This window comes from Xyrauchen texanus, chromosome 15 (genome assembly GCF_025860055.1).
Source record: "Xyrauchen texanus isolate HMW12.3.18 chromosome 15, RBS_HiC_50CHRs, whole genome shotgun sequence".
Lineage (NCBI taxonomy): Eukaryota > Metazoa > Chordata > Actinopteri > Cypriniformes > Catostomidae > Xyrauchen > Xyrauchen texanus.
The window spans coordinates 1-57500 of NC_068290.1; the positions used below are offsets into that span (position 1 = coordinate 1).

Below are 57500 nucleotides of genomic sequence, written 5' to 3' on the forward strand. Positions count from 1 at the left end.
TAGGAGAAATTTAAAAAAGCAATATATAACCTTCAAGAGTGGGGTATTAAGAGGAGGTGTCTCTCTCTCTCTCTCTCTCTCTCTCTCTCTCTCTCTCTCTCGCTCTCTCTCTCACTGGGTACATTGTTTATGGAGAAAGAAAAAAATACAAAATAAACCAGAATCGTGAGCCAGTATTACCTAAAGGAAGAAAATAATATATTATATTCTTTTCCCGGCACATAAAAATTAAAACCATTTTTCCTGCACCTAACCCAATCAGAGCCACGATTCTGAGTTAAAGTACGATTGATTGAGGAATGAGGGAGGTGAAAATTGGATTGAGATGGATCAGGTGATTGTGAGGGTCACATGACCTATGGTATTCTATAAAATGGCTGCTCTGGCCCTCCACTGAATGTGTCCTTTGAGAAAGCTGCACAAGCGAAACGTCAGGACTGACCTCATCACTTCACAAGAGGTTGATCTAGATTGGACTTTAATACTTTTTAAATTTGTTTTTAATATTGAAATAAAGTTTGTAGTGTTTTTACATTTTCATTGAGAGGAGAATGGAGTAGAAAACCCAACGAGGATATAGTCAAAAGGGGAAAAGGCCTGATGTGGAGACCTTGGTGGGGCATTTTCCAGGAGATTAGGCCTGTGTTTTCTAAACACTTACAACGGTTTGGGGGAGAAATTGATTCTTTGAGAGTCTTCCAGGGTGGGACTCTCCACATTGGATTCTACCAAACAATTCTTCCTCCAAGAGAACTACCTATCCAGCTCCACAGTGGATTCTACCAAACAATTCTTCCTCCAAGAGAACTACCTATCAAGAACCTAGAAGATACTCCAAGGGTAAGACCCAAGTTGGGTATAACACCATTCTGCTTTCATTGGAAGTGTTTTTAGCATGATTGTTTTGAGTAATAGATTTTCGGTATTGGGGAGTGATGAGGGGGAGGAAGGGAGGTCAACAGAGCAGCCATTACAAAATGGTATAGATTTAAATAAAACTTTAGATAAACAATTAATCAAGAATTATTTTAAGTGGGTTCAAGCTACTCATCATGAGCAGATAATTAACAAATCAATTGAGACAAACAGTTTCCCCTTGGGTATGTTGAGACAGGTCGGTAAACTTACACAGTTTATTAAACCATCTTGCCCTAATGTCTCAACAGCAACAAGGGTTTCTGAAAATACACAAAATTGGATGAAACAGAATATGTTAATTTTAAGAGAACATTACACGGGGTAAAAAGAGAACTACAGGGTAAAATAGAACGATGGGAACAACAAGAATGGGACAGGGCTTTAAAATGGGTGAAAAACAGATTTAAGGGAAAACTTCTGCCAGATACAATTAAATTGGCACATGGACAGATTGTCAGTATTTTAAACTTAGAATCAAATCTACAGATGGTCCACTCTCCCCTGTCAGAACTTCCTACCTCGGCCAATTTAACAGAAAGGGAAAACTCTAGAAAAGGACAGATGAGGATTGAGGTACAGGTTCTGAGAGAACAAGAGGGAGCACCAGGACAAAAAACATTAGGTAATGAAACACAACATAAAAATAGAAAGATGTTTAACAATGGGAGTGTACAACCTTTTGAAGATCTAACTATAGAGATGATTTCAGATTCGGGACCTGGTTCTGGAGTGAGGAAAACCGCTGTAATAGAGGGAGAAATGAAAAAGATGATGATTGGCCCTCCACAAGGGATAAATCCCATTTTGATGGCCCAAACTGATCCCATCCTTGCTCCACATGAAATTATAGCAGCGGGGGAACTCACTCCATGCCAGGGGATAGAAGTCCTAAACCCCAAGGGGAGGGACAGTCTTCCGAATACACGGCCGATCCACACACCGATTAGACACTGCAATACAAATAGAAAAGCGATAGACTGGATATTAGTAGTAAAAAAAACCCATTTTGATAATGGGGACTCCAATCTGTCCAGGGTGCCACCGTATAAACACAATGATATACAAATTGACAGCTTTCCAGGAGCAACTTTTTTACATTTAACAAGAATCCTGGAGAAAATGTCCCCAAATTTGGAGGTAGCAAAAGTGATTTTAGCCTTAGGGATTAATAATAAAGAACAACACCCACAGAAAACTGCAATTAAGCAACTACAAGGACTGTGGAGTGTAGCGGCAAGTATGTTTCCCAACGCCACGATCTATACACCCCTGATAAACTTTTCTGATCTGTTGCCCCAAGGGCAACAAGATAATTTAAAGATTTTAAATAATTATATATCTGCTCATGGTACTAGCCTCAATGACCTACATCCATTTAGATTTAAGGTGGACCTGAAGGATTTAGTCCACTGGACGCCACATACGGCAGAACAACTCTTTAATTATTGGCTGGACCAATTAAACTTCTAGGGGAGGTGAAGTGCAAGTCTTCTAAATACAAGCACACCAACACTATAATCAATTTGTCCAAAACCTTCATACTTACATTAGAGCAAGAACAGGTTTTAAACAAAGGATTAACTTTTATTCCCACACCAAGAGGGATGGACCCAATGGCCCTTGGAAGGGATGTTCATGCCTTCAATAGAAAATTGAAACTTTTGGACTATTTTGAATATAAAGGAATAACAAAACCTCAATTGTTTATAAATACTTCAATTTGGGAGCCTAAATTAGGAAAAATAAATAAACCCATTCAAAAATTTATATTAGCCAATAATAGAATAGCTGGAACAATCCAACGCACAAAGGATAAGGATAATTTAACATTAGGGGAGAGGAAGGCAGTGAAACCGTTACAAACATGCAAAGAAATAATTATAAAACCAGCAGATAAGGGTTCCAATATAGTAATCATGGACAAACATCAATATTTATGTGAGGCTAGAAGGCAATTAGAAAATGAAAATCATTACATCTCCTTACCACACTCTTTACAAAAAGAGACGCAGAAGCAGATTCTACTAATTTTAAAAACACTTAAGGAGAAAGGGTTTATAAATGGGAAACGGGTACAATTTCTTATGGGTCCAGACCAACCAAGGCCCCGACAACTCTATCTGTTACCTAAAATCCATGTGAATCCAGAATTGTGGACGGTCCCTTATGAGGTTCCTAAGGGGAGACCCATTGTGTCCGATTGTGGGAGTGAGTCCTATAATATTTCTCAATATATTGACCATTTTTTAAACCCAGTCTCACAAATTCATGGGAGTTATTTAAAAGATACATATGACTACATTTTAAAGATAAAAAAGGATACAATCCCTATGGAGGCATTCATGTTCACGATTGATGTAGAGAGTCTTTATACAAATATCAATACAGAACTGGGATTACAAGCAGTACGGACATGTCTTGAAAGACATCCTGACCCTAATAGGCCAAATGAACAGATACTTCAGCTTCTTGAGATCAGTCTAACCAGAAATTATTTTCAGTTTAATGAGAAAATGTATCTACAAATACAGGGTACAGCCATGGGGAAGAAGTTTGCTCCATCTTATGCTAACATTTATATGGCAGAATGGGAGAGTACTCTCTTTGAAAAGTGTAAATACTTACCTTAATCTATTACAGATTTTTGGATGATGTCTTTGGAGTCTGGCACCACGGGGCAGCCCTCTTCGATGAGTTTATCCAATTGGCTAATACACATCACTCACATATTAAAATTAAACATATGAGGAGTTTCAAGGAGGTCACCTTTTTGGATACAACAACATTCTTTGTACCTCTTGATAATGGGAACAAAATACTACAGACCAAAATATATTTCAAACCCACGGACACACATACCTTGCTACATAAGAGGAGTTTCCATCCAAAACACACCTTTAAGGGATTGATCAAATCACAAATTATCCGATTTCATAGAATTTGCTCCCAAAAGCAACACTTTGAGGAGAGTATCATAGTATTATTTCAAGCTCTCAGAAGGAGGGGATATTCAAAAAGATTTCTTAGATCTATTAAATCTTCCACCTTGTTGGAGATAACTAGGGGGGGGCAATGACCGCGTGGGGCCAGACCCAGAGGAAGTTCTCCCATTGATAACCACTTTCTCGGGCCCAGCGATGATATTGAATAACAGAATTAAGGAAGAGTTTAATAAGACCCAACAAATACATGAGCCACTACAAGGACTGAAGATGGTCTCGGCATACAAGAAAAATACAAATCTGAAAGGTATGCTGGTGAGATCAAAATTCAACTCTGATTCATATAGACCTCGGGCTCGGACACCCAACATGAATTATGCTGATTTTCACGGGACGCTGAAGTATCTGAGAGTTAAAAAAGAGGGATATCCAATTGCAGACGATATTACTTTATACACCAAAAATTTGGTGTATCTTATTTCATGTAAACGGTGTAACCAAAAATATGTAGGAGAAACAAAATATTCTATGGAAATTAGAATAAAACAACATGTGTATAACATTAAAAAGAATAACTGTAATACACAATTAGTCCTTCATTTTAAACAGCATGGAATACAAAACCTTCAAATTGCAGGTCTGCAAAGTAATCCTCAATGGTCCACTCAACAGAGACGTAGATCAGAATGGATGTGGATTAATAGATTGGGAACCCAATTTCCAGGGGGGCTAAATGCTTGATTTCGATCGGGGGAAAAGTACACTTTGAAAATAGGGGACATTTTTTTAGGGAGATGGGAGGAAAAATGGGGTTGTATATGTGTTTACATGTTTTTTTTGTGGGGGGATAGATAGGGATAATATATCAAATTTAAAACAAATATATTTATATATATATATATATATATATATATATATATATATATATATATATATATATGTGTATAGGGGAGTGACCGGTATTGAATAAAAACCAACTTTTTTTATATGTGTGGTTGTGTCCTTTAATAAATTTGGATATGGGTTGATTTTGATTGATTTTGAGCACTTATATGAAGAATAGCACTTATGGGGCTCGATACCATTAACTTTTATTTTCTTTATAAAATCCTTTTGAACTTGATTGTGAGCACTGATTAGAATTTGGGTTTTTTAAATGTATAGCACTTAAGAGGTTTTTATTTGACAGCGGCAATCTCTCTGGTTTTAGTTCTGTATATTTATTCACTTTAATAAATATATTTATGAAATATATAATATATCTATATCTATATTATTTATACATATGGGGGTGTTGGCGCCTATTAATCTTAACCCTATTGTCATAAAATGACTTGACAAGAATATAAAACCCCTGTTATACAAGATTAATATCCATGTCTCTATTAATAGATCTATCCAATACTATAATTAGAGGGTGACTTTGAAACCAAATCCCAATCTTAAACTGGCCTTAACCCCTCTGGTCCTCAATATGGACCCGTACTTTTGCTCTAGCTACAACTGAATTGGGCCTCAAAGCTGACCCTAATCCTAGCTCTAAACCTAATCTTACTGGGCCCTAATGCTGTCCCAAAATCTAGTTCGAACTCTAACCTTATTAGACCCTAATGCTGACTTAAATTTTAGCCCTAACTTTACTGGGCCCTAATGCTGTCTCTAATCTCAGCTCCTATCCTAGCCTTACTGGGTCTTAATGCTGTCCCAAAACCTAGCTCTAACCTTATTGGACCCTAATGCTGACCCTAACCCTACTGGGTGGATACTAACCCTAACCTAATTGGAAGATGGGAGGGTGGTGAAACCTGGGATGGTGGCAGAGTGGATCCCTAAGTGGGCTATGCCATCAGTGGTGAAGGTTGAACTGAAGAACCACCAAGGGCGACACGCGAGGTGGACCGGCCACGGGGATGAACTGATTACTGCACCGGACCAGGTGAATCCCCTAACCAGGAGGGGAGGGGGTGAAGGGGATTCAAAAAGGGTAACATGAAGATATTTGGAGGGGCAGAATGGGTTAATAGGGAGAGGGATTCCAGTATGCATGTCTCCAATGTTGGTTTTTTTAAAAAAATAGGAGAAATTTAAAAAAAAAGCAATATATAACCTTCAAGAGTGGGGTATTAAGAGGAGGTCTCTCTCTCTCTCTCTCTCTCTCTCTCTCTCTCTCTCTCTCACTGGGTACATTGTTTATGGAGAAAGAAAAAAATACAAAATAAACCAGAATCGTGAGCCAGTATTACCTAAAGGAAGAAAATAATATATTATATTCTTTTCCCGGCACATAAAAATTAAAACCATTTTTCCTGCACCTAACCCCAACCCTAACCCCTAACCCTAATGCTTACAAACACTTAAATTGGGGTGTTGAAGAAACCAAGAATTTGACGACTGGTGAAATTAAAGCATTGAGAGAACTACAAAAAAAATACAAATATTGTTATTAAGCCTGCGGACAAAGGGAATGCAGCAGTTATTCTTGACAGAGACCAGTACATCTGGGAGGGACAGAGACAATTAGCTGTTAGCAAACATTATCGACCACTTGAACCGATATATCCTCAAACCATCAGTGAAGTACAGGAGAAGTACAGGAAATGTGTTTAAAAAAAATCATAGATGGTTCGCAGAAAAAATATTTAACAGGGGATGGACCACCTAGACCTAGAAGATTTTACCTACTCCCAAAGATATATAAAGATCCCAAAAACTGGAGCATACCATTTCAAGTGCCCCCCGGAAGACCCATTGTATCTGACTGTAACAGCGAAACGTATTTTATTGCAGAATTTTTAGAACACTTTCTCAACCCACTCTCCACCAGACACCCGAGTTATCTAAAAGACACGTATGATTTCATAGCAAAAATTGGAAAATTAGAAATTCCTTCAAGTGCCCTTCTCTTCACAATAGATATAGACAGTTTATACACAAATATTGAGACAACGGTGGGCCTTGAAGCCATAAAAAAATTCATGCTTAAATTTCCTGACTCAAACAGACCAGATGAATACATTCTAAAACTATTGGAAATAAATCTAACGAAAAATTATTTTGAATTTGACTCCAAATTTTATCTGCAAACCAAAGGTACAGCTATGGGTAAAAAATTTGCCCCCTCATACGCAAACATATTCATGGCAGACTGGGAAGAGTCAGCACTAGACTCGGCACCGATAAAGCCTTTTGCGTACTATAGGTTTCTCGACGATATCTGGGGTGTCTGGACTCATTCGATGGAGGATTTCATCGCTTTCACTGAGCACTTGAATGCACACCAGACCTCTATTAAAATCAAGTTCACAGTTCATCAGTCGGAGGTCAATATATTAGATGTTGTGTCATACAATAGGCCTAACTTCCCTTCTACTGGCAGGTTGGATTTCAGGGTTTATTTTAAGGAGACAGATACTCACGCACTTTTGCATAAGCACAGTTTCCACCCCAAACACACATTTTGTGGTATTGTAAAATCTCAATTACTTCGGTTCAAGAACAGACATTTTTCTTCTCGGCAACAAAAACTCTTTTCACAGCTTTAAGACAACGCGGTTACTCTCTATCTTTTTTAAGAAAAATTCTCAGGACCTTTGATAAACCCAAACCCCTGCCTTTGACTGATATAACACCGAGAGATAAGATCATTCCGATGGTGTCGCATTTCTCGAATCTCAGTGAACAACTCAATCGGGCCATCAGATCTAATTTTCGGAACTTTCTCACACCCACGAAGTATTTGCAACACCACAAACCAATTGCGGCCTATAGGCGGAACGAAAACGTCCTGGATATGTTGGTGAAGAGCAAACTCTCTGCACCTTCACCCAAGGGCCGAGTGGGTAAGTGCAAATACTTCTTTCCTCTGAGATGGGTGAGGAACAGATTCAGTGGCCAGATTTTTAAGTTGTCTCATCCCCTGTCCCATGGATGTACCAATTGTGTTTACCTCATTTACTGTCTCAAGTGCCGAAAACAATATGTGGGCCAGACAAAGAATGAAGTGCGCGTCAGAGCCTACCAACATGCACACAATATCTTACACAAGATTGAGAAGCGTAGACACCTGGTACAGCACTTCTTGGTACACGGCCTTGAGTCCCTTTGGATCTCAGGGCTCCAGACAAATCCACTTTGGTCCCTTAGAGAACGGTTGTGGGCCGAGAGAGTTTGGATCAAACATCTGGATGCCTTATATCCGAGAGGACTCAATGAGACGTAGGTTTGTGTCGACAGTTCCTCCTCTTGCTCAGTTGCTACCCCCCATCCATTTAAAAACTGGGACACTTATTTATGCTAATTCCACACTCACACCTTTCCTAACCCTACCATTGGTACCCTCTGGCAATTCACCTGGCCGAACGCAACCACTACCCAAGCCCTGAGCCCTACCCTCTAGTACCCTAGACCACTAGACCCAGGGTCACACAGCCCTCCATGCGACAGCCCCTAGGCTTCGAGCCCCCTATGGGGCCACACAGCCCGTTGCTAGAACAACCCGCTTGGCTTTAACCTAACCTAACTCTAACCCCAACCTAATCTAACCCTAACATTTATTCCCTAACCTAACCCTAACCCAGGGTCACACAGCTCTCCAAGCGACAGCCCCTAGACTTCTAACCCCCTATGTGGCCACGCAGCCCGTTTTTGGAACAACCTGTTTGGTTTTAGCCTTACACTCTTATGACCATATTATTATTATTGTGGTATATTTCAGGGAATATATTGTGTCTGAGTACTGATGGGCTCTTGGTTTGGTGGTGGTTGTCAGTGGGTCAGACCTTGGAAATAGTTTTGAGTAGGAGAGGAGGATGTGTCCGTGGCCTTGGTCTTTTCCTTGTCTACTTGGAGCGGTCAGTGGACGGATGGACTGTGCACAGCCAGGTTCGGACCTCAGGTCCGGACCTTGGATTATTTATTCCCTAACCCTAACCACTTAACCCTGTCCCCATACCTAACCCTAACCACTTAACCCTGCCCCTAACCTTAACCACTTGACTGCCCCTAAATCTAACCCCGCCCCTAACCCTAACCACTTAACCCTGCCCCCATACCTAACCACTTAACCCTGCCCCCACACCTAACCCCGCCCTAAGGCTGTCCAGTGTTGTATTGATCTAATACCTGGAAGTAGATCTTGCCTCCAATGGAAATACTGGCAATTCCAATAATCATGTCTAGCTTCCAAAAAGTCCTTCTCACTAACACATGGTTACTGCTAGATTTTTTTTATGTATATTTCCAAAAAGTCTTCTTCCAAATGTAACTACCCAGTTCACTTCTCATTACATAGAGTGGTCTTGTAAGGCTGTCCAGTGTTGTATTCATCTAATACCTGGAAGTAGATCTTGCCTCCAATGGAAATACTGGCAATTCCAAAAATGTTTGTGTATGTTATATGTGTGTATGTTATATGTGTGTGTGTGTGTATGTTATATAAGTGTGTGTATGTTATGTGTGTGTGTGTGTGTGTATGTTATGTGTGTGTGGGTGTGTATGTTATGTGTGTGTGTGGTATGTGTGTGTGGGTGTGTATGTTATATGTGGTGTGTGTGTGTGTGTTATGTGTGTGTGTATGTGTGTGTGTGTATGTGTGTGTGTGTGTGTGTGTATGTTATATGTGTGTGGGTGTGTGTGGTGTGTGATTCAGGAATTAATAAGGTAAAACGTGACATAAAGACACTCCTGTTTATTATATGTGTGTCTGTGGGAATATTATACACTAAAACACAAGAGTTAATTTAATCTTTATTTATATGATTTCATGGAAGAACGGGGAAGAATCAGGTGCCCGAGAGCCCAAAATCATCTTCAGGTGAAATGACATTCAGATTTACAGCAGTACATCATAGACCAAACCTGACGACCTTTAACCTTCTCCATATGACAGAGGAATACACCGAGTCTTTCCCTTTAAATCTGTTTGTAAATAAACATTTACACAACCAGCATTAAAATATAAACGTGAAAACAAACATATTTAACTGTGCAGAAAACACACTTAAGACCAAAAGACACGTCCAAAGAATCTAAAATACTGACATAATATTAATCATTTCATAAAGATTTAATGAAGTTTTACTTCAGGTCAGAGAAAGCTTGTATCTGTAATATATATATGTGTGTGTGTGTGTGTGTTTGTGTTTGTGTTTGTGGTGTGTTCTTTGGGGGTGCAGTTAGCACACATGTACACATTCGGCAGAAACCCCTCTTCTTTAAGAGATGATTAAAGAAATCTGATGTTTTAGTTCATTGATTCCGGTCAGAAGACAGTGTTTGGACTATTCCAGTCACAGATGTGCAATTCTTTCCCTGAACGGATCATCTGTCACTTCCGCTGCATGCCCCATATTCTACAGCTGACGGTGAGGATCTGTATATACTGAGAAACCGCACAGGGGGACGGGAGGATTGGGCTGCAACTGTGTCTGTCTCACCTCGATTCAGACACCATGCCCACCTGACATTTCACCGAGTTGGCGCTGTGGGCAGACTGCAGCACATCATCTTTTGGGGTCATCCTTCAAACAGCATCAAAACAAGAGCATTAAATCATTAAACACATTTCACACGACTGCTCTCATCTCTTCAGGCTTTATGAAATAATAAACATAATGAAAGAACAATCATGAGTCAATTATATTATATATATATAAATATTATCACAGATAATACTTTAACTCGCCCCTGAACAACAACTCCAGTTACTGTAAAGCACTTTTAATGGAAGTGTGTGAGGCGAGACATTCTGCAGCGATTAAAGTAGAAATGTACAAAGTGTTTAATGAACACCTCTTGTGTCTCCACGAGTCCACCAGTGTTCAATCTACAGACGATGAGATCAAGTCGATACTCTTCTTGTTAACCGCAGGTGTCATCACTCAGAGAGTAGATTGAACTCTGGTGGACTCGTGGAGACACGAGGGGTGTTCATTTAACACTGGGGATTTTACGGTGTGTTATTTCTTCAGTTAAATGTGTGCTGAAGTGGATAAATCATTCTTTTGAACTTCTGGTGATGCATTAGTGATGTCATTCCTGTGGGTGGAGTTTGCTCTGTGCTATATGAATAATAACATCACGTCACATATGTGTATTTTCACATTTCTTCCAGCGCACGCTGTCGATGGGGCTTAACTTTAAAGCAGAACATCAATGTTAAATACAATATCATTGTTTACGTGCACCTGTTCAGTTAGTGATCCTTTAGCTCAGTGTTTCTCAATCCTGGTCCTGGAGTTTCCCCAACGCTCTAAACAACATGGAGCCTCAACTCACCGGCCAATCGGTTAAACTCAATGTTTTTGATTAGGAAGACATAAAGAACGTGGACCAGGATCGTAAAACACTGCTGTAGCTCAACTGGCACACTTTGGGAACACACATACTGATCAAATGAATACCATCAAGATGAACATTGTGTGCTGCAGCATCAGCGTAACAGTGAATAGTTAAACTAATTTTTCATAAACACACCTGCGGAGGCTTTCGGCGCGGCTGCTGATGCGACTGGAACTACCCGCTTTACTGCGTCTCTCTGCCGGCGGCGGCGGGTCTCTCTGCGTCCTGGAAACAGGCTGGCTTGGAATGTTGTGGTTGCTGACTGCCGTGGAGACCGGAGTGTTGTCATGGTTACTAGTGACAGGGGTTTGAATGCCTGTGCTGGTGCCCATGGACTTAGAAATGACCTTGAGTTTATGAGAAGAGGGTTTGTAATGCTTGGACACACGACTGTTGTGTTTCAGGAAGAACTCGCAGGACTCCTGCAGAACACGTCGACTCTCGCTGATGGGACTGAAGAACACAACAACACACTTTACGCACATTCATTACGTCTAAACACACAGATCTTTTAAATGTTCTTCCTCACCTATATTTGTATTTTAAAAATGTATTTTGATTAGTTTATTATGGTTAATAGTATTAGATGTCATGATAAAGAAAACACCAGGAAGTCTGTAGTTGAATCCACGGTCACATATTTTTAAAATACAGGAACACAGAAACAATCATACAAGTGATATGATCCATCAGGGCGAATTCAGAAATGATATATTAAGTGGTCTCACTCTTTTTTGCGAGTTCTGTTGAAGAAGGAGGCCCATTCGGAGCAGGTTTTCTTACTGCTGACCCAAAACACAGCAGATATTCCCACAACCAGCGTCATCAGATATTTCATCAGAAACAGAGCGAGCTCAGGCCGGTCCACATCAACACTCTACAAAACAAACAATACATAACATCAGCAAATGACCAGATGGGCACCAGCGAGATACGGCACTGGGTTTGGTGTCTTACGCTGTAGTAGCAGGGGATGCTGTATTCCTGACAACGATCGTTGATCCACGTTTGCTCCCAGGCGCTGCGGTGGGATTGTTCATACAGGTAGCATCCGAGCAGCGCCAGCAGAGGAAGCAGGTACAGGCCGCTGAAGACTCCGATACGGATCATGAACTTCTTTAGCTTCTCCTGGTTCTGTTCATCATGTTGTATAACCTGCCGTACGCGATTCAGAGACACGATTCCGGCGAGCAGCAGAGAGAGGCCGGACAACACGCCCGCTGCCAGTGGAGCCACAACAAACCAACGCAACGCTGTGAGGTCGTACAAGCCGATGAAACACACGCCGCTGATGCTGTCTCCTTCCACCTTATTCAGCATCAGCAGCACGATGGTGAGGGCGCCCGGGAGACCCCAGGCAACTCCGTGAAACCATACGGCCTTCTTCTCGATTGCTTCACAGCTCCACTTGAGTCCTGCGGCCAGAAACCACGTGATGGTCAAAATGACCCACCAAACCATTCCAGCAGTGGAAAAGAAATACAGCAACATGAAGAGCAGTGAGCAGCTGCGGCTCTGAGCGCCCAACACGACCGTCGACACACGCCCCGGCAGATTCGGCTTGTTGCACGCGGCCTCGTTACCCAACAGAAAACCGACGAAATAGATGAGAGAGACAAAACTGTAGCAGACCGCGTAGAAGATGATCGGCCTCTCGGGGTAGCGGAATCGTTTCACGTCGATGAGGAAGGTTAGAAATGTGAAGAGAGTCGCACACAAGCACACGATGGAGCTCACGCCGATGAAAGTCTTCGCCAAGAGAACTTCCTGCGGTTTGAGGTACATGTTGTCACATGGTGGGGCGCAGTCTTGAGCCCCGAGAAAAGAGCCGCCCTGACCGGGGCGAGTCTTCAGCTGAAGGGGGCACCAGAAGCCCAGATCCCGATTGGCTGACAGAGAGCCTCCGGATGGGGTCGTATCTTCCATGGATGAAACAGCAGAACCATCAGAAGAAAAGTGACATGATTCCAACCTGTGACACCAAACACAAATTACAATCATTATCAGACAAAATAAACAGTTTCTCATTAAGCTCAGCTTTAAACACACTCCAAAAAATATGGGACAGTCAAGTGTTTACCACTGTGAAACATCACTATTACTTTGTTTTGTTTATTAAGTTTAAGTTTAAAAAGTGGAATTTTCCCCATTCATCCATTATGCATGTCTTCAGCTGCACAATTGTCACTTTTTGCAGTGTGGTGAGCTTCATAATGTGCCACACATTCTCAAGAGAAGATGGTCAGGACTGCAGGCAGGCCAATCTAGCACCCGCACTCTCTGCTTATTTGGCCAGTATGTGCTTTGAAGTTGTCCTGCTAAAAATGCCGGGTCGTCCCTTGAAAAGGCTGCTCCAAAATCAAAAATCTGTTAGAACACCATTAATTCTGATGGATGTGTACTTTTCTTCTTTGACACGGATAAAACAACAGCTTCAACGGCTGTGTTTATCAAAAACTATTTAAATTGTGGTCTCATCATGTAAAACCTTAATACGACATTAAAATGTGTCATTAATGACGTTATCAATCTATGAGTACAGTTCACATGAGGTCAGTAAAAGAAGCGGTTTTAACCAGTCGATGATGATTTAAAGTCATATATATGCAGTAGAAACTGTTTTATATGCGGCGATTACACTCTGTTATTGTCATTTATGATGACACTGATACTACTGCAAAGACGTGTGTTAAAAGAGTAATAATGAAACACACAAAAGAATAATGCAATTATACGTTATTGTTTTTAATGACGGACAATTTCCAGTCACGATTAATACGATGTTTTGTAGTGAACTTGTTCATTCTAAATATAAGAGAAGAAAATGGGTTCAGCAGATTTTGTGGATGACATGTAAAAGCAAATAACACGGGCGGAGATTCATTTGACTGAAGAGATCTTTCAACACAGATCCTTTATTTCTCAAATGCCGCCAAATCACACAGGAATTAAAAACACTGAACTAAATGCAGATCTGCAATAATATAAAATATTAACTTTACCCACATTTTGTGGACAAACCTAATGTGTAAAATATTGTTTGTTTGTTTGCTCTCTTTCTGTATGAATAAGTTCCCAGAAAACATGTCTGTACATGCTAAACACTTGTTGGTGTATGTTGGTGTTTTTTGGTGTTTGCTGGTGTTTTTGGTGTTTGCTGGTGTTCAAAATCAAATCAAATCAAATCACTTTATTGTCACACTACCATGTACACAAGTGCAACAGTAGGTGAAATTCTTGTGTGCAGTTCCGAGCAACATAGCAGTCATGACAGTGACGAGACATATACCAATTACAATAAACAACATACTTACACAAAACAATTTACATATCAAATGTACACATACTTACACAAAACAATTTACAAATCAGATGTACACATACTTACACAACACAATAATTATATACAATGCAGAATATAGAACAGAATATACAATACAATACAATAAGTGGGAGTATATGAAATATATATGTGTATATATATATATAGCAGTTGTATTGAGGAGAATATGTTGACAGTCCAGTGTGAGATTATAGCTGAATAAAGTGCAGTGCTAATTATTGATCCTGATAGATCAAGAGTTCAACAGTCTGATTGCTTGGGGAAAAAGCTATCATGTAGTCGGCTGGTGCGGGTCCTGATGCTGCGATACCGCCTGCCTGATGGTAGCAGTGAGAACAGCCCATGACTTGGGTGACTGGAGTCTCTGATGATCCTCCGAGCTTTTTTCACACACCGCCTGGTGTATATGTCCTGGAGGGAGGGAAGCTCACCTCCGATGATGTTCCTGGCAGTTCGCACCACCCTTTGCAGGGCTTTGCAGTTGTGCGCGGTGCTATTGCCGTACCAGGCGGTGATGCAGCCAGTCAGGATGCTCTCTACAGTGCTGGTGTAGAACCGTGTGAGGATGTGGTGGTTCATTCCAAACTTCCTCAGCCGTCTCAGGAAGAAGAGGCGCTGGTGAGCCTTCTTCACAATGGCCTCAGTGTGGACGGACCATGTGAGTTCCTCAGTAATGTGGACACCGAGGAACTTGAAGCTGCTGACTCTCTCCACCGGTGCTCCATTAATGGTGATGGGGCTGTGTTCTCCGTCTTTCTTCCTGAAGTCCACAACAAGCTCCTTGGTTTTACTGACGTTGAGGGAGAGGTTGTGCTCCTGACACCAGCGTGTCAGAGTGTGCACCTCCTCTCTGTAGGCTCTTTCATCATTGTCAGTGATCAGACCTACCACCGTCGTATCGTCAGCAAACTTAATGATGGCATTGGAGCTATGTGTTGCCACACAGTCATGTGTGTACAGGGAATACAGGAGTGGGCTGAGAACACAGCCCTGCGGGGCTCCAGTGTTGAGGGTCAGTGATGAGGAGGTGTTGCTGCCCATTCTAACCACCTGACGTCTGCCTGACAGGAAATCCAGGATCCAGCTGCACAGCGAGCTGTTTAAGCCCAGAGCCCGGAGTTTCTCATCAAGCTTGGAGGGCACTATGGTGTTGAATGCTGAGCTGTAGTCTACAAACAGCATTCTCACATATGTGTTCCTTTTTCCAGGTGGGAGAGAGCAGTGTGTATTGTAGATGCAATGGCATCATCAGTGGAGCGGTTGTTGCGGTAGGCAAACTGCAATGGGTCCAAAGAGGGGGCAGAACAGAGCAGATGTGATCTCTGATTAACCTCTCGAAGCATTTGCTGATGATGGGGGTCAGAGCAACAGGACGCCAGTCATTTAAGCATGTGATTATAGCTTGCTTCGGTACAGGCACAATGGTTGATGTTTTGAAGCATGTGGGGACTACAGACAGGGAGAGGGACAGATTGAAAATGTCCGTAAAAACACCAGCCAGTTGATTCGCGCGACGCTCTGATGACGCTGCCCGGAATGCCGTCTGGACCCGCGGCTTTACGGATGTTCACCCGTCGGAATGATCGGGTTACATCCACAACAGAGACGGAGAGTGAATCAACCTCTGTAGCGTCAGTCGCGAGTGCACTCTCCGCGAGGGCGGTGTTACTGTCCTCAAAACGAGCATAAAATGTATTAAGTTCGTCCGGAGAGATGCAGCGGTGTTCATGGCGGAGACTTTATTCCGCTTGTAGTCCATGATTGTGTTAATTCCCTGCCACATACTTCTGGAGTCAGTGGTGTTGAACTGACTTTCAAGTTTGTGCCTGTACTGGCGCTTAGCTGCACTGATAGTGTTACGGAGGGCATAACTGGCTTGTTTACGCTCCTCCGTGTTAGGAGAATTAAAGCGGAGGTCCGCGCAGTGAGTGCCGCGCGAACATCGCCAGTTAACCCATGGTTTCTGGTTGGGGTATATCCATATAGTTTTGGTCGGAACAACGTCCTCTACGCACTTCCTGATGAAACACGTTACGCTGTCAGCGTAAACCTCGATGTCGTCATCAGAGGCGGACCGAACATCTCCCAGTCCGCGTGATCAAAACAGTCTTGTAGCGCAGAGTCTGATTGGTCCGACCAGCACTGGATCGTTCTGAGGGTGGGTGCTTCCTGTTTCAGTTTCTGCCTGTAAGCGGGCAGAAGCAGAACGGAAGAATGGTCCGATTTGCCAAATGGGGGCGGGGAGGGATTTGTAGCCTTCCGGAAGGGAGAGTAACAATGATCCAAAACCCGGTCCCCTCGTGTGTTGAACTTTATGTGTTGGTGGTATTTTGGGGCGATTGCTTTGAAGTTGGCTTTGTTAAAGTCCCCGGCAACAATGAACGCAGCCTCAGGGTGCGCGGTTTCCTGCTCACTTATACACCCATACAGTTCCCTGAGTGCCCGGTCTGTGTCGGCTTGCGGGGGATGTACACAGCTGTGATGATAACCGCTGTGAATTCCCTCGGCAGCCAGAATGGTCGACACAGAAGCATGAGATATTCCAGATCAGGAGAGCAAAAAGACTTGATGAAATGTACGTTCCTCTGATCACACCATGATTTGTTGATCATAAAACATACACCACCACCTCTGCTTTTACCAGAGAGGTCTTTCGCTCTGTCCGCTCGGTGCACGGAAAAGCCCGTGATTTCGATGGCCGAGTCTGGAATCTCCGTAGACAGCCAGGTTTCTGTAAGGCACATAACGCAGCAGTCCCTCGTCTCTCGTTGGAAAGAGATCCGCTCTCAGCTCGCAGAGTTTGTTGTCCAGAGACTGAACATTTGCCAGTAGTATACTGGGTAGCGGGGTCGATTTGCACGACGTCTTACTCTGATGAGAACGCCGGCTCGTTTTCCTCTTTTCCTTCTGGCGTTTCCGCGGCCGAGCAGCACAGACAAAGGGCTCCGCCGGCGTGTTTGTAAACAGCGGTCGGCATTAAGGAATTTGAAGTCCGGTTTTCGATGTGTGATTGTAGAACTAATGTCCAAAAGCGTTTGTCTGTCGTAAACAATAAGGCAGACAACATCCAAGACAAAAAAACAAAGAACTGTAAACAAAACAAACAATAAACCGCAGTGTTGTAACGGAGCTCGCAACGCAGCAGCCATACTCGGCGCCATCTTGAGTGTTTGAGTCGCCATCTTGAGTGGTGTTTGTTAGTGTTTGTTGGTGTTTTTTTGTTTTTTTGTTTTTTTGGGGTTTGTTGGTGTTTGCCTGTGTTTGTTGGTGTTTTTGGTGTTTGCTGGTGTTTTTGGTGTTTGCCTGTGTTTGTTGGTGTTTTTGGTGTTTGCTGGTGTTTTTGGTGTTTGTTGGTGTGTTTTTTTTTTGGTGTTTGCTGGTGTTTTTGGTGTTTTTTGGTGTTTGCTGGTGTTTTTGGTGTTTGTTGGTGTTTTTTTGGTGTTTGCTGATGTTTTTGGTGTTTGCTGGTGTTTTTGGGGTTTGTTGGTGTTTGCTGGTGTTTTTGGTGTTTTTTTGGTGTTTGTTGATGTTTTTGGGGTTTTTTGGTGTTTGTTGGTGTTTTTGGTGTTTGCTGGTGTTTTTGGTGTTTGCTGGTGTTTGTTGGTTTGCTGGTGTTTTTGGGGTTTGTTGGTGTTTGTTGGTGTTTTTAGGGGTTTGTTGGTGTTTGCTGGGGTTTTGCTGGTGTTTGTTGGTGTATTATGGTGTTTTTGGGGGTTTCTGGTGTTTGCTGGTGTTTTTGGTGTTTGCTGGTGTTTTGGGGGTTTGTTGGTGTTTGCTGATGTTTGCTGGTGTTTGTTGATTTGCTGGTCTTTTTGGTGTTTGTTGGTGTTTGCCGGTGTTTGTTGGTGTTTTCTGGTGTTTTTGGGGTTTGTTGGTGTTTGCTGGTGTTTTTGGGGTTTGTTGGCGTTTGCTGGTGTTTGCTGGGGTTTGTTGGTGTTTGCTGGTGTTTTGGGGGTTTGCCGGTGTTTGTTGGTGTTTTCTGGTGTTTTTGGTGTTTGTTGGTGTTTGCCGGTGTTTGTTGGTGTTTTCTGGTGTTTTTGGGGTTTGTTGGTGTTTGCTGGTGTTTTTGGGGTTTGTTGGCGTTTGCTGGTGTTTGCTGGGGTTTGTTGGTGTTTGCTGGTGTTTTGGGGGTTTGCCGGTGTTTGTTGGTGTTTTCTGGTGTTTTTGGGGTTTGTTGGTGTTTGCTGGGGTTTTGGGTGTTTGCTGGTGTTTGCTGGGGTTTGTTTGTATTTGCTGGTTCAGTGTGAGCACGATGGTTTTGTGTCTCAACATTCTAAATATAACAGCCAACTTTAGAATGTTGGAAGTGTTGGTCTCTGTTGGCATTTGTCGGGGCAATGTGAATTGGCCTTTACAGCACTTTTATTTTATATCCTCTTTTCTCCCAATGTTGGAACGCCCAATTCCCACTACTTAGTAGGTCCTCGTGGTGGCGCGGTTACTCGCCTCAATCCAGGTGGCGGAGGACGAGTCTCAGTTGCCTCCGCTTCTGAGACGTCAATCCACGCATCTGATCACGTGACCCATTGTGCATGACACCGCGGAGACTCACAGCATGTGGAGGCTCATGCTACTCTCCACGATCCACACACAACTCACCACACGCCCCATTGAAAGAACCACTAATCACCACCACGAGGAGGTTACCCCATGTGACTCTACCCTCCCTAGCAACCGGGCCAATTTGGTTGCTAACGAGACATGACTGGAGTCACTCATAGTCAGCGTCAATACTCGCTGAGATACCCAGACTTCCATATTTACAGCACTTTTAATATAAAGTGTTCCTGGTTTTGGCAGCTTGGGTTGTGAGGTATGTTTTCACTTTGTGGCCTTCATAATTTTTCCAATGAGTTTTTTCAGTAGAAATTCACAATGTCGTAAAGTGACACATAGACACATAGTTTGTACCATATAGACACAACTAATCAATGATAAAATTGGCTGTTGACCATTTTCATTATTGATTAGTTGCCCAATTCACCATAAAAACATGTAGTTTTTTGTTGGACTGACCGGTCACACTGCAGCTCCGGCGGCCAGCTGATTCCAAACGTGCGCATGTCCCGCATGCAGTCAGACACGACACGCTCGCACAGTTCTCTGCACGGACGCAGGACATGCGTGTGTTCGGTGCACTCCGGAACAAATGCTTGGCACAGGAAGAGATGTACGTCAGGTGAACAGTGGAGGTTTGCCAATGGCATGAAGTGCTACACAGACAAAAAGAAAATGAGAGAAAATAAAATCATCTCCATTCCACATTTCTGATGTTTTACTGATGCGCGTCATGAGCTCAGCTTTAATCAAACACGGAAGATGTATTCATATTTCTCCAATAATATTTGACATGGACAATAAGCCGCGTGTATAGAAATGATTCAGGTATGTAAAATGTAAATATAATGGGTCATTTACATGCGTAAAATATCTGTTACTTTCATTTGTAAAGTACTGAAGAAAATGTAAAACATTGTTGACGATATTATTGAAGTGATGCCACCTGAACGTTGTGTAATCACTGTGTTACATTAAATGTTTAAGTGCAATAGAATGTAAAATGTGAATATAGTGTTTTTCCCAACTAGCAACAATTGGCGAATGGAAAAGTGATAAACATTATTCACACAAAGTGCAAATAGATGTAATGTGCTATTTGTACTAAAAGTACAGTGGGCAACAGTGGGCAACAGTGGGCAACAGTGGGCATCAGTGGGCAGATTTGGTGAAAAACGGCCTTGACCGACAGGATTGGTCTTATTGCACTAAGTGTAAATAAACACTGCATTTAAAAACATGTTAGTTATTTCACAAAAAGGTCTCTATATATATATTTACACTCACTCAGATCTTTATTAGGAACACCTGTGCACCTGATTATTCATGTGATTATCTAATCAGCCAAACTTTGAACTCAGATAAACGCTCTGTACAATTAAAGAATAGCGTCTCTGAATGCTGTTCTGAGATGCAGGTTGGCACTGTTTTGGTGGCACGAGGAGGATCTACACAATATTAGACTGTGACTACGTGTGTGTGTGTGAGTGTGTGTGTGTATGATGTGTGTGTGTGTGTGTGTGTGTGACTGCGTGTGTGTGTGTGAGTGTGTGTGTGTGACTGTGTGTGTGTGTATATGATGTGTGTGTGAGTGTGTGTGTGTGAGTGTGTGTGTGTGTGACTGTGTGTGTGTGTATATGATGTGTGTGTGTGTGTGTGTGTGTGTGTGAGTGTGTGTGAGAGTGAGTGTGTGACTGTGTGTGAGAGTGTGTGTGAGTGTGTGTGTGTGTGAGAGTGAGTGTGTGTGTGAGAGTGAGTGTGTGTGTGTGAGAGTGAGTGTGTATGTGTGTGTGTGTGTGTGTGTGTGTGTGAGCATGTATTTATCACTTTGTGGGTACCAAATGTCCCCATAAGGATAGTAAAACCCGAAATGTTTGACCTTGTGGGGACATTTTGTCGGTCCCCATGAGGAAAACAGCTTATAAATCATACTAAATGATGTTTTTTGAAAATGTAAAAATGCAGAATGTTTTCTGTGAGGGTTAGGTTTAGGGGATAGAATATAAAGTTTATACAGTATAAAAACCATTATGTCTATGGAAAGTCCCCATAAAACATGGAAACACAACGTGTGTGTGTGTGTGAGTGTGAGAGTGTGTGAGAGTGAGTGTGTGTGTGTGTGTGTGTGTGAGTGTGTGTGTGTGTGTGTGTGTGTGTGTGAGTGTGTGTGTGTGTGAGTGTGAGAGTGTGTGAGAGTGAGTGTGTGTGTGTGTGTGTGTGTGTGTGAGAGTGTGTGTGTGTGTGACTGCAGAGGGTTTCCTGACTCTCTGGTGTTTAAATCTAAGGCTTGAACAATAGAGAGTTTTTCTGCTGTGTTACATGAAGGCCTTTATTTGATACTTCAGTGAAATGAATCGCTCTAACACAAATGCAGGAATGTGCTACAGATCAAATGTTCTGTGTAAAGACTGAAGCGACGTGTTTATTGAATAACAGATCTGACTCGGTTCAGATTAAATCATCTTTATACCAGAATCACTGTGTTTTTGAATAACGCCACATTTCCTCAAACATCTGTGTAATAACAACACAAAGAGATGAATTCATGTGCTCATATGAGATAATAAACTCATATAATATCATTATTTTGTTGTTGTAAGGTGTCCTTGAGTCTCATGTAAGCCGCCTATAAATAAAATGCATAATAATAATAATAATAATATTCTGGGTATTTTATGCAGAAGAAATTCTCATCATCAGATTATTAGTGAGACTCTGTTATTGCTGTGATTCTTCAGTCATCAACAGCTGATAAAAGAGAGTCACATGAATTATAGAAAGTCTCCAAACAGAGGAAGATGACCGAAACTTTACCTTCATCTTCACGGCAGCGATGTCCTGGTCATAGTGCTCGAGCATGTTGGGGAAGAATGTGTTGTTGTAATGCATGTCATGACACCACTGCACACGCATCGGCTCACATGTGAACAGACTGTGTGTCATACATGAATTCACCATGAACAAACTGATGCTGAAGGACAGAAGAATCATCATGGCAGATCTCCAGAACTGATCTGTAACACATAAACACATAAACAGATCCTGAATGACTGAAATACAGATAAACTGGAACTTCTGTTAGTAACAGCACAATAAAGCTCTTCAGACAGAGATTAATGCACTTATAAACAGTCTGAGAGAGTTTGATTTAAACGCAATGTGTTGCATCTTCTCACAATGTTCGTATCGTTGGTTTATCGCTATTATAACAATCACAAACGGCCTTTAAGAAACATATTTCCAGAATCTAAGAGTTTCGTGAAAAATACACAAACATGTCTCACCTCCGCAGACTGACGACAACAAACTCTGTAGATTTACTTCAGCATTTCACTCTTACAGTTCGTACACAATCATCCTAGTGAGGCTTTGTTGGAAAACTCTTCAATTATTCCTCAATGATCCCGACGATCCAAAGAAAAGAACAGCCGCTTTCCAAGAGTTTGTGACTTCCGAGAAAATCTCGAAATTCTAGTTTGCGCATGCGCAGAAATCAGGGCCAGTTTCACCAGGAGCTGGAGCTGTTTGCGCACGCACACAAACACGCAAATATACACACACACGCACACAAAAACACACACACACACACACACACACACACACACGTTGGTGCAGCTATCATTATGAGGACTTTCCATAGACATTATGATTTTTATACTGTACAAACTATAGATTCTGTCCAACCCGACACAACCCCTAAAGCTAACCCTCACAAAAAACTTTATGCATTTTTTAATTTTCAATAAAACATTGTTTAACCACATTTATAGCATAATAACCTAGTAATGACCAGTTTATAACCTAATAAAATGTCCTCATAAACCACATAAACATACTCACTGATACACACACTCATTCACACACTCACACACACACACATATATACATGCACACACACACACTCACACACACACACACACACACACACACACACACACACACACACATATATACATGCAAAACAAAAACAAACAAAACAAACAACCGCCATTCGCCACTAAGTGGCGGTGACGTCACCACGACGCTTGTGCCAGGCTATATGCACGTTAAGGCCACGTGAAGTGTCGAACGCCCGCTGGCAGGAGGTCACGGGACAGATCCAACCGGTGACATGAGTCGAATGACTGAGATGACTGGTTGATGCACCACCTGTGCCCCCTACTGTGCCAACTTGCTGTGCTTTAGCCACCCTGCGCTCTGCTCGTTGTTGTGAGCGTCGCTCCTCTGCCCTCCGTTGTTGTTGGAGGACGACTGCCTCCAACTGGCCAGTAGCATCCTTCACAAGCCTCCTCCAAAGAGGCCGATCTTGACACTGCTGGTACCAGTCGTCGGCAAGTCCACTCAGCTCCAGATCCTCCTGTACCACATCACCCCATCTCTTCTCCAGCCCGTGCCGCGCCCGCTTAGCCCCCTCTATCTGGCCAAACAATAACTGTTTAGGCATGCGGTGGCCGGGCATGCGGGCTACATGACCCAGCCAACGCAACCTTGCCTGCCGGAGGAGCTCACCGATGGGACTTTGTCCACATCTTTCAAAGACTTGTGAGCTCCTCACACAATCCAGCCTGGTTAAACCCAGGATGGATCTTAGGCAGGCCAGCCTAAATGTTTCTAGCCGGCGATGATGTTCCATTAGGGGGTCCACGTTTGCAAGCATAGAGAAGGGAGGGAATGACCGTGGCCGAGAATACTTGAAGCTTTGTGCGGAGCGACAAACCGGGTAGCTTCCACACAGCGTTACGCAACCGATGAAAAGATAATGCCGCTCGACTGATTCGGAGTGAGACCTCTGCTGTCAAACCAGAGCTGGTCATAAGCACACTTCCCAGGTATGGAAAACACTCCACTCTCTCCACAACTGCCCCATCACCAATTGGGAGCTGTGGGGGTGTAGTGTCCGATGGTACATAATACCCAGGAAGGTGATTAGTTTTGGTTGGGCTGATGGTCAGGCCCCATCTCTTAGTGGCAAGCTCCAGGTTCATCAGCAGCGCCTCCAACTCCTCCTCTGAGTGAGCAGCAATCACCAGATCATCAGCATACATAACGTGGTTGACCAATAGGGAGCCATCCCTTGACCGCACCCGGGCATCGATCAACCTCCCATTATATCTGTACCAGATGGAAATTCCTCCAGTACAGCCAACGAAGGCTTCACGAACCACATGGTCAAAATAGATATTAAATAATGTGGGGGCCAGAGGACATCCCTGTCGCACTCCAAGGTGAACAGCAAATGGCTCCGACTCCAGACCACGTAGTTTTACCCGGGCCCGCTCGCCATCATGAAGGTCCTTAATAATCGCGAGCAGCGGGTCTGGGACTCCGAAAGCACGAAGAACAACCCAGAGCCCAGGCCTACTGATGGTATCATAGGCCTTGACCAGGTCAATAAAGCAGAGATGTAGGTCTTGCTGGAATTCCCTACACCTCTGCTGTAGCAGACGGACAGAGAATATGGCATCTGTGCAAGACCGCCCCTTCCTGAAACCACACTGGGGCTCCACAAGTCTCTCCTCAGCGTGCCTGGCAAGGCGATGTTGAATAATCCTTGCCAGGACCTTTCCTGGCACACTGAGGAGTGAGATGCCCCTATAGTTATTACAATCTGAGCGGTCCCCCTTTTTAAAGAGAGGGACCACCAGGGCATCCTTCCAATCCTGCGGAACCCGCCCAGTGGTCCAGACTGTTGTTATGATATCATGTAGGGCAGTCTGTGCACAAACACCACCCTCCCTCAGCATTTCACTGGGGAGATCATCTCTGCCCGGTGCCTTTCCTGGCCTCAGGCTCTGGATCGCCTTCAGTACTTCCTCTAAAGATGGTACCTCATCATATATACATGCACACACACACACACACACACACATACACGCACACACACACACAAGCTCATACACACACACTCAATCACACACACACACACACACACACACAAACTCATGCACACAAACAAACACACTTACACACTATCACACTTATACACTCATGCACAAACACACACTCATATACACACACAAACACACACTCATATACACACACAAACACTCACATACACACCCACACAAACTCATACATACAAACTCATAAACAAACTCATACACACAAACAAACACACACACACATATACACACACACAAACTCATATACACACACAAACAAACTCCCACACACACATATACACACACACACATACACACACAAACTCATATACACACACAAACAAACTCCCACACACAAACTCATACACACATACATACACACAAACTCACACACACACAAACTCATACACACAAACAAACACACACACATATACACACACACAAACTCATATACACACACAAACGAACTCCCACACACACATATACACACACACACATACACACACAAACTCATATACACACACAAACAAACTCCCACACACACACTCATACACAAACTCATACACACACCCATACAAACAAACTCATACACACACACACACAAACTCATACACACAAACAAACACACACACATATACACACACAAACTCATATACACACACAAACAAACTCCCACACACACACACACATGCATACACACACACACACATACACACACACACACACACACACACACACACACACACAACTCATATACACACACAAACTCCCACACACACACACTCATACACACACAAACTCATACACACACACACATACACACACACAAACTCATATACACACACAAACAAACTCCCACACACACACTCATACACACACATACATACACACTCATACTCATACACAAACACACACACACATACATCCACACTCATACTCATACCCAAACACACATACACACTCATACATACACAAACACACACTCATATACACACACATACACACAAACAAACTCATACACACATACAAACAAACACACACACGCTCATATATACACACACACAAACAAACTCACACACACACACACTCATATACACAGAAACTCATACACATGCACACAAACACACTCATTTACACACGCATACACACACACACAAACACACACAAACTAACACACACACAAACAACTCACACACACACACACACACACACACAAACACATTAATATACACACACAAACTCATATACATGCACACACACACACACACACACACACACACATACACACACAAACAAACACACACTCATATACACACACAAACTAATACACACACAAACAACTCACACACACACACACACACACATAAACACACACACACACACACACAGATACACAGACAAACACACTCATATATTCACAATCATATCATCATCATCAGGGGAGAGTGGTGGTGGTTGGTGGTGGTTGAGCCTTTTTTCTTTCTCCTTGTGAAGCTGTCGCTTTGTCCCTGTGGAACGGTGGAGTTCTCTTTCATGACGTGCAGCTCCTTCCTGCACAGATTTCTTTCATGAGAACCTGTCCAGTGCCACGTGTCCCAGTTGCTCGATGTGATTTGGAATTTCTTCAGAATGGTCTTGATATTGTCCTTGTAATGCTTTTGCCCGCCAGTGGCTCACTGACCTTCCTTCAGCTGGGAGTACAGGATCTGTTTGGGGAGATGACATGACCTGTCCAACAGAGTTGGTACTGCATTATTGTGGTGGTGATGCTGGTCATGTTGGCTTCCTCCAAAACGCTGATGTTGGTGTGTCTGTCCTCCCAGCTGATCCTCAGAATCTTTCGTAAGGATCTTTTCTGGTGTTGTTCCAGGGCTCTCAGGTGCGTGCTGTAGGTGGTCCATGACTCTGCTCCATACAGCAAGTTGGGGAGGACTCAGTCTTCGAAGACTCTATTCCTGAGTCTGGCTTAGGCTCCACTGGCAACTCAGGCAAGGGTTGACCTCAGAGTCGATGTCAGCTTTTGAGGAAAGCAGACTGCCAAGGTAGGGGAAGAGGTCCATGTTTTCAAGAGTGGTGTTGTCCACTTTTATGGTGGGCTGGGTAGATGGCTGGTTGGGTGAAGGTTGATGTAGGAGTCTGCCAGCCTCTGGATTTCCAGAGCCTTTCCTGTCCACCAAGAGTTCTTTTGCTCCCTCACCCATCTCTGGACATCTGCCTTGGCTCTGGAGTTAGTCCCCCTTTTGGCCTTGCAGGTTACATCATTTTGCCAGGCACGTAAGGTTTTCCTTTCCTTGGAGACGAGTTGTTCTATCTCTGTGTCGTTCTCATCAAACCAGTCCTGGTGTTTTCTGTGCTTGTCCTCAAGAACAGTTTTGCAGGTAGCGAGGATGGTGGATTTTAGCAGGCTCCAGTTCTCTTCAATGTCATCAGGGTATTTCTGCTGGAGGGTTTCCCCAAAGGAGGCCTGAAGTCGCTGCTGGATGGCAGTTTCATTCAGGCATACAAGGTTCAGTCTTGATCAGATCTACTTCTTTTGAACCCTCCTCTTCCTCTTGAGTTTGCTTGACATTGTGGAGCGGATGAGGCAATGATCTGTCCAGCAGTCATCTGCATCTATCATGATCCTTGTGATGTTCACGTCAAGGCGGTCCCTGGCTTGTACAATGATATAGTCAATGAGATGCCACTGTTTGGAGCGGGAGTGTCTAAAAGTGTTAGTGATGGTGAGGTCGTACTGAGCACACTTGCTTAGAAGATGAATAATCTTAGCCTCCCTGGGGATTCTTGAGAGTGTTTTGTTAAAGCAGGTGTAGAAGGTCTCTTTTAAGTCCTCTTCAGAGTCGATAGTAGGAGAATAGGCACTCACAACTGTTGCCATCTGGTTGTTGGCAAGCACCAGACAGAGGGTCATGAGATTGGTAGCTGATGAGCTCCAAAGTTCATTGTTCTGTGTCTCTGACCGCAAATGTTGATCCCACTGGTTCCGGTAATCCAGTCGGGAGGTTTGAGGCAGGCTATTTTTAGGGCTCCTTTTCTAGCCGCCTCTCCAGGTGGGGTGAGCAGAGAGGATCCTAAAGGGGGCTGCTTAGTCATGGGTGCAGCTGCCAAAGGGCTCTTTCTGCCTCGTCCAAGAGCCCAGCGACTGAATCTAGCACCCACCGCCTAATGTGGCGGTTCATGACTAGGGGCTTCCAGATCTCACAATCCTGCCACCGTCCGCACTTGCTGGTCACCATAGGACATAAACCGATATGTTAGGGTGGATTCCCTTTATAGAGGACACCTGTGCGTGATATGGTTTAACGTGGGGAGACTGGTGCACGGACAGCCACCACACAGTCCTTGACAGATCTGGTTTAGGATCCAGAGGCACGGAGTCCTGCTGCAGCCTTCATCCACCTTCGCAGCCATTGTGATGCTCCTCTAAAGCCAGTCATCATCCTCCACCTCTTCCATCATTGAGGTCTTGGTTGGATTGCTCTTTGTCAGGGACCTCCCGCTTGAACTTACCACCATGGGTGGGAGCAAAGCTCCAGGCGGCATTACTCTCGGGATCTCAGGACCACACAAACCTCTTCAACATGACAAGGTGACAATCCCCGGAGAGGACACACTCAAATACACACACAGGATAACGTGTCAACACAGGATGTCCTATAGGTGGCGCTTTGAAATCTAATAATTACAAAGAATTATTCTGTCATTCGAACAATTAGCCAATTTTGTTTAGCACACACATACGTCATGTGCGAGAGAATACAAACCAAACATCAATGATAATGTTTTACTCCACACAGATTACATGCTGTGAAATGTAATTTGTATCGTATACTAAATACTTTGGATTACTTCTTCAGCACTGGTAGATTTTTTCACTTGTGTAATACACGTGTTAAAAATACATTCTCTGAAAAACCCAAATATCTCATGCAGTGTTCTTTCTAAAACAAGATCAATCAAACTCATCCTGGTTTAAAGATTTTTAGATATTTTTACAGGAAAACAATAAAATACATTATTATCAAGAATATGATTTTTGCCCTAATATCAAAGAAAAAAAAATAATGATCTAACGTTAATTAAATATGATAGCGTCTGGTAACGTGCATTTAAAATGGCTAGAAATAGCATTTTAGCATAGCATAAAGCTAACAATTTACACAGTTTATTTATATTTCTTCTGCTCCAAACGTACTTCAAACACATCATCAGAAAGTGTTTCACCGCTGTAATCAAAATACTTGTTGAATGTAACTGTATTCTAAATACCAATGATTTAAATTGTAATTGTAGTTTAATACAGTTACTTATAATTTGTATTTTAAATATGTAATCTGTTACATGTATTCAGTTACTTCCTGTGTGAAACAGTAACACAATTAACAACGTATTTAATGTTATTTTAATGTTAATTTCAACAAACATGTTCTAGTTTTATTAAAGATGAGAATGATATTTAAAGGTTAACTAAACCCTAAACCAACTTTTTTTAGTTAATGATCTGTAAGAATGGGGCTTTATTAGTACTGGTCATTGATTCAAGTAATTTTTTTGACATTTGTGTATAAAGTGTTTTAATTCTACAATATATGGTGTAAAAACGTCTGAGTGCTGCCCACTTCAGGTTGAACGGTGGCTACTGCAGTTGAATTTTCCTATTGGCTGTTTGCGGTAGTTCGTGACGTAAGCCGTGAGAGCTGACGTAAGCAGGTTCCAGCTCACCACGCCCTTGGTACGAGCTACCACGCCCATGGCAGTATAAAAACCATCTCATTTCGTCAAAACCACTGTAGCGAGTCAGGAGTTGGAATTGCGAGTATTGAAAACGATCAGGATAGAGTATTTTAGCATCTATTTAGCATAGCATTTATATAGTTATTTAGATTATTTAGTGTAGTCTAGGTAGTTAATTAGCATATTTGTTAGTGTAGTATTGTTAGAAGCATAGTTAGTTAGTAGCATAGTATTAGGCCAGTTAGGATAGCTTCAAGTTAGCGTAGATTATCTGTATTTAGTACAGTGGTCAGGATGGTACGTAGGTGTAGTGTTGCTGGTTGCAACAGCACTGCTGGACTGTATAGCTTTCCAGCAGACTTGGAAATTAGGCTCAGGGGTTGCACGCCCTTGTTCTGGAAGACCGCGAGTTCCGCCTAGAGCTGGAGGAGTGTGCAAACAGCATTTTACGCTGGATTGCTTCTCAAACGCAATGGAGGTGGAAATGGGCTTCTCCAAACAGCTCGGCTGAAAAGCTGACGCAGTGCCAAACGCTGCTCCTCCTGCATGGACTCCACCACCGCGAGCGGCGTCTTGAGGTGAGTGATCATATATATTTGAATCACAATTTATGGTTAGGCTAAAGTTAATCCTCTGGGGTCGACAAACGCGCCGGCGCATTTTGCTGGATTTTTTCACATAGCGGCAAAATATGAATATGCCTATAGAGCGCGCGCTATTGACATCAACTCGATAAAACTCATCAGATTCATGTACATGTCATCTTGCAACCGTGTGAGGAATAATAATAACATAATAGTAATACAATTCACCCTCCTCCACTTCAGGTGAAGGTGGGGGAGAAAAGTCCTCGACTTCAAAAGACCGCTCCGTGGCAAAGCTACTTGCGTCACTCCAGTCACTCCATTTTAGAGTCTGACAGCAGCTGTCCGTCACTACGGGTCTCAGGTGCACGCCCCCCCGCTCAGACCCGCCCTCGGTTCCTCCCCTCTATCCCCGCTGGGGTCTGCCCACTTTTCCAGCATTTTTCAAATATTGCTAGTGGGTGGAGTCAGACTCTGAGCAGGGGTTTAGTTACCCTTTAATATTTATTGTCTGACTTGTTGAAGTGTTGAAGTGGATGTGAATGTCCAGTAGATGGAGACAAGAGATGATGTTCTTCAGATGATGCTGTGAACATACACACATATACATAAACTCACTTTCAACCACTTTTATTTTCAGCAAACGTACAGTAACATGTGTGAGTGTGTGTGTGTGTGTGTGTGTGTGTGTGTGTGTGAGTGTGAGTGTGTGTGTGTGTGTGTGTGTGTGTGTGAGTGTGTGTGTGTGTGAGAGTGAGTGTGTGTGTGTGTGTGTGTGTGTGAGTGTGTGTGTGAGCGTGTATTTATCACTTTGTGGGGACCAAATGTCCCCATAAGGATAGTAAAACCCGAAATTTTTGACCTTGTGGGGACATTTTGTCGGTCCCCATGAGGAAAACAGCTTATAAATCATACTAAATTATGATTTTTGGAAATGTAAAAATGCAGAATGTTTTCTGTGAGGGTTAGGTTTAGGGGTAGGGTTAGGTTTAGGGGATAGAATATAAAGTTTGTACAGTATAAAAACCATTATGTCTATGGAAAGTCCCCTTAAAACATGGAAACACAACATATGTGTGTGTGTGTGTGTGTGTGTGTGTGTGTGTGTGTGTGTGTTCCTCATGTTTTATTGCTGACTGTAGAATGATCTCTTCAAACACAGAAAGTGCCTTTAATGATGCTCAGATATTTGTAATCCGGATCAGAAAGTCTCCAGTAAGTACACAAACTGCACAAAGTGTCTGGCAGCATTCACACATTTATTTTATATACAGCGACAGAAGATTAAATTCAGTATGCAAATATAACAATGACATCATCACTGCTGAACATTCAAACAGTGTAAATCAATGGGACATTTTCAGATGGTATATTTCTGAAAGTATCAAGTTTATAATAAATCGATAAATCGAATAGATGGTCCTCCTAAGACTGAAATTGTCTAAAAATAAACATTTGAAAGAAGTGATTTAATACACGACTCGTGTCAAGACTCAATATTCTGTTCAAATGAAATGTGAAACATTATGTTTGTTTGTTTGTTTTTGGTTTCCATGAGAATATCTCTCATGATTCTTCATTAATGTCTCTAGAAAGATAAATATTAACCATTTAAATGTTATTAATGATTCACTCACTGCTGTGTGTTTCTGTCAGATGTTATGCTAACCCTACCATGTAAACACTTGCCGAATCTGATTCGTTTATGTGAGCACTGATCAGCTCATGAAGCAGCTGAAGAATGTCCTCAAACAGCATCTTACACATATTGTGTCTGTGGCTCTTCACAGCCGTTTTAACTCAATGTGTGCAGATGAAGGAGAACGCATCAGTTGTTTAATCTGTTGAACATTTATGTCTGAACACCTAAATTAAAACCAGATGGAGACCTGGAGGGGCCTAAAATCAGAATTTTGCTTTTGCTTTTTGTTTAATTGCAAAAAATGATTAGCCATCCAAGATTGGATCTCCTCAGAACAGTCGTGAAGCGCGTCCAAAGGATAACTGCTGTCAGTTTTAGCTGGTAGATAAAATAGTGTATCGTCAGCATAGATCTTATAATGGCCGCCAAGGGGAGCATATAAAGTGAAAAGAAAAGAGGGCCCAAAACGGACCCTTGGGGCACACCGCGAGGAGAACCGACGAAGAAGACAACTTCCTGATGCTCACGGAGAAGGTTTTATCTTTGAGGTAAGAGCCCATCCACTGCAGGGCAACACACTGAATACCCACAAACCTTCTCCAACCGATGTAACACAATACTGTGATCGATTGTATCGAACACAGCGCTTAAATGTAACAAGACAAGCACTGCAAACAAACCAGTACTGAGAACTGTCAACAGGTCATTGCTGACCTTCAACAGTGCAGTTCAGTACTGTGCATTGATCCTAAACCCGACTGAAAGTATCTAAAGTACTGATATAGGAGCTCAGCTGATGCTACACGACTCTAAGAGCTTTGAAATGAAAGGTCATTTGGAGATAGGTCTGATAGATGGTCAAGATGGGGTTTCTTATGCTGGTGAAATAAGCTGGGAGGCGTTTAGAGGAGCATTTAAATATGAGGACACTCTAGACTACATATACAATTTATATGAGATAAAAATGTGTTTTCAATAGCAGCGTTTCCACTATCGGGTCAAATGAGGGATGCCAGGGCCAGTTGGGTACCCACTGTCACTCTCCTCGGGGCCAAGCGGCCTGGCACACCTTGGTCCAAACAAGGCCAACTGCGGATTTAAGTGGGGTCAAAGTCAAAGGCGGAGTTTCGCTGAGTCAGAGGTTTCATATCTAGCTGCTTACCTCAATAGATCACCGGAGAATGAAGAATCATCAGTATTGGTCACTGGACGAAATTAGGGCTCTTTTGAATATTTGAGCTGGTGATAATGTGCAATGATCAGCGGTGTCTGCCGGAACGGAGACGGGATGAAGTTTATTGTAAACGAACTTGCCAAGCGGTGAATCAGCACACAACGGTGCAGGACAGGGAAGAATAAAACATGTGGTACAAATTAGTGTTCATTTCGAGGGCGAGTTAGTCTCCAGAGTGTGACACCTCAGCTTGAGTTTCCCTCTTGCTTGTGAAATGGGTGAGGTGTGCGATGTTGGCACCAAGGTGGTGTATTAAGGGCAGGTTTTAGGGCACCACTGTGGGGCTATAGGCTCGATGGTGGGAATGCAGATTGATTTTGGAAAAGCACCTGTTGAGTGGAAAAGCACCTGTTGACTACATACAGTAGTCCAGCATAGTCATGCTTTTTACCAGCACTAGCTGGTGAAGCTGGTGAAGCTGGTGAAGCTGCGTGGTCTTTCTGATGAAGCTGTTTAAGCTCATTTAAAAGCCTGGTTGAGACACTACACAGCACACAAAATGCTGCTATATTTGACAGGGAGAATACAGACATTAGAATGATGATGACGGGTATCTTACTTTGGGCAGATGTGTGAATGTTATCGCTGCAGATGGCACATGAATGGGCACGTAAGAGTATTAGTGTAGATTCAGTTCCTTTTTTAGGCAAATTAAACAAACAAAATGACACGACAGTCTCTTGGAAAGTGTCTCTATGTGAACGACTGTACAGATGTAGGTAAGTTTGCACCAGATTGTTAATAAGTCCACATGCCGATGTCTTCATGCTGACTGATTTTGAATAAATAGAAATTAGCTGTTGGCTTCAAAGTTGGTGGCGCTTCAGGTCACACATATGACGGGGACCCGTGGCAGTAAGAAGGTGTTTAGCATCCAGTTAGAAATGTTCCTAAAAGTTTGCCCGGCCGAGCTGTTACGAACCACCAAAACGACCGCAAAAACACTTTTGTTTTGGATGGTTTTGTTGTAAATGACGTCACCTAACCCTTCTTCGATCTCGTATGAAGTGTGCAGGGGCCTGTATTGTGCTGATGCTACATTTACATCCACATTTAGTAAGTAAATGAATTAAATCTGCCAATCGTGAGCATATATAAAATGTTCTTGGTTCATTAAAATTTGTCATAAATGTGGAATGTTGCGTTTACGACTTGATTGACAGGTGATGTCTGTATCTGAAAGGTGATTGGCTCTTTTAACTGTAAGGCGGGGCTTCATACATCCCTTGACCGTTGGGCTCTCCAGCACTTATTAAACTTATCTGTTATAAGAACACTTTATATTCTAGATCATCCTAGTTAACACAATGTGTTTGTGATAAGCTGCTCTTCATGAATTACATGATCTTAAACTTTATGTTTATTTTTAATAGAGGTTTCTCATGAGGTTTTGATGAACTGTGACAGTTATTGGGGATCCCGCACACAAAAACGTCTATAAATAATTTGGATTCGGACCTTCTGACAGACATTTAAATTCGCCTGTGTGATTGGTTCATCCTGTGCAGCGCTGAGAAAAGTAACATATCTTGATAAGACTACATTTCCCATGAGGCTTTATCACCGGAAATGAGTGCCGAGCGCGCACATGTGTTTACTGACAGTGCGCGAGCTGCATGAAACTTCTTACCCAAACGGATTAAATCGATTAATCTGATTCAATATATCGAAGTTATTGATCTATACTCATGGTAAGTGCTGTATGTGTTGTGTGAAGGACATCCGCTGCAGTTTATTCTGTAAATGATGCATTATGAGTTTGTGTATAGTTTATCCTGTACTTCAGCGAGTCTCAATGCACATTTGAGATATTTATATTATTTAACATGCCCAGTTCAGGTCCTGGAGTTGATTTGGTTGATAAATAAGGGAAATAATATCCAGTGTTGTGAATATTGTCTGGAATGGACTCGGTCACTTCCGCGTTCTGCCGCTATGGGCACACTTACTTCCGGCGCAGATAAATGAGTTACTGGATTATTTTCATACGCGTTATTTAAGTTTCTTTAAGGGTTATTTTGGATAATATCATCTCACATTGAGACCCGGAGCTGTTGCTCAATCCAGTTAAAACATGTGTTTTATCAACGTGTATTTGAAGATATTTTTGTGAATATTTGTTACACTATTACATTAATTGATGCAGTAATTTGACACAAAAGCCTAAATGTAGATTAAATCGTGTTAACTTTACAATAAGGTTCAATTCGATAATTAATGTATTGGGTATCATGATCAAACAATTCATATATTTGTACAGTATTTATTAATCTGTCAATATCTTTTAATAAAATTGAATTGTTCATTGTCAACTTTTCATTTTTATTATCTCTTAGTATGTTGAAATGAACATTTACTAGGATTAATAAATGCTGTAAAAGTATAATTGTTAACAAATAACCTTATTGTAAAGTGTTCTCAACTGTGTTATTGTATCAGTACATTTAATTATGAATATCGTGGTGTGATATTACAGATTATAGTAATGCTTTACTCGTGTAATTTCATGCTTTGACGAGAGGGTAAATATAATATTTTAAGTGTTCTCAGTGTTGTTTTGTCACATGTGGATGGTGCAGATGAAAGCCGTTCACAATGATGGGGAACAGCTTGCTCTGCCGCTGTCAATCCCACAATGCACCTTGCGAACGTGACGCTCAATTCGCATAGGAATGAATTAAAAAGGCTCGCTACCCTTCGCTCCAGTGGAAACGTCCCATTAGCGGAGTAATGGAGCAACTGTCCCACATCATCTTCAGGTGATTGTTTGTGCTCACGTGTTGCTGTATTTCTCCCTGTCCGAGCCCTGTCCGAGCCCTGTCCAAGCCCTGCACACAGAGGAAGTCTTACACTTTGTATAGCACTGCTCGGCCGTTCCACAAGATTCAGATCGAATGTATTTACACTTTTGGAACTCATTTCTGACATCTTTTTTTAATACATTTACTAAAAATCACATTTGTTTTGATAAATCGCTTCATTGTAGAAAGATAATCACATACATTTATCCCATAGACTAATTGATTTTCATTGATAACTTATAAATCTTTAAAGACAGATCTACCGTGAGCTACGAGGTTCATCGTTGAGGTCATCTGTCTCTGTTATTTCAACATCATTGTTTAAAAATCATGTTTGATAGCAGAATTCATGTAAACAACCACATTATCCATAATGCAACAGACACAAATCCACTGATCGGAGAACTGTGGCCAACGAAACACCCGCAACGGATGTGAATGATGTCATGAGTCGCTATTAAACTACTGTTATATTTGTACATGTTGGAATATTTGGCAATAAACGTCAGTTATAATCACCAGTTTATACATTCCCATAGTTCTGTATTCAATGACATCATTGGCAATGCATCATGGGATTGTAGTTCATTCCCTCATGAAAGACGGGAAGTGTACAGTCTGAGTCTTTACGTCCGATTGTAAAACACTTTTTTGCTCCAAATCAAAGTTTGATGTTTGATCTCGGGGCTGGTTGCTTTGATTCATGACTTGCAACTCTTTTATGAAGGATTTATTAAATGTCTTCCAGAGAACAGACTGATGAGAGAGAGATTTGATTTATTAATGTCTGTTTGTGTTTCAGATGACTGGAGCAAAAGACCGAATGAGAGAGAAAAAGATGAAAAATCAGCCGAGAAATGTTGTTTACAGTAACACAGGTGATTATCGGTGATTATTGATCACATATAAGTGCTGGATATGAATGACATTATTGATCTCTGTAGCTAATGGGGTTCTTCTGCAGGTCGCACTGCTGGGAGAGGTCAGGGGTCACAGGCAGGCGGCTGGGTCAGAGGTCATCAGACTGGAGGTCAAAGTTACAGCCAAGATCTGCCCAAATACATCACAGGTGATCGATCAACCAAAATGAACAATTCTGTCATCATTTATTCATCCTCATGATGTTCCAAACACGTATGACTGAGCACAAAATTATATATTTTGACGTCCTCTATTTGACACAAAGAAGCTTATGGTGACCAGAGACTGTCAAGCTCTTAAAAGGACTAATAATCACATAAAATAATCATAAGTGTTAAAATCTGGTCATGTGGTGAACATGAGATGTGACCGATCCATGTTTAATCCATGTTATGAGTTTTAGAGCTTTAGCCAAAGGAAAGATGAGTCGCGTCTTACATCTTGTTTAATGTTTTTCCATTGACTTTCATTGTATGGAAAAGAACAGCTTGAACATTCTGCCAATCTGTCTGCCTCTGTGTTCCACTGAAGAACGTCTCACGGGTTATTAATCATCATTAAGTTCTTGTTTTCTGCAGCGTGTCACTTCGCACGAGCGCGTGCTGCTGAACTGAACGCCATGTTGAAGGCCGTCAGTAAACCCGCCGGCAGCTGTCACGTGTTCAATGCGCTGCCCAAACACATGCGCAGACGAGCCATGAGTCACACCAGCAAGAGACTGCCGATCCGTCTGCGAGAGGGCGCTCAGAGACTGGTACTAACTTTTATTAGAGAAGTGTTTCTGTGCCAGAATGTGATCTGTTTGTTGGCAACATTAGTGTGAGTTTGGGGATGTTAGTGAGATGATGATTGGTGATGCAGAAATGACACTTCAGCTGTAAAACGCTGCAGATTGATATTCAAATGTAGGGACGTCCCGATTCTGGTACTGGTTTCGGAATCGGGTTGGATACTCTCTTTTGCACCAAACACTGATAATGTCTGACGTACTAATGTCATGCGTAAACATTCAAATGTGGCGTTATATGCTAGTGTGCTTATCCTCAAACTATGTGCTGTCTGCATGTGCTGCACCCTTCTGAGGGAGGCTACTGAAAACACATTCTGATCATCACACGTGCGGTTCATAGTACATGAGCGTAATGTCAATCATTTAGTCACATGATCAACTAGTTAACTAGTGTGAAACATTCACTATTGTTACTCGTTTTCCTTCTCGAAGGGAAAATTACAAACGTTGATCACAAAAGAAATACAACCGAAATAAATAAATGGACTAAAATCCAGGATATTTCATAGCATCAAAGTCTCTCTTTGATGTTGTGCGTTTTAAATGTTTACCCATAAGATACTCCTCCAAACGGCATATTTATGTTCATCCAGGAAGTAGCAGTACTCTGTCTCGAAAAAATGGAATCGGGACGTCCCTTCAGAAACGTGATTGTCTCGTCTTAAACGTTTGTAATCAGATGTTGAGTGAATAATTGCAGTCGTGATACGAGAGGTTTGATGATGATGATGATGATGATGATGAGTCCTGCTGCTGGAACAGTTACATCATCATCTAACAGTGTGAGTGCAGTAGGACTTAAAGATGTATCTGCAACTTCAGTGTGTGTGACTGTGTGTGTGTGTGACTGTGTTCAGACTGCACGCAGTCAACAAGCAACACAGAAAGAGAAGCAGCAGCAGCCCAAAAACAAGAGTCGTCGAGCTCGCCGTCGTCATGGCAACCTGCTGCTGGAGTTTAATCGCAGACAGAGGAAGAATAAGTGGCTGGAGACCCACATCTGGCACGTCAAACGCTTCCACATGCTGAAGAGATGGAAGTACTGTCTGCCACACACAAGCACCGCAAAGACCTTTAGAGCCAGTTACAGAGCCATGAACACGCACGCATTGCTGCAGGTAACACGCACGCATTGCTGCAGGTAACACGCACGCATTGCTGCAGGTAACACGCACGCATTGCTGCAGGTAACACGCACGCATTGCTGCAGGTAACACGCACGCATTGCTGCAGGTAACACGCACGCATTGCTGCAGGTAACACGCACGCATTGCTGCAGGTAACGCAGTATCATTTGGTTGCTAAAGAGACCTGGCTGGAGTCACTCAGCTCACCCTGGATTCAAACTCACGACTCCAGGTGTGATAGTCAGCGTCAATACTCGCTGAGATACCCAGACACCCGGAATTGATGTATTGTACATAAATAATATATTATAAAAAAGCATAACATATAATGTAATCTGATTACAAGAATTTAAAATGTAATGGATTACACTTCTTTATTGACTAAAGTAATACAATTACAGTAACTAATTACTTTGTAATTGGATTACACCCAACTCTGAGTGTGTGTGTGTGTGTGTGTGTGTGTGTGTGTGTGTGTGTGTGTGTGTTTCAGGATTTGTCATATTTCTGCTGTCTGGAGCTTCAGGGTTCTGAAGAACACATTCTGAGAGCGCTCGCTCGAATGACCAGCAAACATACAGGTGTGTGTGTGTGTACAAGTGAGATTATCGTGACCACCATACTTTAAATCGAATAATTGAAATAAATCATTTGGATAAGTTCTAGGTTTCTTTGTGTTTTTATTCATTTTAGGTGCTTAGTCTAAAAAAACAGAATATTTTATGTGTATAAAATGTTTGTTTTTAAGTAGATACACGTGTTTGTGTACTTCACTGGACACATTCAGTTGTTGTTGTTGTCTCTTAACGTGCGTGTGTGTGTGCGCGTGTGTTGTTGGTGTGTGTGTGTGTGTGTGTGTGTGTGTGTGTTGTAGGTCCTACGTTTGCAGCAGCGTCGTGTCTCTCTGGTGCGCGTCAGGGAAACGTTCATCTGTACAGAGCAGATCAGTTTCCTCACGGCTCTTTGGGTTCTGCTGACTTCCTGTGGAGGCCCCGGGCCCCTGACACGACACACAGACAGCTGTGGATCTGGATCCATCCGGCCCTTAAACAGGTTAAACATTTAAGATGGCAACACACACTAACACATTGTGTTCACTTCAAACATGTCGACAGTTTAACTAACTTTATTTAAACGTGTGTGTGTGTGTGTGTGTGTGTGTGTGTGTGTGTGTGTGTGTGTGTGTCAGGATGTGCTCTCAGAGCTGCAGTTAGTGTGTCAGTGTTTTCAGGTTGTGTCCAACTATAAGGAATCTCATCTCGTTGAGGAGGTGTCTGCAGGGAGGAAGAGGAAGAGAGATGATGATGGTGACATTGAGCGTCCCTCTAAAAAGCTCTTGGGTGACGTGACACAACCTGCCGGGACGCCTGTGAGCTGGAACTCCAGTGAGACCAGCGTGACCATCAGGTGCTCAAACACACATCACATGACACGCTCTCGCACTCTCTCTCGCACTCTCTCTCGCACTCTCTCACTCACTCTCTCACACACTCATTCACTTTGTTGCATAATCCTGATTACTACAAACAATAAACATCGCATCCCTTGTTTATTTAAATTAAATGAATCAAATGTGTGTTCCAGTGAGACACTTATAATGCAAGTCAATGGGGTTTAATCTATATACATTAAAATACTGTTTTAAAAGTCACAAGACATAAACTATATGTGTGTTAACATGATTTTACTGTCATTAAATCACTTAATAATCACATCTGTGTGAAGTTATATGTAGTTTTACAGCCCCGTTGTCATGGCAATGTAACAACAGTAAACTGTAATCATGTTAACGCACATATTGTTTATGTCTTGTGTCTATACTTGTGAAACAGTATTTGAATGTTTACAGATTAAACCCCATTGACTTCCATTGGAAGTGTCTCACTGGAACACACATTTAAAGAAAAGGAGGAACATGTCGAAATGTTTCTGTGCTAATCAACATCATGACACAAATGCCATCGATTGAACTGAAGTTGTGTTGAACCCCGAATATTCCTTTAGAAAATTCCTCAGATTCTGCACGTTTGGTTTCCCTGCGTTGACTTCTTCCCCACATTATATGATTTTAACATGACTTGAGGGAATCAAACATGCGTACATACATGTACATCAATACTCAGATTATTGCAATAATCAGTATATGAGGAATAATCTGAGATGTTTACATGATACTTGCCAATACTCAAATAAAAACATGAATACATCAGAATAATCTATTACAAACAATTAGTAGCAAATATGTGTCGTTATCTCCCCAACATTCCATCAGACTGCATTACTGAGACCGCAGGGGTGACTTGTGCACTCAACTGTGTGTCGTGAATGTGTGTTTGTGATTTCTGGTTTACAGTGTGGATGGGTTGTGTAACTGCATGTCTGGTTTGTGTTATAGTTATTTGTCAGTGCTAACGCTAACATCAAGCTCTTCTGTGATGTTATTTCGTGTTCAGTGACCTCACCATGGAGATCTTGCGCTATCGTTTGATCGGTCCTCTGGCCCACAGAGTGCTCACAGACACACTTCAGCCAGCCAATGAGGTGAGAGATCAGTGATGACATCACACTCATGCTTGTGTCAGACATTCACCTGCTGATGACTGACTCTATTTCTGCAGGATCAAGAGTCGCTCGAGCCGCAGAGTTTCTGGTGGACCAATCACAGTCGAGATCAGAGACTCATGAACCTCCATCGACAACAGGCCGAAATATTCAATCTTCTGAGAGGTGAAGACGTGTGTGTGTGCGCGAGAGAGAGAGCGGGCGGGCACGTGTGTGTGACTGGGTGTGTGTGAGAGTGCGTGCACGAGAGTGACGGGGGGTGTGTGCGAGAGTGACGGGGATATGTGACTGAGTGGGTGTGTGTGACGGAGGGGGGGTGTGTGTGTGTGAGTGTTTGTGACGGGGTGGGGGTGTGTGTGTGAGACGTGGTGTGCGTGTGAGACTGCGTGTGTGTGACGAGGGGTGGAGGGGGGTGTGTGTGAGCGTGCGTGCGTGAGATACAGCACGGATATTACAGATATATACGGCACGTGACATTAGATATACTGTATACGGCACGCGACATTACAGATATATACGGCAGATATATACATTACAGATATATACGGCACGCAACATTACAGATATATACGGCACGCGACATTACAGATATATACAGCACGTGACATTAGATATATACGGCACGCAACATTACAGATATATACGGCACGTGACATTAGATATATACGGCACGTGACATTACAGATATATACAGCACGTGACATTAGATATATACGGCACGTGACATTACAGATATATACGGCACGTGACATTAGATATATACGGCACGCAACATTACAGATATATACGGCACGTGACATTAGATATATACGCACGCTAACATTACAGATATATACGACACGTGACATTAGATGTATACGCACGCTAACATTACAGATATATACGGCACGTGACATTAGATATATACGGCACGCAACATTACAGATATATACGGCACGTGACATTAGATATATACGGCACGTGACATTACAGATATATACAGCATGTGACATTAGATATATACGGCACGTGACATTACAGATATATACGGCAGATATATACATTACAGATATACGGCACGCGACATTACAGATATATACGGCAGATATATACATTACAGATATATACGGCACGTGACATTACAGATATATATGGCAGATATATATTACAGATATATACTGCAGATATATACATTACAGATATATACGGCACGTGACATTACAGATATATACATTACAGATATATACGGCATGTGACATTACAGATATATACATTACAGATATATATATATGGCAGATATATACAGATATATACGGCCGATATATACGGCACGTGACATTACAGATATATACATTACAGATATATACGGCAGATATATACATTACAGATATATACAGCACGCAACATTACAGATATATACGGCAGATATATACATTACAGATATATACAGCACGCAACATTACAGATATATACGGCACGCAACATTACAGATATATACAGCACGTGACATTAGATATATACGGCACGTGACATTACAGATATATACGGCACGTGACATTAGATATATACGGCACGCAACATTACAGATATATACGGCACGTGACATTAGATATATACGGCACGCAACATTACAGATATATACGGCACGTGACATTAGATGTATACGGCACGCAACATTACAGATATATACGGCACGTGACATTAGATATATACGGCACGCAACATTACAGATATATACGGCACGTGACATTAGATATATACGGCACGTGACATTACAGATATATACAGCACGTGACATTAGATATATACGGCACGTGACATTACAGATATATATGGCAGATATATACATTACAGATATACGGCACGCGACATTACAGATATATACGGCAGATATATACATTACAGATATATACGGCACGTGACATTACAGATATATACGGCAGATATATATTACAGATATATACGGCAGATATATACATTACAGATATATACGGCATGTGACATTACAGATATATACATTACAGATATATATATATATGGCAGATATATACAGATATATACGGCCGATATATACGGCACGTGACATTACAGATATATACATTACAGATATATACGGCAGATATATACATTACAGATATATACAGCACGCAACATTACAGATATATACGGCAGATATATACATTACAGATATATACGGCAGATATATACATTACAGATATATACGGCACGCAACATTACAGATATATACAGCACGTGACATTAGATATATACGGCACGTGACATTACAGATATATACGGCAGATATATACATTACAGATATACGGCACGCGACATTACAGATATATACGGCAGATATATACATTACAGATATATATGGCACGTGACATTACAGATATATACGGCAGATATATACATTACAGATATATACGGCACGTGACATTACAGATATATACGGCAGATATATATTACAGATATATACGGCACGTGACATTCCAGATATATACGGCAGATATATACATTACAGATATATACGGCACGTGACATTACAGATATATACATTACAGATATATACGGCATGTGACATTACAGATATATATACGGCAGATATATACAGATATATACGGCCGATATATACGGCACGTGACATTACAAATATATACGGCAGATATATACATTACAGATATATACAGCACGCAACATTACAGATATATACGGCAGATATATATATTACAGATATATACAGCACGCAACATTACAGATATATACGGCAGATATATACATTACAGATATATCACGCACGTGACATTACAGATATATACGGCAGATATATACATTACAGATATATACGGCACGTGACATTACAGATATATACATTACAGATATATACGGCAGATATATACATTATAGATATATATATACGGCACGTGACATTACAGATATATATATGGCACGCGACATTACAGATATATACATTGCAGATATATATGGCAGATATATACATTACAGATATATACGGCACGCGACATTAGATATATACATTACAGATATATACGGCAGATATATACATTACAGATATATACGGCACGTGACATTACAGATATATACGGCACGTGACATTAGATATATACGGCACGCAACATTACAGATATATACGGCACGTGACATTAGATATATACGGCACGCAACATTACAGATATATACGGCACGTGACATTAGATATATACGGCACGTGACATTACAGATATATACAGCACGTGACATTAGATATATACGGCACGTGACATTACAGATATATACGGCAGATATATATTACAGATATATACGGCAGATATATACATTACAGATATATACGGCACGTGACATTACAGATATATACATTACAGATATATACGGCATGTGACATTACAGATATATATATGGCAGATATATACAGATATATACGGCCGATATATACGGCACGTGACATTACAGATATATACATTACAGATATATACGGCAGATATATACATTACAGATATATACAGCACGCAACATTACAGATATATACGGCACGCAACATTACAGATATATACAGCACGTGACATTAGATATATACGGCACGTGACATTACAGATATATACGGCAGATATATACATTACAGATATACGGCACGCGACATTACAGATATATACGGCAGATATATACATTACAGATATATATGGCACGTGACATTACAGATATATACGGCAGATATATATTACAGATATATACGGCACGTGACATTCCAGATATATACGGCAGATATATACATTACAGATATATACGGCACGTGACATTACAGATATATACATTACAGATATATACATTACAGATATATACGGCATGTGACATTACAGATATATACATTACAGATATATATACGGCAGATATATACAGATATATACGGCCGATATATACGGCACGTGACATTACAGATATATACGGCAGATATATACATTACAGATATATACAGCACGCAACATTACAGATATATACGGCAGATATATATATTACAGATATATACAGCACGCAACATTACAGATATATACGGCAGATATATACATTACAGATATATACGGCACGTGACATTACAGATATATACGGCAGATATATACATTACAGATATATACGGCACGTGACATTACAGATATATACATTACAGATATATACGGCAGATATATACATTATAGATATATATACGGCATGTGACATTACAGATATATATATGGCACGCGACATTACAGATATATACATTGCAGATATATATGGCAGATATATACATTACAGATATATACGGCACGCGACATTAGATATATACATTACAGATATATACGGCAGATATATACATTACAGATATATACGGCACGTGACATTACAGATATATACGGCAGATATATACATTACAGATATATACGGCACGTGACATTACAGATATATACATTACAGATATATACATTACAGATATATATACGGCACGTGACATTACAGATATATATATGGCACGCGACATTACAGATATATACATTACAGATATATATGGCAGATATATACATTACAGATATATACGGCACGCAACATTAGATATATACATTACAGATATATACGGCACGCGACATTAGAGATATATACGGCACGCGACATTACAGATATATACGGCACGTCACATTAGATATATATATATATACGGCACGCAACGTTAGAGATATATACAGCACGTGATATTACAGATATATACGGCACATTATATTGTGTGGAGTGTGTTGCAGGTGTGTGTTCAACAGCAGAGCTCTCGGCAGGTTGTGTGTTGGGACTGACTGTAGACGACCCCAGACTCACTTTACCTCAGAAACGTGGTAAAATCACCTCTGACCTGCAGCAGAGTACAGGTACATGTGAATCAACACACACACACAGATGTGTGCAGCTGGAGGTGTGTGTGTTTATTTGACTCTGAGCTCTGGGAGCCGCTGCGTCTCCATGCAGATGAACCGGGTTCAAATCCTGGCAGAGTCTGATCAGAGATCTGTCTGTCTCTCAGCTGCCTGTCTCACTGCATCAATGCATTCTATATTTCACTGTGTAATCAGTGTTTGCCTGCAGCTTATTCGTGTGTGTGTGTGTGTGTGTGTGTGTGTGTGTTAGATGATCGTCGTGTGAGGGATTTGATTCTCAGAGGAGTTGCAGCTGACTGCAGTGAGAGTGCGGTGTGGGATGCGTCTGTCCGAGATAATGTGACGCACAACCGCATGTCAGAGCAGGTAAACACACGCACACACCGACTCTGTTGTCTTTCAGGGTCTCATCGTTCATTTTCTCCTGTGGTTCATTGGACTGCTACTTGTTTTTAAACTGAACCGCCTCTTCTCTGTGGTGCACTCAATGAACCTTTCACATGTGATAAACAGTCTTTGTGTCTTGACATTCTATTTGTGCAGCTGAGATACATTGTGACCGATTCATAAAATAACTGTGACTCTTCAGAAGATCTGAAGAGCGGCTCACACTCGCTCATTCGGCCACTCGGGCGCTCTCACTCGGGCGCTCTCACTCGGCCACTCTCACTCGGTCACTCGCACACTCACTCAGCCACTAGCGCACTCACTCGGGCACTCCCACTCGGGCACTAGCGCACTCACTCGGCCACTCGGGCACTCTCACTCGGCCACTCGGGCACTAGCGCACTCACTCAGCCACTCGGGCACTCTCACTCGGCCACTAGCGCACTCACTCGGGCACTCTCACTCGGGCACTCTCACTCGGGCACTCTCACTCGGGCACTAGCGCACTCTCTCAGCCACTCGGGCACTCTCACTCGGCCACTAGCGCACTCACTTGGGCACTCTCACTCGGGCACTAGCGCACTCACTCAGCCACTCTCACTCGGCCACTCGGGCGCACTCACTTGGGCACTCTCACTCGGGCACTCTCACTCGGCCACTCGGGCACTCTCACTCGGCCACTCGGGCACTCTCACTCGGCCACTAGCGCACTCACTCGGGCACTAGCGCACTCACTCGGCCACTGGGCCACTAGCGCACTCACTTGGGCACTCTCACTCGGCCACTAGCGCACTCACTCGGCCACTAGCGCACTCACTCGGCCACTAGCGCACTCACTCGGGCACTAGCGCACTCACTCGGGCACTAGCGCACTCACTCGGGCATTCTCACTCGGCCACTAGCGCACTCACTCGGGCACTCTCACTCGGGCACTAGCGCACTCACTCGGGCATTCTCACTCGGCCACTAGCGCACTCACTCGGCCACTCGGGCACTCTCACTCGGCCACTAGCGCATTCACTTGGGCACTCTCAATCGGGCACTAGCGCACTCACTCGGGGCCACTCGGGCACTCTCACTCGGCCACTAGCGCACTCACTTGGGCACTCTCACTCGGGCACTAGCGCACTCACTCAGCCACTCTCACTCGGCCACTCGGGCACTCTCACTCGGCCACTCGGGCACTCTCACTCAGCCACTAGCGCACTCACTTGGGCACTCTCACTCGGGCACTCTCACTCGGGCACTCTCACTCGGGCACTCTCACTCGGGCACTAGCGCACTCACTCGGCCACTCGGGCACTCTCACTCGGCCACTCGGGCACTCTCACTCGGCCACTCGGGCACTCTCACTCGGCCACTCGGGCACTCTCACTCGGCCACTAGCGCACTCACTCGGGCACTAGCGCACTCACTCGGCCACTCGGCCACTAGCGCACTCACTTGGGCACTCTCACTCGGCCACTAGCGCACTCACTCGGCCACTAGCGCACTCACTCGGGCACTAGCGCACTCACTCGGCCACTCGGGCACTAGCGCACTCACTCGGCCACTCGGCCACTAGCGCACTCACTTGGGCACTCTCATTCGGGCACTAGCGCACTCACTCGGGCATTCTCACTCGGCCACTAGCGCACTCACTCGGCCACTCGGGCACTCTCACTCGGCCACTAGCGCATTCACTTGGGCACTCTCAATCGGGCACTAGCGCACTCACTCGGGGCCACTCGGGCACTCTCACTCGGCCACTAGCGCACTCACTTGGGCACTCTCACTCGGGCACTAGCGCACTCACTCAGCCACTCTCACTCGGCCACTCGGGCACTCTCACTCAGCCACTAGCGCACTCACTCGGGCACTCTCACTCGGGCACTCTCACTCGGGCACTCTCACTCGGCCACTAGCGCACTCACTCGGGCACTCGGCCACTAGCGCACTCACTTGGGCACTCTCACTCGGCCACTAGCGCACTCACTCGGCCACTAGCGCACTCACTCGGGCACTAGCGCACTCACTCGGCCACTCGGGCACTAGCGCACTCACTCGGCCACTCGGCCACTAGCGCACTCACTTGGGCACTCTCACTCGGGCACTAGCGCACTCACTCGGGCACTCTCACTCGGCCACTAGCGCACTCACTCGGGCATTCTGACTCGGCCACTAGCGCACTCACTCGGCCACTCGGGCACTCTCACTCGGCCACTAGCGCACTCACTCGGGCACTCTCAATCGGGCACTAGCGCACTCACTCGGGGCCACTCGGGCACTCTCACTCGGCCACTAGCGCACTCACTCGGGCACTCTCACTCGGGCACTAGCGCACTCACTCGGGCACTCTCACTCGGCCACTAGCGCACTCACTTGGGCACTCTCACTCGGGCACTAGCGCACTCAGCCACTCGGGCACTCCCACTCGGGCACTCTCACTCGGCCACTCGGGCACTCTCACTCGGCCACTCGGGCACTCTCACTCGGCCACTCTCGGCCACTCGGGCACTAGCGCACTCACTCGGCCACTCTCAGTCGGCCACTCTCAGTCGGCCACTCTCAGTCGGCCACTCTCAGTCGGCCACTCTCAGTCGGCCACTCTCAGTCGGCCACTCTCAATCGGGCACTCTCAGTCGGCCACTCTCAATCGGGCACTCTCAGTCGGCCACTAGCGCACTCACTCGGACACTCTCACTCGGCCACTAGCGCATGCTCACTCGGCCACTAGCGCATGCTCACTCGGCCACTCTCACTCGGCCACTCTCACTCGGCCACTCTCACTCGGGCACTCGTGCACTATCAATTGCGCACTCACTTGGCCACTCACGCACACACAATTCCCCAAATGTTCAAAGCAGTATGTACGGATGGAAGGAGAAGTAGTCAATATTTTTAATTGGTGTGTTTAATAAATGTATGTTATAGTGTAGAAATGTGTGTGTGTGTGTGTCAGGAGCTGAACAGGATGAGGAGCGAGCTGTTGGTTCCAGGTTCGAGTCTGTCTGCTGCTGCTCAGTCTCGTGTGCCGGTGCTGTTGGTTCATCACGCGGGTCGCATGCGTGGCGTGGAGCGTCTGCACTGGGGCTGCGGCTGGGATCTGCTTTTGCCCAAGGGATGGGGAATGGCATTCTGGGTGCCTCTGGTACAGACGACAGACTGATCATGATGTTCATCATGTGTCTCAATACTCCTCCAGTGTCCTAAAATACAGTTCATGAGATGTTCAGTTAAATTGACGCACAGATAATGACGTTCTTTAAATCTGTTCACTCTTTAACATGTTGATTTTTCAGTTCATCACTTAAACACGGCTGTAGCGTGTCCAGATGAGCGCTGACTGATTGTGTGTTGTAGGTGTATCGTGGCGTGCGTGTCGGTGGTCTTCACATGAGTCTCAAACACTCGCAGTTTAAAGGCGAGCCGCACTTCCCGCACGATTACCCAGACTGCCCTGCAGGCACGCTCTTCCAATCAGAACAGGAGGCAGAGCTTCTAGAAAAGTTTAAAAGGTGACACACTTTAATAATCATTTCAGTTCTGTTACACTTTCAAAAAGAATTCATTTTATGTCCTTGAGTGTATCAATCGTCTCCGTGGTGATAAATGTACATGTTCCTGAATATTTCAGACGCCCTCCGTCAAAACGCACCAACTACATCAAACACGGGTGCCTGGCACCATTCATTTGCCCCTGGCAACAGCTGGCAGAGGAGTGGGAGGAGCTACTGAAGCTGAACGAAGAGCCCGCGAGCAGCTGCAGAACTGAACCGCCAGACTTCACTGTTCTGAGGTCAGACATGATCACATGTTTCAGTTTATAGTCCAAGTAGCTTTTTTCTATAAGGCGCCGAGCTGCTGTGGGAAACTTTCTTTCTATACGTCTCATTATAATATTCATGAGGAACACACTGACTGATTTGGGAACTGTGGATAGAGATGTTTGATAGATGTTCTGAGCATGTGCAGACTCGTACTGTGTGTTAATGAGACGCTGACTGTGTTTGCAGGAGCGTGAAGGTTTTGCGGCAGCTGTCATCGTGGTGTCGCCCCCCTCGCGGTCAGCGAGCGTCACACAGGAACTCTCCTCTGCCTCTGACCCATGTGACGGCTGCGGCGTTGCGGCAGGAATGGGGGCGCAGTCTGGTGTGGGTGCGTCTGCGTTTGTTGAGTAAAGGACAGCCAGCGCTGCACGCCATGGTGTGCGTTCCCACGACCTCTGACCTCCAGGTGCTGCTCAAAGATGGACGCAGCAGCGGCCCACAGGAGCCCCGACACAAAGACCACCTGAAAGACCTGCGCAAGTGCAAAGCCAGCCCCGCCCCTAAAAATAAAGACTCCACCCCTAAAGACTCTGACCCCCCACCTTCTGTGATCCGTTCATCACTTGTTCGGGGGGTGTGGCCGCCGCCGCTGCCGAGCGTGCTGTCTCACTGCAGTCGTGTGACGCTGGGCTGGGTGCAGCAGGGTGATTTCTCTCTGGCGGCGGGCAGCGGCGAGGCGCTGGCGTTCATCAGCGTGTCTGGACTGTTACACACACTCCTTCAGCAGCCGCGGGAGCAGCGTGGTGTCGTTCTGCTGCGGAACCCCTCATCACTGCAGTACCGGTACGCTCAGATCAGCATCGATATTTAAAGAATGTCACGTGACCGAGCCGCACTGTGATGCGTTCAACACCGTATACATCCTGTTTGTGTCGCATCTCAAAGACTCGATGTGCAGCAGTGCATGTGCTGAAACTATTTACATTTACTTCGGAGTTTTAATTTATAGTTTATTTTAAGTGCTCTGATATTTATGAATGTGTGAGAGACGCGGTTCTGATTTACTGTGACCAAATTATGATTTCAGCATCATGTTTCATTAAATACTTCATTAATTTCTGTTTAGGTCACACACATGAATGTTAATGAATAAATCTTCCAGTTGATAGAGATAAAATATGATCTTTGCCCTGATTATTTCACAACCCAAAAACAAGCACTTTGTGATATCTGTGTGTGTGCGCGTGCATGTGTTTGCGTGCACGTGTGTGCGTGCGTGCGTTCGTTTGCGCGCGTGCATGTGTTTGAGTGCATGTGTTTGCACGCAGGTGTTTGCGTGCGTGTGCATGTGTTTGAGTGCGTGTGCATGTGTTTGCACGCAGGTGTTTGCGTGCGTGTGCATGTGTTTGAGTGCGTGTGCATGTGTGTGCGCGCGCGCGCGTGTGTATAACCCCACCCACAAATAAACATGATGATGGGATCGTGCAACACTATTACTGGTGAAGTGTAATTGAGATTCATTCTGAGTTCACTAGATTATCATGATTGCAGTCTGAAATAGAATCACTGAGATTGTTTAGATCGGGGGTTTTCAGAGGTTTTGAATATGATGATCTTGTGAAAGACCCCGTCCTAAAATATAAAAATGTAGCTGCAGATGGTCATATAAAGACGCATTTATACTGTGTGAGGAAAAATAATTAGTGTGATATTTTAAAGAAATCTTTTATTATTGTAGTCCTACTAAAGCCAAAAAACATTATCAGATTGTTTTTACTTTGTATTAAGTTGAGAGTATTATTAATGTGTGAATAAATCATTCTTTTAGATTAAATCGCTTGTAATAGTTGCAGTCGTGTTGGGGTCAGAACAAGAACGGCTTGAACTGTTACAATGTTCTGATTTTATCTGGTTCATTGAACTGAAAGAATCTGTTTGCAGAAATGAATCAGACTTTCCGTCACTAGAGAGAATAATAAGAGTAAAGTTACATGTAAAAACCATTTTATTTATAAAAAAATACATTTGTTTAGAAATCATAATGAAACATCATCCTGAGACCCGTGTGTGACTGATGTGTGCGTTTCCCTTTTTGATTTGTTACTAGTAACACCTAATAAACAAGCAAATACTTTTCCTAAAAATGTCCTCATATGTGGACAGCGGGACTAAGCTGTGACATTTTAAATAATAGAAAATCAGAGAGTTTATGATGTTTGCAGAAGTGTTGATTATTCATGTTACAGACGTTACATCATTATCATAATTTATTCAGATTGAAAGTAACATCCAGCATCATCCAATCACTGTCAATCATGTTCAAATAAAATGATCCATTATAAATGTTGAATCTATGAACTGATGATCATCGTCCCATGTGTGTCAAACATGTTGAGTGATCCAAACATCATCTGCAGCCTGAAACTGAACTTTTGATCAGACTTTAGGAGTGAACGCACTTAACTGCATAGAGAGCTATAGGATGCTCCCTTGCTCCCTATTTAGTGCATGACTTAACCTCCAGTGTGCTGTCTGTCTGCACTGGTCTCAGAACAGTTATAGGAGAGCTATAGGATGCTCCCTTGCTCCCTATTTAGTGCATGACTTAACCTCCAGTGTGCTGTCTGTCTGCACTGGTCTCAGAACAGTTATAGGAGAGCTATAGGATGCTCCCTTGCTCCCTATTTAGTGCATGACTTAACCTCCAGTGTGCTGTCTGTCTGCACTGGTCTCAGAACAGTTATAGGAGAGCTATAGGATGCTCCCTTGCTCCCTATTTAGTGCATGACTTAACCTCCAGTGTGCTGTCTGTCTGCACTGGTCTCAGAACAGTTTGAAATGCATCTTATGTTCATCATAACTCCATATAAAGCCTCCGAAAGACACATTTATCAGTTTTTAACTAATTTATTCTCAATGTGATAATGTACAGTAACTATAGGATATTTTAACTGGAACGGTGTCATGCACAATGAGTCACGTGATAAGATGCGTGGATTGCTCGTCCTCAGCCACCCGGATTGAGGACCTAATGGGTCCTCGTGGTAATGGGAATTGGGCATTCCAACATTGGGAGAAAAGGAGATGAAATTTTTTTTACAAATCGATGGAATCTTACTCGAGACTTTTTAAAATGATTTTCAAATACTTTTTTGGTCCAAATCAAAGTTTGTGAGTCTTGCAACTCTTTTATGAAGGATTTTATGATATCTGTATGGAGAAAATTAATGGGAAAATATATCCGGTACCAAGTCATCAGATTAAGTGTGCGGGCACTGTTGTTCCTTTTCTAAATTAATTGTGTTGTGATTGGTTGGCTGTATGATTCACTGAAATGAGTTTTACAACAAACCTAAAAAGTAAATAAGGAACAGCGAGCGATCCACCATATTGGCTGTCACATGAGGGGATGAGTGAGGGGCAAAGGTCATCAGGAAGTAAGTGCCTGTCAATGCTCAAGCTCCTCCTGTGTGAGAAGACATTGTAATAATGAGTTCAATGACAGGATGAACAGATGTGAACATACTTGATTCAGAGGAGCGTTTGATGTGATTCTCTCCAGTAGTGATGTGATTCTCTCCAGTAGTGTGATGTGATTCTCTCCAGTAGTGATGTGATTCTCTGACAGTAAATTGATGTGATTCTCTCCAGTAGTGATGTGATTCTCTCCAGTAGTGTGATGTGATTCTCTGACAGTAAATTGATGTGATTCTCTCCAGTAGTGATGTGATTCTCTCCAGTAGTGTGATGTGATTCTCTCCAGTAGTGATGTGATTCTCTCCAGTAAATTGATTCTCTCCAGTAGTGATGTGATTCTCTCCAGTAGTGTGATGTGATTCTCTGACAGTAAATTGATTCTCTCCAGTAGTGATGTGATTCTCTCCAGCAGTGTGATGTGATTCTCTCCAGTAAATTGATGTGATTCTCTGACAGTAAATTGATTCTCTCCAGTAGTGATGTGATTCTCTCCAGTAGTGTGATGTGATTCTCTGACAGTAAATTGATTCTCTTCAGCAGTGATGTGATTCTCTCCAGTAGTGTGATGTGATTCTCTGACAGTAAATTGATTCTCTCCAGTAGTGATGTGATTCTCTCCAGTAGTGTGATGTGATTCTCTGACAGTAAATTGATTCTCTCCAGTAGTGATGTGATTCTCTCCAGTAGTGATGTGATTCTCTGACAGTAAATTGATTCTCTCCAGGAGTGATGTGATTCTCTCCAGTAGTGATGTGATTCTCTGACAGTAAATTGATTCTCTTCAGCAGTGATGTGATTCTCTCCAGTAGTGATGTGATTCTCTGACAGTAAATTGATTCTCTCCAGTAGTGATGTGATTCTCTCCAGTAGTGATGTGATTCTCTGACAGTAAATTGATTCTCTCCAGTAGTGATGTGATTCTCTCCAGTAGTGATGTGATTCTCTCCAGTAGTGTGATGTGATTCTCTGACAGTAAATTGATTCTCTCCAGTAGTGATGTGATTCTCTCCAGTAGTGATGTGATTCTCTCCAGTAGTGTGATGTGATTCTCTGACAGTAAATTGATTCTCTCCAGTAGTGATGTGATTCTCTCCAGTAGTGTGATGTGATTCTCTGACAGTAAATTGATTCTCTCCAGTAGTGATGTGATTCTCTCCAGTAGTGATGTGATTCTCTCCAGTAGTGATGTGATTCTCTCCAGTAGTGATGTGATTCTCTCCAGTAGTGTGATGTGATTCTCTGACAGTAAATTGATTCTCTCCAGTAGTGATGTGATTCTCTCCAGTAGTGTGATGTGATTCTCTGACAGTAAATTGATTCTCTCCAGTAGTGATGTGATTCTCTCCAGTAGTGATGTGATTCTCTCCAGTAGTGTGATGTGATTCTCTGACAGTAAATTGATTCTCTCCAGTAGTGATGTGATTCTCTCCAGTAGTGTGATGTGATTCTCTGACAGTAAATTGATTCTCTTCAGCAGTGATGTGATTCTCTCCAGTAGTGATGTGATTCTCTCCAGTAGTGTGATGTGATTCTCTGACAGTAAATTGATTCTCTTCAGCAGTGATGTGATTCTCTCCAGTAGTGATGTGATTCTCTCCAGTAGTGTGATGTGATTCTCTGACAGTAAATTGATTCTCTTCAGCAGTGATGTGATTCTCTCCAGTAGTGATGTGATTCTCTCCAGTAGTGTGATGTGATTCTCTGACAGTAAATTGATTCTCTTCAGCAGTGATGTGATTCTCTCCAGTAGTGATGTGATTCTCTCCAGTAGTGTGATGTGATTCTCTGACAGTAAATTGATTCTCTTCAGCAGTGATGTGATTCTCTCCAGTAGTGATGTGATTCTCTCCAGTAGTGTGATGTGATTCTCTGACAGTAAATTGATTCTCTTCAGCAGTGATGTGATTCTCTCCAGTAGTGATGTGATTCTCTCCAGTAGTGTGATGTGATTCTCTGACAGTAAATTGATTCTCTTCAGCAGTGATGTGATTCTCTCCAGTAGTGATGTGATTCTCTCCAGTAGTGTGATGTGATTCTCTGACAGTAAATTGATTCTCTTCAGCAGTGATGTGATTCTCTCCAGTAGTGATGTGATTCTCTCCAGTAGTGTGATGTGATTCTCTGACAGTAAATTGATTCTCTCCAGTAGTGATGTGATTCTCTCCAGTAGTGATGTGATTCTCTCCAGTAGTGTGATGTGATTCTCTGACAGTAAATTGATTCTCTTCAGCAGTGATGTGATGTGTCAGTGGAGTTGGAGAGGAAACTGTCTGAGCTATTGAACCACCATGAACTCTTTTCTCACACAATTCTGTCTAATCAGAGCAGTGCATGAAGGGTAATAGATTATTTTGTGCATTTCACCTCACTCTGATGACTCTGTACATGTAAATATTGGAGTCTGTCATCTCTGCTGTCTTTCACTACCTTTCTTTAATTTCTTAAACTCTGGCATCTGAGAAACAAGAGTTTCATGCAGTACGAGCATGACTGTGTCCCCATCTACTGGTGAGAAGATGAAGTGCAGCAGTATAAAGAGTAACAAGGTAAAAATTGTGTTACTTGTGCTCTATATTGACTATACACCAGTGCAGTGAAATACAGTAGAATATCACATATGTTTTTGTTTCGGTACACATACATTATATATTTAAAAACAGAATAGTGAAAACAACAACATGCTAAATAACATTATACAGACTTAATCTTTGGTTGAGGAGGTTTGAGCATCCAGTGAGGACCACAGAAATCAATTTTGGCATGTGTCACTCTATTTGTGAGGACAAAAATGTGACACACATGCATACACACTAACACACTGTCAATGATTTGCTAGTAGACGGTGAGCAAGTGAGGCCAGTGATGCAGGAACTGATGGGTCCCCTGATGCTGCTCCGCCAGGAGCCCTGCTGGGAAAACAGCTGCAACTGGTCGATGGAAAGCAGGTGTGTGTGTGTGTGTGTGTGTAGAGAATTCAATTACTGCTGAAAAATATATGACCACATCACACACTCATCTGAACTGGCTGTTGACTTGAACATTCATTGATTCATTAGATGAGTCATTGAATCGGAGTGATTGTGTGAATGGTGTGACTCATTCTGCTGGAGTTCACATGAATCTATTCTCACAGATCTCTGAGGTCGTCTGAAGATGGAAAAGTCTTGTAACATTCATACACTGTGTTTATTTGGAGTCCCGCAGCAACCCCAACCCTAAGCGCGCCCGTGCCCCTCACCTCAGTAAAGAGCGTTTATTAGAGATGAGCGACTCTGATGCAAAGATCATTAAAGCAGACGAGTTCAAATTAAAACATAACATGTTTGACATGTTGTAGTTGACATGAAATATTGTTTGACATGTTTTTATTTTGTGAAGTATTACACATGAGGGTTCTGATTGAGCATGGCAATGCCAACATCATGTGTTCATTTCCAGCAAACACACAAACTGATCAAATGTATATTTTGATGCACTGAAGTCACTTTGGATAAATGTAATGCAGCTTTTATGAACTCACACTGCGGGAAATAATGAAGGGAATAATACTGTCCGGTTACTGTGTACCCTTATATGTCATTTACATTTGAACCTGAAATGAAAGAGCTCATGATATATTACAT

General features: G+C 42.9%; 2 protein-coding genes across 3 annotated transcripts; one reads left to right on the forward strand and one right to left on the reverse strand.

Annotated features, from left to right (window-relative positions):
• Window positions 1-9575: 9575 nt before the first annotated feature.
• On the reverse strand, window positions 9576-22558 carry fzd6 (frizzled class receptor 6). The gene is made up of 7 exons (XM_052144832.1): window positions 22383-22558; window positions 21913-22112; window positions 19558-19754; window positions 12156-13170; window positions 11927-12075; window positions 11334-11651; window positions 9576-10378 (listed from the first exon to the last, which is right to left on the reverse strand). The coding sequence occupies exons 2-7, from the start codon at window positions 22090-22092 to the stop codon at window positions 10291-10293; spliced, it is 1947 nt and encodes a 648-aa protein (XP_052000792.1). The 5' UTR covers window positions 22093-22112; window positions 22383-22558; the 3' UTR covers window positions 9576-10290.
• Window positions 22559-34744: 12186 nt separating this feature from the next.
• On the forward strand, window positions 34745-51602 carry pop1 (POP1 homolog, ribonuclease P/MRP subunit). 2 transcript variants are annotated; one of them, XM_052144080.1, is made up of 16 exons: window positions 34745-34865; window positions 36778-36853; window positions 36940-37044; window positions 37475-37650; window positions 38544-38804; window positions 39307-39394; window positions 39688-39866; window positions 40003-40220; window positions 41267-41354; window positions 41432-41540; window positions 46139-46258; window positions 46515-46630; window positions 49593-49781; window positions 49994-50148; window positions 50268-50429; window positions 50647-51602. In XM_052144080.1, exons 1-16 carry the CDS (start codon window positions 34863-34865, stop codon window positions 51269-51271), a joined length of 2670 nt encoding a protein of 889 aa, XP_052000040.1. In that variant the 5' UTR covers window positions 34745-34862; the 3' UTR covers window positions 51272-51602. The 2 variants fall into 2 exon arrangements, with proteins under 2 accessions (XP_052000040.1, XP_052000041.1); XM_052144081.1 differs by lacking the exon at window positions 34745-34865 and adding an exon at window positions 35775-35933.
• The last annotated feature ends 5898 nt before the right edge of the window (window positions 51603-57500 follow it).

Excerpts from the sequence above, each read along its gene's own strand:
- fzd6 (XM_052144832.1), bottom strand. The coding sequence starts at position 22,092 with ATGATGATTCTTCTGTCCTTCAGCATCAGTTTGTTCATGGTGAATTCA. Across the intron at positions 13,171-19,557 it reads CCGGAGCTGCAGTGTGACCG|GTTGGAATCATGTCACTTTT; the intron begins GTCAGTCCAACA and ends TTGGTGTCACAG. Across the intron at positions 12,076-12,155 it reads GCATCCCCTGCTACTACAGC|AGTGTTGATGTGGACCGGCC; the intron begins GTAAGACACCAA and ends TTTGTTTTGTAG.
- pop1 (XM_052144080.1), top strand. Across the intron at positions 41,355-41,431 it reads CACTTCAGCCAGCCAATGAG|GATCAAGAGTCGCTCGAGCC; the intron begins GTGAGAGATCAG and ends CTATTTCTGCAG. Across the intron at positions 46,259-46,514 it reads TGACCTGCAGCAGAGTACAG|ATGATCGTCGTGTGAGGGAT; the intron begins GTACATGTGAAT and ends TGTGTGTGTTAG.